The 60,948-nt window shown below is 46.4% G+C and overlaps 1 protein-coding gene across 2 annotated transcripts; it reads right to left on the bottom strand.

Annotated features, from left to right (window-relative positions):
* Positions 1-6,133: 6,133 nt before the first annotated feature.
* Positions 6,134-50,445, bottom strand: GPR161 (G protein-coupled receptor 161; the record flags this gene model as incomplete). Of its 2 annotated transcripts, none has more annotated exons than XM_084250858.1 (5): positions 6,134-6,399; positions 8,224-8,343; positions 8,546-8,650; positions 14,253-14,977; positions 50,414-50,445. In XM_084250858.1, 5 exons carry the CDS (start codon positions 50,443-50,445, stop codon positions 6,134-6,136), a joined length of 1,248 nt encoding a protein of 415 aa, XP_084106984.1. The 2 variants fall into 2 exon arrangements, with proteins under 2 accessions (XP_084106984.1, XP_084106983.1); XM_084250857.1 differs by lacking the exon at positions 50,414-50,445 and adding an exon at positions 22,267-22,640.
* Between the last annotated feature and the right edge of the window lie 10,503 nt (positions 50,446-60,948).

Genomic DNA, 60,948 nt, shown 5'->3' with positions numbered 1-60,948 from the left:
CTGTTATTTAATGTAATGGTATTTGTCAAAGGAATGAAGTCCCCTTCCTTTAGCTGTTTTGCAGTTCTGATGATAGGTGTTTCAGAGGCGCCGAGCAGGCCAGACCACAGTCAAGGAGGCAGCAGAGAGAAAACACCGCATACGGGCAGAGCTGACAAGCCCAGCCACTTTAAGCGTCAGTGTGTGTGTTCATGGAGAAGGGACCCCAGAAAGTTCAGCACTGGACCCTAGCATTCACATACCTACTTGGCAAAAAAATATATAACTTCAGTTGTAGCAGGTGAGGGGTTAGATCAGGGGGGTGCACTTTGTGCCCTGAGGTGGTTCTGAGTCTCAGTAGTAACCCCACCCACCTCTGCCTTTGTTTATGGCATGACATTGTTCTTCACTGAACCTCCTTTAAAAACTTGGGTTAACAGTTTTATTTCTTGGTCATGCTGAGAAGTCATTGAACAGTACTCCAGGAATAGAATTGCCTTGGGGAGATTATGACAAATGCTTGAAGGATGTACCCAGGTTGACTGTGGTATGGACACCTCCCCGCCTCATTTTGCTAAAATCATCCCCTTCCTAGTCAGCCCTTCCTCTTTTTAGCCCATGGGAAGGGAGGCTAGAAAGAGGGATATGGCCACAGAAAATTAGGCATAAAGGGGGGACACCCCAAAAAACTCCACAGTCAAAGAACAAATTCATAATTTCCACAGCTATACCGTACCAAAAGCAAATATTTAATCAAGTAAACAAAACTATTCTAAATACACTTTTGTTTTGCTTGTTTATATATAAATACTGATTTACAATAATCCTAAACACTTTTATCTTTTAAAAAAAATCCAAAAACTTAGTGGAATATGTTTCAGGATTACCTTGTTTTTTTGTTTTTGTTTTTTGAAGGATGGTTTTTTTTTTTTTTTTTATACCACTTTTGCATCGGGGAGCTTCAGCATGGGACTCTCCCTCCAGCCTGTCTCCACCTCTCACTTCAGGTCACTGCGGGGCACACAGGCTCCTGTTGTGCCGTAGGTGTGGCCTTGCCAGCCCAAGCCCCGTCACCCTCCCCTGGAGTCCTTACCTCCGGGAGAGAGTGATGTGCCTATGATACGACATTTCAAAATGGTGGTGTCAGAAGGAGAAACAAGTGGCTTCTGATTCCTAAACTATTAATATAACTCAGCTCAGAAAAGTGCTTTTGGGGAGAAATGAACACAGCTCTGTGTATTATATGTTCTCCTAAAAATAACACTGAGCAAAACTGTGTTCTTGGTAATCTTGTGCAAATTTGAATTTGTGCTTGAATTCTTTCTAATGAATCCATTCACATACTTGGGCCTGTCTCCTGGGCTCATTTCTGAGGAAGCCCAGCCCAGCCCACCTATTCTCCCGATGGAGGTGACCTGTAACTGTCACTCCACCTCCAGCTGCAAGTCTGCCTCCTTCCTCCTCTCAGTCACACAGCCAAGACCAAGTGAGGTTTGGTCCTCACTGTGGCTCAACTCACTTGGAGGCCTAGGACAGTTCTTTCATTGCCCTTGCCCTTCCTGCATCCCGTGTCCCCAGGACCATTGGCTGCCTCTCTTGTACTCACATATGACTGTGACCCCAGCCATTCCCTTTGATCAGCGTGACAGCTGTGATTTCCCTGCTCTCCCCACAGGTTTCACCTGGGGTTCTGCCCACATTGTGGGTAGAAATCTGGATTCCTGCCCTGTACCCCTTCTCACCCACTCGAAGGGGCTTAGAGGATCAGAGACTGTGAACACCATAGCCACAGCCAAACTGTGACTGTTTCCAAAGGACAAGGCTGCGCTCAGCTCCCAGGGCACATCCCCAGGAGAGCTTCCCTTCCAGGCTCCAAGGGAGGCAAAGGCTGAGCATGTGCTATGATCTGGGGTGCTACACCAGGCCCCAGGGTTGCAGCATCTTTGATAGCCATTAACAGAAAAGTTTATTTTTGCTCCTTCATGATTCTCGAATTCCAAATGCTACTCAGCCTTTCCTCCCTCCTTTCTATTGTCTTCCCCTTCCCTGTCCCAAAAGATGGGCATGCCATACAGCACATAGGATAATCCCCATGGCAACAACCTCCAGCACTTCCTATCTAGGATAACAGTTATCTTTTCAGGATTCTCACTTCCTGTCAGATGCCTGTAAAACATGAATAATACACCGCCCACAGAGTTACTGGGGAGTGTGACGCTTCAACAATAACTCTGCAGCAGGGACCATGCTAGGTGCTTTAATCCACATAATCATCTATGACAGAGGCCCCCTACATCCTGCGTCCCCACATAGAAAGATTTTAAAGCCTCGATTTACAGGGAGGAAACATGAAGATTAACCTGCCCCAAAACACCCAGCTAATAAATGGCAGCAGCGTGGGATCTGAAGCCAGAATATACCAACCAAAGCCTGCATGGTTGGTCGCCACTATGGGAGAGAAGTATTTGGAAGTGCCTAACTGATACGGAGCACACAGCAGGCATTCAGCACATGCTTGTTCCCCTTGTCCTATTGTAACCACATCACCTTGCTTCCTTCCCAACAGAAGGGTCAGGCTGAAGGCTGAACACATGTTGTAAGAGTGTTCTGGGGTCTGTCCAGAGACCCCTCTCCAGTCTGCAGGTACCTCCAGGACATATTGTCCAAGTGGGAACATTCATACAGTCCAATCAAAACAGGCTAATGAGATTCCCCTCATTGTATGCAAGCTCTTTTTCTTGTTCCCACCCCAGCCTAGGGACCTTGGCCTACTACAAACACAGACTCTGGTTGCCCAAGTCTTTGCAGAAACTATACAACAGTGCCTTAAAGGAGACTAAGAACATTAATCCAGGATGGCCCTTGTCTTACATTCCTCAACCCACTTCTACAGCTGAGATTTGCTTAAGATCACACAGCTGACCAGTGGCAGCACCTGTGCCCCTTAGTAGGGTCACACACATAAGCCAGCTGGCTGGGTGGCCCTTTGAGAACTGAGGACAGCAGGAGTTCAAAGGAGTGTTCTATGCCGGAAACAAAGCAGCCTTGGGGTTTATCCTTAGGCCTCACTGGGGAACTGCCTGCAGCATCATGGTCACACTGCTGCCACCTAGTGTCCAAGGCACACACTCCCGCCTGGATGCCCCAGGCCGGGGAAGAGGGATGCTGCTGAGCTGTACACTGTGTTGGGGAACTCCAGAGCCCCTCTGGGTTACAAGAGCCTCCAAAACGGCTATCTGGGGCATAGCACAGGACCCTGTCAAGGACAGTCTTACTGTAAGAAGCAGAGATGTGCATCAGCCCTAACGGTGGTCCTGTCAAAACCAGGGGATACAGGACAGGTACTTCAGTGAGCGGCAGTGTCCCAACATGCCACTGGCCATCTGGCCCCACTTAGGAGGGCCTTGGACTGCCACCGCATGGCGGCATAAAGCTAGGAACCTATGGTTTATTGGGGCCAGTTGAGATTTTGACCTGCAGGGAGGGCAGATGGCCTCAAAATTTCAGAAATGTGTGAGACCATCTCTTCCTCGCCCCACCCATCTGCTGGTTCTTGCTCTGCTTACTCCCTTCCCTCTTCCCCCCCACCTCCTTCCCCTTTCTGTCTCAGCTGAACTGAGACAAATTTGAATTTCTGAAATATGCAGAATTTGGTTCTAGCTGCCAGACATCCACCAAGGCTTGCTCAAACAGTCCCTCTTCATGGAGCACTAACCCCTTAGTTGGAAATACTTGTCTCCTGGAACTCTGAGCTCTTTCTCTAACCATTACTTGACTTTGTTATTTATGAGCCTCAGTATCCCTTCGGTCTCTCCCTAAAGTAGAGTGACACTCCAGATGCACAGTGTCTGGTGGATGAACAAACCAGTCGAGCCAGTGGAAGAAAGGGAAGTGGCGAATCCTCTCGGGAAGTGCAGTATTTCCAGATTAGCTCAGAGTAAATCCTAGTACTTCAGGGCTTGACAGAGGGAACCAGGGCTCAGGACTCTTTCCCAAAGCCCAGCAGAGGGCAGGCCAGGGGAAGTGCTCTCCACCCCCAGATTTCAGGCCAATTTGCTGCACTTTAAAGGCCTAACAGACGCCATCCCAGAGTGTTCCAGCCCAGAGGCAAAGGTCTCTGCCCTGCCCCACCTCTGCTGATCAGGATTGTGGTTTCTTTAGAAACTAGATAAGTGCTAGAAATATATGTGTGTGTATGTGTATATATATATATATATATGTATGTGTATATCTATATATATATATATACACATACACACACACACACACACACATATATATATATACACACACACACACACATACACACACACAGAAAAAACAAAATGCCCTCAGGTTTAGGAATACCGCTCAGTAGTGAGAGCAGAACCTGTCCCCCTACACATCTTAGCAAATCACATGGGGAAATTGCCTTCTGCACCTGGAAAAGTCATCTGTTCCTTTCCACTCCAGTCTAGAACCTAGGTCTGCAGCTGGCAGACCCGGATTAGTTGGCGAGGAGTTGTTCCATCACAATGAAGGTAGCAAGCCCTGGGCCTTATTAAGTCTTACAAATTGCAGACCAGGGGGCCAGCCAACCTTTGGTCCCCACACAAAGCTGGTGAGACCCAAAAGAAATACCACAAAGGGAATGACTATCCGGAGGAGCTGCCAACTCAAGAGTGGTCACTCCTGAATCTCTTCAGTCTACTGTCTGCAGACCACCAGAAATTCTTGAAGGCAGGCTACATCCTGTGCTTAATTTATTTAATCAGGTTAATGGGCAGACACAGGTGACCCAGTGGCTTTGCAAGTCACCACAGCCAGTCCTCCCAACCCACATTTCATCTGTAGTCCCCACACAAAGGGCTTGCTCCTGCATTCCTCTATGTGCCTTGCGGGTTGACATTCGATCAGGATTGGACTCGAAACACCCCTCAGAGGCCCACACACCTGGGCCTCCAGTGCTTCCAGTGCTCATCACAAACCACATTCAAGGCCACATAAAGTTTGGCCTGTGGGGCCCCTTTTTTTCCCCTGCCTCTAGCAAATTCAAAGACCATTAAAGATGAGAGCTGGGCATGGTCTTGGAGACCACTCAGTGCCCTGTCTAGCTGGTCCAGAGAGGTGCCATATGTCCCAAATGAAAAAGAGGTGGAGCTGGGCCCAGACCCAAGCCACTGACAATGGGTCCTGGGCACTTCCAATTGCTTATTATGCCTCCCCTGGGTTGGAATAAATAGTAACTGTTGCATTTGGGCATATTCCCTGCAAAACTGAAGACCAGCAATTCTAACTGGTCCTTCAGAAATCACAAATAGAATCTCTCCAGCGAGATTTTCTTATGGTAAGGGCATCCCTCCTACAACAGCTCTCCATTTCCCAGCTGTGTGGCAACACCTTCAGGCCCGGTAAGATCGTGGTGTCCTAACCCAAAAGATATTTTTAAATTCTGGAAGTGAAGCTTCTGGTACCTGCTTCATTCTTCTATCTTTTATAGTGGTTTCTCCCTTCCTTTGAAGTACCAAAGAATCAGTCAGTAGGGAGGTGGTTGAGGTGGGTCCCCATCCTCAGTATAGCAGATCCTGCCTGGACCTCTGCCCTTTTGCCTGCGAGCTGCCCTTCCCAGGACTGGCAGGGCAGAGGCCCTGTGACAAGGTCACAGTCAATATTGGAGGTGTGGGACTAGATGCAGGGTCTCGGCACCTTGCGGGACAGGTTAGTGTAGAACTGCTGGCAGCAAACTGCCTGTGTCACCATGTAGAAGCCCTGGGTGATCTTGCTTCTCAAGACGTGCTGTCCTCAAATGTACTGGGCCCCCCTTCTGGGGTGCCCCTTCTGGGGCGTCTGGACCCCTGGATATAGGTCGTGAAGAAGAGGGAACAACCCACAATGTGGTTTCCTTTCAAGGCCTGGACTCCAGTCCCTGCTGTGCCCACCTCCCACAAAGGAGGCCACACTTCCATCTGCTTTTTGTTGTGCTTTAGACGCCTCTGGTCCCATCACTGGACTTCGAAGCCCACATGTTGCCTCACCACCGACACTGAAGTCACTGGATATAGACATTGTTTTCAGTGTTTTCTCTGGCGGCTGCACACCAGATGTTTCTTCCATGCTCCCAGGGTCCCGGCACAGCCCATCATAGGCATCCTTCCACGGACATCCCCAGAGGCCCTCATCTCTGTTCATCAGCTAAGATGTTCCCTTCCTCGATGCTCTGCAGCTGCAGCCTCTGGCTCGCCAATGTCCGGCTGCCTCGGCGGCCCCCAAAGCCAGTCCCCGGGACAGACCGCGCTGTCAACAGGACACCTGGAAGAGCCTCCTCCCCAAATAAGTTGATTTTGGCCTCAGCCTCTATGGCTTTGGCCAAGCTGGCTGCGTAACTGTCCAAGGACTTGTGCACTTCGGCTTTCACGTGAAGGATAGGGTTCTTGGCAGCTTCTAAGGGAGAATGCAGAAGAGAAGTTAGCCAGGGGCCAGGGCCGGCGACAATCAGAGGAATATGGCTACCGTCACGTCACTGTCCCAGGGAGAAGAGACAAACTGACCTTAGGGACATGGCTTCTGAAGTCAAATTCCTCTAGGCTTGAACCTTTGACTCGCCTACCTGGCACCTGGGAGAAACCTCTGCTATTACTTTATCCAGCCTCAGTCTTCTCACAATAAAGACGATATATACCGCTTCATAAAGTTATTGTGATGTTAAACAATCCTTTCTAAGATGCTTAGCCTACATATGGCCCATTAAAAAGGCTTGATGAAGCCTTGTTGTTACTAATATTCAAGATTTTAAGTCTTTGAAAGTGTTCCTTGATCTGTCCGCTCCTTGGAACAGTGCAAGTCTACGACTGAGAACGTCCCCGACCCTAAACACTGACACTTTTCTCTCCATACTCCCCCAGGAGTTACCAAAGTCACGGAGAACCTCAGGGTTGGAACATGAAAAGTTCCAGCCCTTCGGGATCAGGACCCTGACAGATATGAACAGGAGAGGAGAGGGTCATCAATCTCACATCCAGCTTACTGTGGTTATCGGCGCCTGTTTTCCTTTGGACATTGTTGGGGAAACAATTTATACCCTACTCCTCACATTTGCTGGAGAGCAGGCAGCTTCCACCCCACTCTCAAAGAGGAAAAAGAGTGATGGGTCCCCTGCCCTCACCCTGCACGGGGGTTCACTCCGAGGATTGAGGTGGCCTAGCGGCACCTGGCTCTCCCAACCAGCAGAGGGCGCCATCCGCACTGCCACCCAACTAAGGAGGCACAAGGCGCAGGCTTGGTCCTGCATGGGCTGGGCAGGCTGAGGTGGGCTTAGATTCGTTTCTTTACATGGAAGGAATAGATTATAAAGCCCATGATGCTGGCAGGCCGAGCAGCTGTTCCTGAGTTCACTCTGCCAATGAAGGGATGATTTGATCTCTGCCCTTGGTGACTCCCTCTCAATTGATCCGGACTCAGGGAGAGGGTGGCAGAAGAGCTAGGATTCACTGTAAACCTAAACTCTGACAGGACCCACATTCCCTTTCACTCTCAGCTCTTTAGAATAACGCACATCTTCAGTCCCAACCCACGCATCCACCCGCCATGTTGGGGGTTGCCCTCATGTGTGGAACTCAGGGAAAAAGAGATCCTGACATCTGTGAGCAGTGTGAACGGCTCCCTTGTCACTCCTCTGACCAGGTTCCAAGTTCCAAAGTTTCGGAGGCGACCTGGAGCAGGGGGCTGAGCTCAAAACAAGGGGGAGTGGGCAAAGGGAGGGACCGGGGAGCAGAGCTCACCCCCTGCCAGAACTCAAGTGTCCTGCTCAGTTTCAGGGACAACAGACCATCAAGATGTCAGTCTTTGCCTCGCTGGGCAGTTATTTCCATTTTCCACATGAGGAATGTGAGGCTCAGAGGCAAGTTCAGATTTATGAACACACAGCATCCATAAAGGAGAGACTGTGGGGGGCACAGAAGCTGTTCCATCCAATTGAGCAACTTTCCTAGGCAGGAAATCTGGGCTGTGAGTAGTGTGTGTGTGTGTGTGTGTGTGTGTGTGTGTATGTGTGGTTTGTCTGTCCAGGCTTGGATGCTGCTTGCTCAGAGAGTTGTACACTAAGGACTCAAGAGAGACCAGCAGGTCTCTGGGAGGCAGCCTGTGGTGGGCAAAGGCGGTGGAGCCCTGACAGGTTCTGGGATGAGGCAGGGCTGAGCCAGGGAATGTTCTTAAGTTCTGCTCCTGCTCCCTATGCTGTCCTCGAATCCATCCGTCATGGAAACCAACCTTTCATTTGCTCCACTTCATCCTCGAATGTCACCGAGCTCCGTCTCTTGGGTGGACAAGTACAGTGGGAGGGGGCGTTGTCATCGGACGTGTAGTCTTCCAGCAGCATCACATCCGTTCCTAAAACCGGGGCAGGATGTGCACGTCGAACCAGCAAAGCCAAGTCTTTCTCTCTGCCTCCTCCCCTGCCCACGCCCAGCGCCTCCCTGTCTGCATTCATTCAAACTCACTATTGGGTACAACTCACCGGCCGCAGCATTTGGCCCCTGTCCCTGAAGATGCCATGGACGCCTCAGGGAAACATGGCAGGTGCGAGGCTTACCTGAGTCCTGAGAGCAGCTGAAGCCGGTGTCCCCAGTGCTGCTGCTGTTCCCCAAGGGCTGTCCGCCTGCCATGAGCGCCGTGAGGTGTGGGGACAGGCCCAGGTCTGCAAGGCAAAACCAGCACTGACTGCTTGTCTCACGGCCCTTGGCCCTGTCTTCCCAGCCTCCCCTTGGCCTCACCTCCACTCTCCTTGCAAAATGTGCTGTCAACCCCGGAAGAACAGAAGCCTGGGCTGCCCGTCCCTCCATGTTCCCTTGTTCCTGCCCAGGGAGCTGCCTATGATGGGATCCCTGGAATCCCCAAAGGGAAACACCCAGGACAATGTCAAAAATAGGTGGGAAGGTGGGAGAAAGGAAATATGAGGTGAGCATGAGGGAGAAGATCTTCAGGTTAAATAGAGAGGGGTTTTCAGGTGTGTTTACCTCCTGAAATCCTACTTGAATACCAAAATTTTTTTTTACCCAAATAGCTTTAAGCTTCCATAGGGGAGCAAATGTTTGGAAGCTAAAAGCTGAGAGCCACAGAAAGTGACCTAGAAAGAACTGATTTGGCAGGAGGCTTATTCCCCCCAAATGCTCAGGAAGTGGAGCCCCAGGGATCTCTCCATGAAAAGTCCCTATGGAAAGCCGGGGTACCTCTCCATGACTCTTCCCAGTCCTAGCTCTGGGTGCCAGGCCCCCAAAGCTTGCAGGATGGGGAGAGCATAAACCTGGCCTTAGAGACTCCAGCACAGCTGAGGCAGCAGAGCAAAAACTGAGGGGACAATGAGAGACCATACAGTTAACAGGGAGGCCCCCGCCCCTGCCCCCCTCCCGGCCCCACCCCAACAGGAAAACTATTCCCCAGGGAACCCAAGCAGACTGAAAGAACACCCAAAGACCCTGGGAGTGGGCACCCGTGAAGTGGCCCAGAGGACAGCCTGTCCTCAACAAGCCTCGGAGCCACCACGGGGCGTCCTACCGACTTCCCAGTGCCTGTGCTGTTAGTAACCTTGAAGTCCCCAGCAGCGACGGCATGGCCTCGGTCAGCAGACTCGAATTTAAGGAAAGGCATTAGCTTGAAAAATAGAGACGGGAAAGGGAGGGAAAGGAAGGAAAGGAAAAGAAAGGATACCAAAGAAGAGACAACACAGGCCACTTAAGAACACACGCAAAGCATCATTGGATTCCTCAGAAAGCTGAGAAAATAATGAATCCACGAACAAAGTCGCTGGAGGCTATAAAAAAGGTTATCCATGGAGGTATCCAAAAGGAGCTCACAGACATTAAAATACAGCACAAAATGTCCAACCCCTGTGATCTCAGGAGGCAGACCTACCGCCGCGTGGATTTAACGGCCTACCATAAAGGACCACCCTGCGTCCTCCCACACACACTCAGAGAGGAACAGACTCCGCTCTTTACTTTCATCCTAATTCTTCTGACGGTACAGGAGACAGATGTATGCTTTCCTCTCTTCTCCAGGGCCAGGAGCAGAGGACGGCGGGAGCAGGCCCAGGGGCGGTCAGAGCAGGCTGCTCAGAAATGCCTCCCGTGGGTTGCGTGGCCACACTTCTGCAAGGGGCCTACCCTCTTCCTGGGGGCTGGGCCAGAGTAAAACATGGGTCTGGCCTCAGAATCTGAATGGGTCTCAGGAGGAAGCCCGGCATGGAGAGAGGAGCCATGGGGGCATCCACTGCCAACTGGGGTGGCTGAGGCCGCAGTGGGTTTGGACGCCGACTCTGAGGCTGCGGTGAAAGCCAGGAACACGTCCTGGTGGCCACCAGTGGAAGGACTCACTCGAGCCAGACCAATGTGGCTGGGATAAAAGGTCTGGACACAGGGCAGCCAGGTGGCAGCTCTGCTCCCTGTTGTGTGTTTACCCAGCATTTACCCCAAGAGTGGACTCCTGGGGCACCCCAGGAGTCTTCATATGAAACAGCCTGCTGATGGGGCAAGGCCCAATCCAAGTCCTTGAGGGCACAGGGCACAAAGGGACAGGTCCAGGGATCGGGGTAGCTGTAGCCTTTTTCTAAAGCAAAAAAAAAAAAAAACAAAAACGGGAGCCCAAGTCTAAGATGTAATAGGGACTTCTAAGTAGCACCCGGAAGGAACCTGGAAGAGCAAGGCGGGGAAACTCAAAGGCCTCAGAGATGCCTTTCCCTCCCTGAGAGGACGCCTGGCGAGGAGTTTCCTCTGAGTAATGTCTGTCAGGCTGCTTCTCCCCTGGTACCTGGGCAGGCTCTGTCCCTGGGCTGCAGGAATTTCAAGCAGCAGGTGAGAGCAGCATTAATGGGACTGCTGCCTTTGATGCCCAGGCCACCAGCCAAAACTGGGTAGGGCACTCTCGCCCAGTGACCCTGACGGTCAGGGACTGTGGGTGCAAGACCTGCCTGCCCTTTCTCCTGCAGCTCCCTGCAGCTTGGCATCATAAGACCAACTATTAGCATTGAGAGCGCCTTTCAGCACTAAAAGCCAGTGCGGAACCCAGGACTGATCTATTCCCCAGGAGGTGGCACTGCTGCCAGGCCGGTCCCAGACAGCCCAGCACCCAGAGTCCTGGGGAGCCATGGGAGTCTGCTAAGGAGACCTCACACGCTGACGGCAGCTGTCCAGCTCCCCAGGGAAAGCCTAGCCTCTGCATCTCTTCAGTCTGGGGCTAACAAGATGAGAAAACCAAAACCCATGGGTTATGGCTGCAACCAGCTGTGTAGGAAACAAACACGACAATGTGCTGATAAAACTCCTGGCATCCCGGAATTAGCAGGAAGCTCCAGGTATCTGTGGAATGCCCTCTGCTTTTGCTCATAGGCATGGTTAGGAAAGTTTGTAAATCCATGCACTGACTGCTTTGGTTAAAACTTTCCAGGTAGCCAGACAAATGGGGAGAAATTAAACCAAGACAGCGCCTCCAAGTCATTTCTTGCTGGCTTTGGAAGAAATCTTACCATCTTTCTCAACCCGTGCTGAACCCTAGCACATTCTCTGGGGAGTGAGGGAGGAGAGCAAGCCCACCTGGTCAGGGTAGGTAGATTTAGGCTTAGGACCCGAGGCTGATCAGGCCCCCAGAGGGTGTTAGACCAGGTTTCATCAGCCCTAGCTCAGCAGAGGCACAGGGAGGGGAGGTAGGAGCCAGGTTCTCTCTCAGGCGCCGAAAAGCAGGCACATTCCCAGCACAGGGTGTGGTGCAGAGGTGGTGGGGGGCACTGCATTCTGCTCTTTCCAAGATTCTTCTGGTGGGGCTGGCCTCTGCCTGGGATCAGACCTTGCCAGGGAAAGACAACAAGAACCTCAGCATTCTCCCCTAGGGCAGGCCAACAACTCAGAACCCATCATCCGTCCCACACGTCCTCAACCCCAAAACATCCCACAAGATGCTTTTCCCTCAGCAAGAAGGAGCCCGCCAGCAGCCTCATCCTTGCCAGCCCGACCACAGCTGGTGCTTCCAACTGTTCTCTGGGACAATCGCAAGGGACTGGCAGGAGAAGCTTGCCCAAAAAGCAGATGTTTTTTGTAATTGTTCCATATACCTTTTTCCTTCTCTTCTCTCTTTCCTTGTTTTTTTTCTCCATTTTTAACTTCATGAGAATAGAAAATATAATTTTTTTGCTTTGAAGATAAGTGATTTTACAAAATCTGAACAAATAGTAAAATGAAAGCAAACCTTAATATACTCCCAGCTCACAGACCATACCTGGAAGAGGACGATCCAGCCTTGGCTTAGCAAGGATCAGGGTGAGAATTTCAGTGATTAAAACACTGGGATACAGAGAGATTCTTCCCCACTGTAATTAAAAAAAGTCCCAGCTTTTCTTCTCTCCAGAAGTCACACCCCATCATCATACATCCGGCAGTGATGTTGGCTTGTTTAATTGTGACATGAATGATTTCCCACCACCACTATCACTGTGTGTTTGTCATTTGTTTCCACCTTCTTGAGAAGGTGTCATAAGAGGAAAAATTAACTCAAGTGGTTTGGCCCAAGTCCTCCAGCAAGAGATTAGCCTTGCTATCCAAACTCTTCCATAAACACAATGCGATACGTGCCCTCAGAACTTCTCTTCCAATAGCTCATCAGGTGATGGTCTCCCTCAAAACGTGACTCTAGAAACCCAGCTACTTCCCCACTAGGACAGCATAGTAATAACTGCTGGAGACAATTTCACCAAAAACAGTGTAGGAGGTGAAAGAGAAACAAATATCTGAATAGCCTCAAAGGATCTCCTCAATTGTATTTATTAATTACCATGGGAAAAAAGAGCAATTTTATAGAATCACCTTAACTGCATGAATTGAATGTTTGTGTCGCCCCCAAATTTCATATGTTGAAGTTCAGATACCAACTATGACAGAATTAGGAGGTAGGGTCTTTGGACCCTACGTCTAGATGAGGTCATGAGGGTGGGCTCCCCCTGAGAGTCTCTCTCTCTCTCTTTCCACACACAGTGAGAAGACAGCCAAGACAGTCCTCACTCAAAACCATCCATGCTGGCACCCTGATCTCAGACTTCTAGTCTCCAGAACTGAATGAAAATAAATGTCTGTAGTTTAAGCTCCCAGTCTATGCTATTTGTTACTAGCTGCCTGAGCTCACTAAGACATCAACCAGGAAGGAGATCAACAGTAGCATAACCGGTAATGAGACAGAGTGACGTGTGTTCCTGACCTGGTCACTAAGAATATCACCCTGTAGCCTTCCTGCTAAAAATGTACAATCTTCCCCACCTCCGCTGAACACACATGGAGGTGCACATTCTATAAAACCTCTAAACGGTGATCGACAGACATGTCGATGTCATGGAAGATGAGGAGAGAGCAAAGACTTGTCAAAGGCTGGAGAAGCAGAGAGGCGTGATGACTGAATAAAAGGTGGGATCCTGGAGCAGAGGATTGTGGGGAAGTGGATGACACGGGAATGAAGTCTTAAGTTACATGCACTGTCCAGTGTCACCATCCTAGGCTGGGGAATTATAGGCAAGCAGAATATTAATACTAGGGGAAGCTAAGGAGATGGGAATTCTCTGTATTATTTTCCCACCTTGTCTCTAAGTCTAAAATTTCTTCAAAACAAACAAACAAAAAGTTTAAAGAAACTATATCTGATGAGCAATTCCTCAGCCTCATTACGGTGGTGAGGTTATCTCCAGAACTTTATCAGCTCCAAAGAAAAGATCAGATGTATCAGATGGGAAACTGCTTTACATGGACAGGATGGGGACAATTCCATGGGCGGGGAGGTGGGGCATACAGGGCTCCCAAGGTTTGGCACTGGCATGTAATGAATTGCTGGGAACAATGCAAGACCACAATGACCCCTGAGGAAAGGCCCATGGTGGAGCATGTCCAAGGGCGAGCAGCTAAGGAGTGAGGGAGCACTTTTTGGAGGACTCTGCTTTAAAAGGCACTGGAAGGAAGGGAATGGCCAAGAGGAGACCAGGGTTGCAGTGCCTGAGCCCTCTTTTCTCGGGGTAAAAGTAATTATACTTTCAAAACAGAAAATGGATTTCTAGACTGGTGACTCCAGCCTTGAGCTGCTGAGCTCCCCAGAGCTGCTTGGAGTCACAGCAGACACTCCGAGCGGTCCCCTACCCAAGGAAACCTGAGCTTTGAGCCTTGAGGCCACGGTCACACTGAACCTCACCCAGGAATGGGCCAGGACAGCTGTGAGGACCACAGGCCGCTCTAGCTGGAGGCTGGGCCTCTCTCTCCAACAAGTTCCCAAGTTACCTGTAATCCGGTTGGAGATGCTGAAGAGCCTCGAAGTCCTCTGCCGTTGCATGAACGGCTCCCGGTAGTACCGATCCCCAAAGCACATGCCCAGTAGCTCCTTGCGAACCGTCTTGTTCCAGAACCCGTAGATCAGGGGGTGGCAGATGGCGCTGGTAAAGGACAGCCACGTAGCCCAGGTCTCCAGGGTTGGGGACACGTAGTTCTTCCCCCAGAGGGCCTCAGAGGTGATGACAACCATGTAGGGGCCCCAGGTGACCATGAAGGCCCCAATGACCACCAGGATGGTGATGAGGGCTTTGCACTGGTTGGCTGAGTAGACGACGCCCTGAAACGCATTCCTCCTGCTGCCCGAAGACGAGGTGGAGGTGCTGGAGTTCTTCCTCCCAGTCCGCTGGGCTTCCTCCTCCCCGATGACCACAGCGCCACAGTGCACCTTGCGAGCTTTGACCCTGGCCACGCGGAAGATGAAGCCATAGCACACGAGCATGACCAGGAAGGGGAAAAGGGCGCACCAGATCTGCCAGAAGGCGGTGTAGCCAGGCTCCCGGTGCCAGGCAGCCACACACATCCACTTGAACTCGTCAAACTCCACTGACGACCAGCCAAACAGGGGTGGCAGACAGCCGATGAGGGAGTGCAGCCAGATGTAGACAAGCACCATCACCGCTCGGTTCCCCGTGATCTTCATGGGGTACACCATGGGGTACAGGACAGCATAGTAGCTAGAAAAAAAGATAAAATGAGGTGAGAGAGACAAGTCAAAAAGAGAGAAGACACATTGGGGTGGGAACACCTGCTTTCCTAGGCAGAGGGCTGTGCTGACCCAGGCCTGGGGTGAATGTTTCTCAAATTAGTACCTCCCAGTGCTACCCAAACAAGTCAGAGACTGTGCCGCGCCCCCAGAGACACTTCCTCAGTGAAGAGCCAGATGCCAAGGAGAAAACTCAGCATAAGATGTGTGGCTTCGGGCCTCCCCTGGTGGTGCAGCAGTTGAGCGCTGGGCTGCGAGGCTGCCGCAGCCTCTGCACCACCGGTTCGTTCCCCGGCCACCGGCGAGGGTCCCACCAAAAAAAAATAAATAAATAAAGATGTGTGGCTTCCAAGAGCCCACCATGTCAGAAGCTATTCACATTTGGGGGAAGGGGAGGGGCTAGTCTCAGGGCCTCGGCAGGAGTCCTGAGATGTCACTCATCAAGACATCACTTCTGTGCTGCCAACATTCCTCCATTCAGAACAGTTTTCAGAGGGGTCATTAGAATGATGTACCATCTGAGGACCACACTAAGGGTTTGTTCATTCTGTGAACACTTCCACATCTGCCGTGTGCCAAGTGCTATGGACTGAAAAACAGGTGAGGAGATGCAAGGGAGACGACGCATAGCAGAGTGAGAGTCTGGAGTGGCCAGGGCTACACGCAACCCTCACCCCTGTTGAAGCTGTGGGTGTCATCACCCCTGTCGCTCAGTGAGGACCTAAAGCAAATAAAGGATAAATAACCTGCCCCAGATTTGGGGGAGAGACGAGACAGATCCCCAGGCAACTGGACTCTCCAGACCCCAGGGGATTTGCCAAGCAATTTTTAGCCAACCTTCTTGTTCTGGAGTCCGCAGCCTTGGGTGACTGCTCATTCCTCAGCTACTAGGAAGAATGGGGGCCCGTAGACCTAAAGATGCAAATGAGTGTGGTACGTGATCCAGACATCAGGGTGGCTTCCTGGGGGATGACACAGCCCACATCTTAAAAGATGGGATTTCGATCCCCAGCCAGGGAGCTTCCCACATGATGCAGTAGACCTCTCCTGACTTGCCTGCTGCTCCCCTCAGCAGTGTGTTTCAGTCAGTCTGCCTGTTCTGTTCCCGGCTCTGTCTCTGGGGAATCCTCTCACCCACCCCACTTCTGGCCTGTACCCCAGTTCTTGTATGCATAAATAAATAAATCTTTTTTAAAAAAAAGATGGGAGGCAGTACCTAGGATCAGTTAGGGGAGAAGCAGCCTTGGTGAGTGTGGAGATGGAAGGCAGAGCGGGCTCACCAGGGGCGCTTCAGGGAGTGATGGGGAGCAGGGAGACCAGGCATCACTGAGAGCCCAGGGGCCACGGGTGCCAAGCTGGTAGGCAGCTAAGGACTGTCCCTTTACCTGGAACCACGGAATTGAGAGTGACCACTCTCCTTCGCACCCAGACATTTAATCCAAGGGAAATGCTGTTGAAGGAATACCAGCCTCACGCATCACCTGTGAAGCCACCTTCTCCACCAGGACCTACGTGGCACCAGCAGCTCAGGGACAGGGGCCAAAGCCTTAAATACCCACTGCCAGCACCTCGGCATTGTGCTCAATCTATGTTCTTGCTGAAGGAGCTTCCCAGTGAGCAGTATAGCCAAGGTCTAGCCTGGAAAACCAAGTTTCTGGGTGTGAAGCCCGAGGCAAGGAGCCCAAGGAGTGGTGGAACCCTGTTCGATGAATTCTGGAGTTGACGCATACAACACGGGGTACAGCAATTCAGCAGGTGGCTCTGTGTGAGCGTGGCGTGCTGACAACCTCAGCGCTTCAATGCTTTCATCTGTGCGTTGGGAGTCACGGGACTGGGCAGAGTCCGCCCCACGGATAGAAGAGGCTGGAGCGAGTAAAGACCTGGCCCATGCCCACCCTTGCAATGCAGCTGGGACACGGCCGAGTCTCTGTCTGATCACTGAGTTTTTCTCCTCCTCAGACCAATTCCCATCTTGTTTGTGCTCCTGCCAAGCCACCATGACCCACAGGGGACCAGGATCATTCAGGGGCCAGCCCAGACACTGACTTAGGTGACATCATCTTCACATTTCATTTACCAGGTAGGGTGGGGGCACTTCTGGGACTGGGCATTGCACCTGACATCACAGGATGTCAGTTTTTAAAAGAAAACTTTTTTTTTAAAGAAACAGCCAGGGATACCTACTTTTCTCTGTGTGCTGGTCTTCTGACCTCAGAGGACCTCGGTGACAGTGAGCAGAGTGTGGGAGGCCAGGCCTGGGGAATGTCAGCCCTCCCTGCCTCCCCTGACCAGTTTGTAGTCATAAAAATAATTATGATTAATAAGTTGTCCTCTGTAACATATCCTTCTGGCTATTGTCAACACCCCATTATTATTATTTTATGTCAAGACTTTATTGTAACAAACAGTATTTATATCCTTTACTGACTAAGGTCCTGGGCAGGAGCAATTCCAGTGGGATAGGACCATGACCGTGATGGCTCCCAGATGAGCCCCACAGGGACTGGTTTTGGGGGGTTTGGGAGGGTAAATTTACATGGCATTACATTGAAATGCACAAATTCTCAGCTCACCAAGCGATAAATCATCCTCACATCTGCTCAACTGAAGACAAAATGAGTTTATGTTTTCTCCATCATAGATAATAAATTGCTTTTTCAAACTTTTGCCTCTTTTAGGCCTCAGTGCGGGTTTGAAGGAAAACACAAAACAAAAGCAACTCCCTACTCCCCTGCAGGTTAACAGAGGCCAAAGTGAAGGAGATTTCTTTGCTTTCTGTACACTTAACCATCTTCCAAGGTTCTGGATCTTTTCCCTAACTCATTTCTCAACATGAGTCCATGTACGACCTTAGGTCCCCAAAGAGGTTCCTGTGATGTCAGGTGCAAGGCACATGAGGGCTCCAGATGCTCAGCTCCCCTGCCACAAGGCCTAGCACTTTGATAATGACCCCTGTTTTTAATAAGGTAGTTTTACTAAGGACAAGAACAAAATCTAAGCCTCAGGTGAACCCCTTAACTTACACTGAAAAGTTCAAGTTTCTTCACAAAAACAAATCACCCCACAATTCTAACTACTTTTGTGAATTAAAGCACCATTTTTAGAGCTAGAAGATCACCCATGCCAGTGTGAAAGCAAATACAAGAACAGTTTTAAATGAACCTGAAGCCCGAGCAGATTCACGGCGAAGCAAGAGGAATCCACATTATGGCAAGAGGAATCCAAGAAGCAAGAGGAATCCACATTATTTTTCCCAGTAGACCTCTTCCCAGGACCAGTGGCATCCCCTATTTCTATCTGACTTGTTTAAGACATTGACACCCCACTGAAGAATTTCACTGTCTCTTCCTGGGGCTATAAGATGGACTCTTTTGATTCATTTGTCAACCAGTTTGACAGATTTCTTCAGCTAGGGTTTTCAGTTGGGGATGATTTTGTCCCTCTGAGGACAGATGACAATGCTGGAGATACTTGGGGGTGTCACAGCTGGGAAGGTGCTTAGCATCTAGGGCGTAGAGGTCAGGAGTGCTGTTCACCATCCCTGTGCACAGAACAGCACCTCACAACTTGGAATTATCAGGCCCAAATATCAACAGGGATGAGGTGGAGGAATCCTGAGCTGAACTACCTGCTGTTGGCCTCTCCCATTTGGAAATGATTAAGAACCTGGCCATTAGCATCTCTGAACTGGGGGTGACATGAACTTGGGTGAGCTCACTTTAGCTCTCAAATCTTTACTTTACCCGTTTCCAAACTGGAGGTGAACTGGGTTTTTGTGAGCATTTGCTAGAAAAAATGGTGATTAACAGCATCGTGCAGGGCCTGGCAATTGACTATTAAGAAACATATTTTAGTTAATTTCACTTCCACTGCCCTTATTTTTCTCCACTTTGACATTCTAAAAAATGTTCCCATCTCTTTTGTCCATTTCCCTTCTGCTTTTCTTCTCTCCCCGCCTATCTTTTGCTGCTGTCTTCTCTTCCCTCTCTCCTCTATCTACCTTCCTCCCTCCCTGTCTCTTTCCACTCTCCTTCCCACGCCACCCACACACATACATACACAAGTTGCAGCTTTAGATTCTAACACAGACAGCAAATATGTGACCTCCAACATTACCAAGATCAAATAAAATCAACTCCTTGAAAGGAGGAAGCAGGGGGAGGAGTATATAACAACTTGGTCAAATGATCATTCCTACGATGATCAAATTAACTGGCCCAGTCAATTTGTACTTTTAAACCACAGGAATGACCCATAATAAAAAATAAATTGTGTCTGCCATGAAAATATTCACAGACACCAAATCTTCAGCAGTCTGTATACAGTAGTGCTAAAGCTCTCACCAGAGAACTAAGTCCATCGGAAGGACATGCAGTGCTTTCCACAACCAGGAGGCTTTCCTGACCGTCCACTCCAGCAAGGCAGAAGTCCCTACTCCACCCACAAGTCCATCGCTCGGTCACCCTGGTCCAGGCTGGGAGGCCTGGGGGCCTGGCTGCAGTTCTAAGAGACGAATGTGGTGCTGGTGTGCGACATGCATCTCCTCTTCTGTTTGCAGCCTTTTCCCTTAGTCTGCAGCTGAATCAGAGGCCACCACCTGCAGCACACGCTTTTATTTTCACTCCTTCTGTCTTGCTCCCTCCTTCTGTAGGCCCACAGTACCTTAAACAGACTGCGTCTACATAATCTGTAGACGCGGTCCTAAAATTATTTGATTACTCCTATCTCCCCTATTCTGTGAATTTCTCGGTATTTACCGAGCTGTATCCCCAGCACCTATCGCCCTGCCAGGCATGCACTCAGTGCTCAGTGACTGTGTATCAAATGATGGCAGAGCCTGGTCCCTCCACCGTAGGGGGTTTATCCACTCTCACAAGCCTGGGCCGTCCTACTCACTGTGCCAGACTTAACTCAACGGTCCCTTTTCCCAGAAGCACCCCAAGCCTGCTGGTGGAGCTGGCTATGTGGTTGGTTATCTCTGCTTTGTGTCCACAGCAACAATGGCAGCTCAGCCCCTGCCACCAACCGGGAACCCCCGGAGGTCAAGGTCTGTGTCCTGTGCATATGCCTACCCTACCACTCCAAGGACTGAGCCCCGGGGCCTTTCAGACACATCCAACAAAGACACCAGCGTGAAATAACAAGGCACTGAAAGAGGCAAACCCTCGGTCAGATGAGGCATTTTGACAGCCTGATTTAGGATTTGTTGCAAATGCTGGTGAAAAATGTCACCCTCCCTTATCTAGACCCCAGATCCAAGCAAGCAATTTCCTGCCTCCAAGAGCCGCCACTGCAGACAGCTGGCACTATTTACCAAGCATCCATATATAGAGACAGCGCTGTGAGAGACACTTAAAAACCATTTCCCCACATCAGCCCCGATGCTGTTTGTCCTTACTCTGGGTTCCATAGGACCTGGAGCCCAGGAAAAGATATGCAAAAAGTAATGATTTTTTTAAAGATAGAAATTAAAACAACAGTGAGATCCATTCCTCCCCACTACCAATAAACTTCCAATTATTTTTTAATGTTATATAGTCAGTCTTGATGGGATTTTGATGACTTTCTAAAGGGCAACTTGCCTTTTTATATATGGAGACTCTTGGAGGTGTGTTTACTTTTACCAAAAACCCAATTCCACCAACATACCTATTCTTCAAAAGGGCTATACAAAATAGTAAGCTAATTAGGAACTGTAAATGGATGGAATTCCAATTAACCATTAAAATTCATTCTCTTTGCAAAGAGAGAAAATGCTTCCAACAGCTTATGAAGTGACAGAGCAGGACACTAAACCACAGACCACGAACCTGTTTTTAAAATTAAGTATATACAGTCAAAAATCACTAGAAGCACATATACTAAAAACATAAACTGTAATTGCTTCTGATTGATGGGGTTATGGTATTTCTTTTACTTTATATTTTCTGTAGTACTTTTATTTTTTTAAAAGATTTTTATTTACTTCTGTGTAGAAAAACTAGGGTGCAGTTCAGACGTACGGGAAGGTAAGAGGATTCACCAGACACAGAATGGGGAAAACAATAGGTGGATCTACTGAAATACACTGCTGAGGGGAACAGCAGGCAAGACAGGAGAGGTCTGCTGCACTATGTGGGTCAGCTCCTTGGCTGGGGCTCGAACTTAAGCCACAGTAGTGATAGTGCTCAGATTTAACCACTATGCCACCAGGGAGGCCCAGTACATTTATCATTGAAGGAGAAAAAAGATGTTTAGAGAAAGCAACTAGTTTGCTCTGACTTCATTCTATTCACCACAGACAGAGCATGGTAGGATTCTGGCTGTATGGTGGTCTATGCTCTCAACGGACAGTCCAGCGACCACTCATCAGCTGAAAATTGATGTCTCCAAGGGAACCCAGGGACTTTTGTCATCTAGTGACATTCTCCATGATCAATCCACCGTGTCCCCCTGACTCCCCTGCTAGCTTCCTTCCCAATTCTATCAGTCACCCAGAATCTAAACCCACCCCTCTGCCCTCCAATGAGGAATGAATGAGGAATGAAGTGACCACCGAATCTAATAAAGAAGATGACTTTAGGGGTTGGAGGCCTGTTGGCAAAGCCTGCAAGACTTGCATAACTAAACGGGACAGCATAATGCAGGGATCTCAAAGAGTACCTGCCAGGTGCAACTGAGGTCATCAGCTGGTTCCTACTATTTGACTCTGCTGATCTCTGGGAAGAGACAACCCAGATGTTTAAAAGCACACAGGCCTCTCTGGGGTGCCCTGTCTTTATCCTCTGGGTTGTCTTCCTCCCCTCTCTCTCCTTACATCCTGGACTGAGCTGTCTTTTAGGGTCCTTGAATTGTGGAGGATGGAGAGGGTTTCCTCACTGGGCTCCACCAGTTCTGTTCTGGTCCAATCAAAACCCCCAGACAGCAGGTTGGGGACCCAGACCTAATACCTTCTCAACATGTCACCTTCCTCAGCTTCTGTTTCTTCATCTGTAAATTGAGAATCAAAGATTTCTAGAGCTTTCTTTAAGTAGGAACCTCTTTCAAAAAAATAAAACTACATGCAATATAGATCAGATAAAACCAGAGGCGTCCAACTGAAGGGACAGAGAAGAGGCAGAACTCTGCTTTCTCATGCTCCTTCAGCAGTCCCCTGACACCCTCCTAGAATTAAAACAACCTAAAGATCATTGACTCAGATGACCTCTAGAGATGCACCCCCCACCGCCCCCTACCCCCATTCCCTGGCTGTTCCGTTCTCTAAGTCGGTGACACGCTTACCGGTCGATGGCAATGACCCCGAGGGTGAGCATGCTGGCCGAGCTGATGAGCAGGTAGAGGAGGGCGGAGAAGTTGCACCAGACCACACCGAAGATCCATTCCCTTCTGATGGAGCTGGTCACCACAAAGGGTAGCACCAGCACGGACAGCAAGAAGTTGGACAGGGTCAGGCTGAAGACGAACTTGTTGCTCAGGGTGAGGAGGTAGGATTTCTTGTACAAGGTGACCACAATGACCAGGTTGCCCAGGCACACGAAAATGGTGATGATGATGATGGCAATGAACTCAGTGACAATGACGCCCCCTTCACCGGCCTCCTGCTCAGTGAGGTTGCTCAGCTCCTTCCTGTGGCCGAGGGAGGAGTTGAGGCTCATGGTCAGTGCGCCTCGCCTGGGGGTGGGCAGAGCATGCTGGACGACTGGAAAGACAAAGGAAGACCGGGGGATAAGAAATGAGTCAGCAAATCACATCATCTGCACTTTATGGAGCTATGAAAACCCCAGGTTACCCAGAGGGCCCAGGGTCGCTCACCCACCAGGCTCTTATTAGTGGCCTGCTTTCTACAACCAATGCTGTGCAGCTCCCTGGACCCGTGGAGCGATGCAGCCATCGTCCAGTCTAAACCACCCCATCCACTTTCCCAAGGCTGAATGTACTGAATGTCACAGTACTAGCTCAGGAGTTGATTCCTGGGCTCCCCTCCTAGGGATTCTGGTCCCAGAACTCTGAGCAGCCCAGGAACCTGCACTTTAAATAAGCAGGTAGGTGCAGGGGACAGGTGATTCTGTCACAAGCAGCTCATGGGGGACATGCTGTGGACGGCTGCTGTGAGACCCTGGCAATCCAGGGTGGCCCCTGAACCAGCAGTATCAGCAGCACCTGAAATTCAGTGGAGCTGCCGAATCTCAGGCCTACCACTACCTTACAGGATCAGACCCAGAATTTTAAACCCATTCCCCCTTGACTCGTGTGCATATTAAAGTTGATAAGAAAATTCTAGTAATGACTGCCGAGGTCTCTGGGCCAGGCTTGACTAAGCACAGTTCTCAATGAAACATGGTTATAGCTCTTATCTGATGTGGTGAAGGAGGGCGAGGGTCCAAGCACAGTGATAAATGGTTAAGTAGAGGCACAGTTTGAGGTCTTGGCCCCAAAATGCCATTCTCTATGAGGTACATTTCCTGCTCTCAGGAAACTGGCTTGGGCTCTTGGCGAAAACTCAAGGTTGACATATTTTAACATTAAATCCTACAGACTAATGTTTTTCCAAATTTTTCATTGACTTTAATCAGCCAAAAATTCCTGCAGATCACTTTCCCCACCTGTGCATGTTCTTCACAACACAAGATACCAGAAAGAAAGGAAAGATTTGATTTCCATAAATCAGATAAGGCTTCTAGTGCCCGAACTACAGGCACACAGCAGAGCCTTTCCCTGAGCCTCCCAGTTGCCCAGGCATTTTGGTCCACACAGGGAGTAGCAGGGTAAGGAGGCTGCCTCCCTCGTACTGGCACACCTAAAAGCCAGTTGGAAAGTTTCCCTTTGGAGTGAGCCGACTGCAGTGGGTTATCACCAGGGATCCTAGACCTGCTCTCCTGAGTGGCACTGAAAAGGATTGCAGAATCTAATTCCAACGTGGGATTGTGTGACTTCCCTGTACCAATAAGCAATTTTCAGACATCAGCAAGGTGTCCAAGAGTGCAGCTTAACTCTGACACTATGGAGCCAAAGATAGTATCAGATTCCATAGAAAAAGAGCTCAGTCTCCCAAGACTGTCCTCTTCAGAAGTCAGTAGCAAACCAGTCTGTTACCTGAGCTTCTGATCAACTGGCTAGAGACCAAAGGTTCCCAGGAGCCACTTCCTCAGATAGTTATTTTGCTCCTGTCGCTTAAAGAATTCAGAAAAACCGTGTACTCACCAGGTCACTTGCTTATTGCATAAGGATATTGTTCAGGAATAGCCCGATGGAAGCTGGGGCAAGGCAAAGGACGGGGAAGGGCACAGGGCTTCCATGCCCTCTCCAGGATGCCACCCAGCATCTCCAAGTGTTCACGAACTCACAAGCCCCTGGAAGCCCCTCCTTTGGGATTTTTAGGGAGGCTTTATTTTTTAAAGATTTATTTATTTATGCATACAAGAACTGGGGTATAGGCCAGAGGTGTGAGGAGTGAGCAGGTTCACCAGAGACAGAGTGGGGAGCAGAACAGGTGGATTGACAGAAGTACACTGCTGAGGGGAGCAGCAGACCAGTCAGGAGAGGTGTGCTGTGCCATGTGGGTAGCTCCCTGGCCGGGGATCAAACTTGTGCTGCTGTGGACTGCTTCACAGGTTGTTTCTTACCCCCCTGCACCACCAGAGAGGCCCTTTAGGGAGGCTTTCTTACTCAAGTCATGATTAACTCACTGACTATGATGACTGATTCAGCCCCCAGCCCCTCTCCCCCTCTCTGGGAGGTCTGGGGGGTGGGACTGAAAACTCTAACCCTCTAATCATGTGGTAGATTCCGGCAACCAGTCCTCATCCTTAGGGGCTTCCAAATGTCACCCATTAACATAACAAAAGGCACCTTTATTCCTCTCAACACTTAAGAAATTCCAAAGATTCTGGGAGTTGTGAGTCAGAAACTGAATGACCACCAAATATATATTTTTCTTATAAATCACAATGTCGCAAGTACCAAATAATTCTAACCCCTCCTCCACTTGACAGACTTTAAATACTTCAAAAGTTACTTGCTCTCCTCTCTTCAGATTAAATCTCCTGAGTTCTTGATAGCATTTCCAGACCCTTTACTAACTCAGACTCCCTGCTTCGGACTTGCTCAGGGATGTGTACGACCCTCTTGATTTGTAGTCCCCAAAAGTGCACATACCATTCTGGATGTGGTCTGGTAAATGTCAAGAACAATGAGGTCATTTTCTCCATGATCAAGATGATCTCCTCCTACTATTCACCCTAAGAATGCATTCCCTTCAGTTACTATGTCATCCTTTTGGGTTTATAAAAGTGAGTGGTCAACTAAAACTCAATTTATACACATGATTCCTGTGAAGGCAGGTGTCCCCCATCTTGAATTGATGGCACGAATGTTTTTAAGTTTAAATACAAAACGTTGTTTCTACTAAATTTTATTTCGTATGTTTTGGTCCCCTTTTCCAGGCTGCTAAAATATTCTGAATTTTGATTCGGTTATGCAATATGTTAGATACTCCAGCTTCCTGCCCTGAATATACTTTATAGGTCCTGCTTCTGTCTATGTAAGGTTATTTCTGGGTTTATCTTTTTATTGAGAGTTCTGGATTTTGTTAACCTTGAAAATAAATTATTAATAGGTATCTCAAAATAAATCCTTAACTGCATGTTATTCCTAACTGCACAAATGATAAGATAACAAGATTTTGAGTCATTAGACAAATGATAGAATGGGAGGAAATATTTACAACTTACATAGCAGATAAAGAACTAATCCTTGTAATTTATAAAGAATTCCTGGGCCTCCCTGGTGGCGCAAGGGGTTAAGACACAAACTGGGAAGCTGTCCCCAGCCTCTGCAGCATGAGTTTGATTCCCCAGGCAGGCCAGGGAGCAACCCATAACGCGCAGCAGACCTCTCCTGATCACCCGATGGTCCCCTCAGCAGTGTACTTCGGTCAGTCTGCCTGTGCTGTTCTCCACTCTGTCTCTGGTGAATCCTCTCACCCCCCACACCTCTGGCCTGTACGCCAGCTCTTGTATGCATAAATAAATAAATCTTAAAAAAAAAAAAAAAAGAAAAGAAAAAAAGTTAAGAATTCCTTAAAAATGAAGAGAGAAAAAGGTGAAAAAATAGAAAAATGAGTAAAAGACATAAACAAAAAAATATGCGTCTGTAACTGTAACAGGGTGGTCCCCAGGAAAGGGGGAGGTTCCAGGTTCCCTGCCCCACCCAAATGGAGGGTGGAGCTGAGCAGGAAAAGAAGAAGCTACAGAGGAGACTGAGGAAGGAAGGAAGCAGGATGGAGCCAGAAGGAGACCTGGAGGAGGCGCATGGAGCCTAGAGACATGTCAAGAAACTGCGCTTGCCTTTTGGCCGTGGACTGGGTGACACAGATGTGGGTGAGACCCGTGGGGAGGTGACAATGGCAGCTTTTATCTTGATTTTGATTTTGCTCTTTTCCTTCTGGGCTTGTCTGGTTGTTTCTGACCCTTTTCTGTGGGTCCCCACTGGAAGATGGCTTAGACTTGTGGCAGGCTTTGGGGCCTTGCCCTGGGCCAATCCCATATGGATGGACTTTTACCCACCAGGGGACGGGTAACTTTGGGTGCTTCATTTAGAAACTAGACTCTTTGCCTTTCCTGTATTGTTTCCTAGTTTTATTAAAGTTCCTTCCCATTAAAGTCTCGTATGTTTTGTGTTGATGCGGCGGATGGCAGAGCCCTATATAGAACAGGCAGGTTTGTGGGGTTTGGGCTGCCCCTCTCCCTGCCCTGTAACATAACTATGTGAGGTTATAGATGCTAACTAACTTACTGTGGTCATTATTTTGGGTTATACATTTTTACCAAATCATTGTATTGTATGTCTTAAACTTATACAATAAAGTTATGTTCCATATTATGTTATATGACTGATATGTCAATTATAACTCAGTGAAACAGTGGGGGAAAGATAGAACAAGACCACATAGAAAAACGTATACTGATGGTACTTAAACATGTGAAAAGATGCCAATTTTATTGCAAATAAGAGCAAGCACTTGGGCCTCCCCGGTGGCGCAGCGGTTGAGCACTGGGTTGCGAAGCTGCCCGCAGCCTCTGCAACGCCAGTTCGATCCCCGGCTGCTCCCCGGCCACCAGAGGAGGGTCCCACATGGCGCGCAGACCTCTCCTGCCGCCCGCTGCTCCCCTCAGCAGTGTACTTCGGTCCTTCTGCCTGCTCTGCTCCCTGCTCTGGCTCTGGTGAATTCTCTCACCCTCCCGTGCTTCTGACTGTACCCAGTGCTTGTATAAATAAAACAAACAAACAAACAAATAAATAAATAAAAACATGCCTCTATTAAAAAAAAAAAAAAAAAAAAGAGCAAGCACTTAAAACTACATTGAAGTTCCCTTCAGTCAGTCCAGGAAAAATTCAAAAGCTTGATAAAACTAGGTTGGTGAGACTACTGGGCAATTGGCTGTTAAGAGGGAAAGCAATGTGGAAGAGACCTATGCAGGGGGATTTGCTCTTCCTATGAAACTACATATGTATGAGCCCTTTGACCTAGCAATTCCAAATCTAGGATTTACCCTGAAGACACAAGTTCATAGTAGGAAATAATAGATGCACTGGTTACTTCGTTCACTGAGGGGATGGTTGTAAGAAGGATCAACGGCTGGGCCAAGTAAAGTTGTGTCATATATTGGATCCACCTGGGTCCGGGTGGCCACAAAGTCCAGTTCCTAAGGGCACAGCAGATGACAAGCCTGTCCATCATGGTATTGAATCAGCTAACTTGCTCCAAGCTCTCAGTCTGTTGCTAAGGCGCACTGTGGACTGACTGTGAGCCCTGTCTTCTCACTCAGCAAGATTCATCATTCAGATTCTTTGAGTTTATTCTCATTGATCCATTCCATAAAGCCATCAAGAGAAACCCAGACACCCGGTGGATCACCAAACCAGCCCACAGCTCAGGGAGGAGTAAGGGCTGACAGCACAGGGAGGAGCCGTTGGCCATGGGAAGAGTCACAAGTTCCATCGCTATTGCTGGTTGTCCGGGTGCAGCTTGGAGAAGGCCAATTCTCTCCTGTTCCACCATTACCACTAATGATAAGCAATGTTTGCCAAATTCTTACCTAGTAAGCAATCTGGGTCATGTCTGTTTAAAAGTGTTCTTTGTTAAAATTGTTGCCTACAGACTGTTTCATGAAAGCAATGTCAAACTATGAAAGTTAAATTGGAAAAATGTGTCCAATCTGTAAGTGATGGTGTATCTTGGTTCCAATAAAATAAATGCTTTTGTCTTTGTTTTATCGTACTGGGGAGTTATATATATGTCAGTGCTAAAAATGGTGTTTGGTATAGTAGGTATAAAATAAATTCTGTAAAAGAGGAATGATGAGTTTAATCCTGTCTATTGGTTGGTACATGTGATAAAACCTACAGTTTTGTTGGGGTGATGCAATGCTCCACTGGTTTAAGTTGGGGTTTGCTTGGAAATGTGAAGGATATCCTAATCCTTTACTGTGACGATGCTTTTAGAATTAGTTCAATATTCCATTTATTTAACTGCTGCTTCGGAAAAGAGAAAATTTTAAAAGCCATCATTTTTAGGAGAATCGAATGAACCAATTGCAAAAAGGGTTATCTTATAAATGAAATATCCTGGTCACCCTAAACAAATTTGTTTCCACAGTACCACTGAAGTCACAGAAAAAGTGAAAATTCTTAGTTCAAATCAAAGACTCTATGGACTACATAGAATCCTGAATTTTGTGCTAAGCAGTGAGTAATATTATTCACCCTGGTGCATATATTGGATTATCGGAAAATTCATGACACATTTTTTGCTTGAAAAACACAGAAAAATACATCATGACTTTTCCAACAACCCAATGGAAACAAAAATTGAGCATTAGGTAAATGGGAAGGAAATTACTAATCTTAAGGATTGTAAACCTGTAGTCAATGCTAAGGTTGGGGAAACTAGTGGGCAACAGAAGCCTTTCTAGTGGGAGGATAGAAAATTAAAGTTTGCTTTGATAATTTTTTTTTAGATTTATTTATTTATTTATACAAGCACTGGGTACAGTCAGAAGTGCGGGAGGATGAGAGAATTCACTGAGCCAGTGCGGGGAGCAGAACAGACTGATGAAATACACTGCTGAGGGGAGCAGCGGGCGTGGCAGGAGGGGTCTGTCGCACCATGCTTTGATAAATTTTTTTAAGAAGACACATATTGATTGCAAACAGGAAAAAAAAAAGGCCTAACTGATTGGTAACATAACCATACAGAGAAACTAATTTATTCAAATAACTTTTAAATATGATATTTGTTAGAATACAGTTAATATATTCTGTGGACCAAAAAATACTAAATTCACTTCTACTCTAACTAAATTCACTAGGTTAGATATTGTCAGTGATGTCATTTTACACGTTGAATGCAGAGCAACCGAGCAAGCATGTTTTAAGTTGGGAACCATGTTTCTTACTATGGCAGAAAGAACATAGGAATTTATCAAGGGCAAAAGGTGAGGAAGGACCTGTGATGTCAGCTTGGTTACTGGAGACATCAGTATAAATTCACTATTCAAATATAAATATCAAAACTGGGCCAAGGAAGTTCCTCAGAATGCAGTCAGAAAGATTAAGAAATTGAGAATACAAAATACAAGGAAAAAGAGAGAATGAATAGGAAGTACTTTATCAGGGCAACTACTTTACCCAAGTAACACACAGTATTGCTTTTACGTATTACTGGAATCCTATAGCAACAAGATGGGCGTGAGTGATGTGAGTATCTTTCCCACTCCAAATTCATAGAATGCTGGATTAAATAGGACCCAAAATTTAAAGAAAGAGAGAGAACCATAGGTCACAAAAACAGAGGAAACTCAAAGTCAGTTATAATCTCACACTGGTGACCAGAAGGGTTCAGACCAAGTTCAAGGGCTTTATGTGGAAGAGTGAGTTTGGGTGTGACAACAGAAGGAGCACGGATACCCTGCAAGAGTGGGTTCTAGAAGGTCTGCCCCTCTGTGAAAATGGGATTAGAAAACCTCCTTCTACTGAAAAAAGGAAGGGACAAAAACACAGCCATTACCAGAGGCCCTGGGTAGAGCACTAAATATTTTTTTTTCCATGAGAAATCAGTCATGTGCCACGTGGACGAGGGCAGCAAATGTATACAAACTGCTCAATGCAGCAATCCAAACTTATAAATCTGTGTAAAAATAATGCTGGCACAAGTAGACCCAACATGGCTCTGCTGTGAATTTCCACACTCACAAAACAAAGAAACACCTGATGAAAGTGACAGCCCAGCATTCACCATGACAGCAAGTGAACAAAAACAGAAATGACATTCCAAAAACTTGAATTAATAGAAAAATATGAAAGAGACTATAAAACACATGCCACTGATGGCTTTAAAAGAGAAAGAGGCAGACACCATAATGAAAATGCAAGACATCGTGAAAAAGAATGAATAGAACTTCCTGAAGTTAACATTTGAGTCGTCAAAATCACAAACCCAGTGGGTATGCTGAACAGCAGATTTGGCTCAAGAGAAAGGTGGCGAACTGGAAGAAACTAAGAAAATTATTCAGAATGCAATCAAGAAGATTAAGAAAATTAAAACATGAAATACAGGTCAAGATTTGTGACAGCTAAGAGAAGACAACGTGAATGTTCAGTAAAAACAGCAGTAGGAGAGATTAAAGAGAATGAGACCAGCAGACATGCTCAGGTGCTACCCAATAACCATTCTAGTTTCCCTCCTTCCTGGCAGACTCTGACTTTGTTCTGGTGTCTATTCCAGAGACTCAGAGAAGGCCGATCCTAGTGCTACTTCTGGGAACTAGGGCTGATTGATCTAAACCAATGTATTCCCTTTCTCCTTCCAATTTGGCAGATTGGTCAGGAGGGGAAGTCTGCAGGGGGCAGGAGGGAAGAGCTTTCTGGGGGAAAGCTGCTTTGATTTCACAAGGCACTGGGAAGAAAAACCTTTTCCTAATGGCCCTAATGGCACAGAAAGCACAGAGCTGTGGCAAAACCATCTGGGATCATGGGAGATGGAGGCAATACGCTGCATGCGGGGAGGAGAGGCTGGGTCCTGAGCCGCTGCATGAGCAAGTCCTGAAGTCATCTTCATGCGGGCTTCTTGGTATGTGAATTAATGCAGTTTTTAAAATTAGTTTAAAGCCATTTTATGTTTGGTTTCTGTCACTTGAGTCAAAAGCATCCAACTTACATTAGGTTGGACCTACACTGTTTACGTTAAGGTTGACAAACATTTAAAGGCATGATTGACTCTTTTCTAGAATTAAACATGAAAAACGATTTTCTTTAAAAGAAAAGAAACATATGCGTCCTCAGAATGGAAAGGTATCAATATAGCAAATTCTTAGAACAAACCAGAAAAAGTCAAATCCAAGGCACGTCAAATGAAAAATGACAAACAGCAACACAGAGAAAATAGTGAAAGCAACTTTTACTATAAAGAAGCAACAATCAAATAAACAGCATGCCCTTCTTTTGAAGACAGACAGTAGCATTATCTCTTTAAAACACTAAGGAAAAGAATTCTTGCCTTGAAGTTTTAGAATATCATCCCCAAAGAGAGCAATATATGTTTGAAGCAAACAAAATCTGAAAGTGTACGAATGACTCTTTATTGAACGATTTACTTAAGGATTCATTTCGTGAAGGAAACCAAATCCAGAAATAAAGGGATAGGGTGCATGAATCAAGGATGAGAAAAGAAACTGGTAAATAGATGGACAAATCTAAATAAGGACTGCAAAAAAAAGAAATTTAAATTTAAAAAGTTAAACACCAGCAACATTACATAAATGGCTAATTCAAGAGCTTTAAAAGCAAGATGAAAAGAAAAGACTAGACAACATGGAGGCTCTTAAGGGTATGATTGGAGTAAAAATATCCCAAGATATTGCAAGCAGAGACATTGGGTATAGCTGTCCCCCAGCACCTGGACAAGTGCCTAGCACATCAGGTAGGAAACTCAACAATGATTGTTGTTCAATGTTGTTGAATGACTAACCTTCAAAACTGTCACTGTTAAGTCAAATAGGAGTGTTGACATTATAAAAGTAATCACTGGAAGAATAAAAATAGAATGCAAAATATACAATCCAGGAGATGCAATAAAAAAGAATAAACTATTGTTTGACCGTGTGACTCTCTGGAGGCCCTATTAGCAGGCACACTAGTTTGTAGACTCTGAAAGCCCAGGGTTGGCCTCCCTCCTTCAAGGAGGGTTCATCCTTCCCCAGGACACAGAGGGGGAATGTGGGCCAAAAAGCTGCCCATCCAGGGAAATCCAAACTCCAATCCTCTCCTGGAGGCCTGGAATGGGGAAGGCACAAGCCCCAGCAAATCCCCCAGGGGTGTACCTTTAAAGAAGAAGAGAGCATGTGGAATGCCCCAGCCAGGGGAGGCTTCCTGGCAGGCGGCCAGCTTACCCAGAGCCTGACAAGCCGGGGCCCATTGAATGGAAGCAAATTCAAGTATGACTCACATTACTGCTGTCGTGGCCAGTTCCACTGCCAGACACCAAGGTGTGTCAGAACTCCCACACACTACGTCCTGCTCTGACCAAATAAAATTACCTTGTGCTGTAACTCCAAGAAATAACAGGATCATAATGCACATGATGGAAGTTTTCCTGAATGTATCACAAAGTATTCCTGGGAATGAGAGGTGTCCTCCTCACACAGGTCACCAGGGAAGGTAGACATTTACTGGCTGGAACTGACACTCGGCAATGTATTATGGTCACTCCTCTTCTGGAATTCTTGTGGGTCTTCTTGAAAATTTCCAAACGGAGTGAAGAGTCTGCTGAATTATGCCACTGGCAACAGCCTGAAGTCATTTAAATCTTGTCAACTCCAGTGCCTGCCCCATATCATTTTGGGGTTTAAACATATGGCAACACTACAGAATACTGAGCCAGGTATTGTGTTTTATAAATTCATCTGCATGGTAATTTCCAATAAAGAAGTCTAGAGAAGCCTTAAATTACAGAATTACAAAACAGTTGGATTCTCCCCTCTCCGACTCTCCTATTTATTATTATAAATGTGGATATTTCCCCTGATATTTTTCCCCAGAACTCTGATTTTCTTTGATATGTAGTGAACTTCTTTCCTGCTCACATAGCTATCACCCTGCATTGTCTCAGAAAGACTACATGGTCCAGGAGTTAAGTGGACAGACTCGGAAGCCATACTGCCTGGGTTTGTAATCCTACTAGCCAGATAAGTTAGTTGACTTCTGTTTCCTAGTTTCTAAAAAGAATATTATATTCCTCATAGAGTTATTGTGAGGAGTACTTGAGTGTTTTTGTACAAAGTGCCTAGAACAGCACCTGGTGCACAGTGAGCTCTTACTGCACACTTGGTGTTGACCCTGATTTTACTTTAGGAGAAAAGATCCTGTATTTTCATGCCATAGTCACATGAGCCAGGACCTTGGCTGGAATTGTTGGGGAGGACAGACTAGCCTACCGAATCCATCCACAAATACTGAAGAATACAATTGAGATCCTGAATCTTCTGTTCTTCTCAGTTACACAAAACACTAAGTTATCTCCTTCCTTTGGTTGGGTTTCTGCCAGTTGTCACTTAAAGAATCCTGATGAATATTCTGATGCACCATGATCTATAAGACGTCAAGTGCCGGGCCTCCCCGGTGGCACAGCGGTTGAACTCTGGCTTGTGAAGCTGCCCGCAGCCTCTGCAGCACGGATTCGATCCCCAGCCACCAGGCGAGGGTCCCACATGGTGCGCAGACCTCTCCTGCCGTGCCCGCTGCTCCCCTCAGCAGTGTACTTCGGTCCTTCTGCCTGCTCTGCTCCCCGCTCTGGCTCTGGTGAATTCTCTCACCCTCCCGCGCTTCTGACTGAACCCAGTGCTTGTATAAATAAAATAAATAAATAAATAAATAAATCTTAAAAAAAAAAAAAAAAGACGTCAAGTGCCTATGTCTTTAGACATTCGTACATTTTTGAAGGGTGCGCTGACCCCTCCAGCACAGCTCTGTCTACCTCAGCCTCCTTCTTGAAATCTCATTCTTTTCCTGTTGCCAGGGACACGTGGCTTTAGTATTATGGACTTTCCTCATACAGAGACGCAGAGAAGTTTTTCCTCTCCAGGTGCTATTCTGGTGGATCAGGAGACCCATGTTCCAGTCTACAAACTGCTGCAAGGTAAAGGAGGCCTCCCCCACACCCCCACTCCACAGAGCCCCTGGAAAGGGGCCATCACGGGGACAGCCAAGACCCTGCAGGCAACAGGGTGGGTGCTGTGAGCTGGTCAAAAGGGGGCCTGATTCTTGGCCCTTCCCCAAAAAGGGGCTTCTGGACAGGACAAGACACAGCTGTTCTCTCCAGAATTTTCCAGAGAAAACTTTCTTTTAGCCTGAGTGTCTCTTCTGATATCAAGTCCACGAGAGCTGGGTGGTGGCTCCCTTCCTTCTCCACAACCTCCTATTTTTTACGAAGAGCTGAGTAGCCAGAAAAGGGGACCACCCGAAGCCTCTTTGAAAGAAATCAAATGCCAACAAGCAGGTACCTAAGACGTTCAAACAAACAACCCTCCAGCAAGGAACTATTCCTAAACACCACTTCACACAAGGTGAGGTGAGGTAACTGATGCTATTTTGGCTGCACTCTTAGGGATTCTTCATCTCCACACCTCAAAGCACTTTATACACATCAATCACCAACTGGAGGGGTGGCGGGGAAGTGGGGAGAAGGTTCTAATAACCACCTTGCTCTGCGCCGAGGTAAAAGATCAAGCCTGAACCCCCACCCCTATCCCAACCACAAACAGGGCCACACAGCTCGTTGAGAGCCTCAGGATCCCAGGATCTTGGGGTCCCCCTCCTTGCACCCTCTCGATCCTTCCCTGGCACTCACATGAAAGTTGTTCCAAGATGGTGGGGGCAGTTACTTGGCCTCTGCAAGCCCAGAGGCCTGCATCTCCCCAGCCAACCCAGAGTCTGTTAGAGGGTTTTGCATTCGTCCTCAGGGGGACACCAGAAACCTGGCTATGTCCAGGTTCAAAAGCTCCCACAGAACAAAAAAAAAAGCAGCTCTGAACACACTGGTCTGCTGAGGAAGATGCCCCAGGGAAAGAAAAAGAAGCTGGAGTCAGAACCCCCAGGACTGTACGATCCCCTTCTGAGTTCATTTGCAGCAGGCGAGACCTGACTTTGGTTCCCATTGCACAGAACTGTTACCTTGAGCACCTCACTGCCCCTCAAACCCTCCTTCTGTAGGGCCTGGAAGTCTAGGGAGGGGGGCGCTTCTCCACTGACCATGACCCTGTCCACAGGGCATCAGTAGGAAATGTCTTTCTAAAACCAAGCTCTCGCTCTGCAGCAGACATTTCCCAAGGTTCAGTCCCTGATGCTCCTTGCTCCCCACACCCATGGAAGTCCTACCCATTTCCACCAGTATTGCTTAATTATATTAACTAATAATAGCATTTGCAACAGACATACATCATCTTTTACATACATCATCTCATCTGGCCTTCTGAATAAGTTTTAGAAGTATGAATTACTCTTCTGCCCTTTTAGACAGTATAATATATAGTTTAAAGTGCAAACTCAGGAGAACAATAAAAACAAACACTGGACATTCTCATAGCACACAACTTGACAACATAAAGCACTTTCAAAAACTATTAAACATCAACAAACATCCTGAGGGCTCTGAGGCTGAGGCAGGGGGAGGGACAGGACAAGGGAACACAGGATGGTGGAGTAGGAAGAAAACAAATTTGTAGTCAACATTTCCTCGTCTTGTTTTGGTGATGTAAGTAGAAACATCAGAAAACGAGACAAGGAAATGTTGACTACAAATTTGTTTTCTTACCAAAATGAGCTTCAAAATTCTTTGAGCTATGCAGAGATGATTTGCAGATCAGAACACTGAAAGTCAAGGGTGTTAGGTGTACACTTTAAGGTTAAGGTTAGTAAGTGACCAGTTTGGTCCTAATCAAAATGCTGATACCTGATCTAGTGGAATCACTAACTGCTTCTTAGCACCTTACATTTTGTTTTCATCATGGCAAGTATTATTAGTGGTTCTTGAAAATCTTCTTCTTGCCAGGTAGTTTATATATAAATAAGAATTTAAAGATTACAAACTCTGGAACTGGAGAGCCTCGGTTCAAATTCTAGCTCTACCACCTACTGGCTCTGTGACCTTGACATGTTAACTGAACTTCTTTGAGCCTCGGTTTCCCCATCTGTAAAGTAGGGACAACACTCCCGCTCAGGAGCATCTACCTTATAGGGCCATTGGGAGGAATCAGAGTTGACAATTGCTCGGTGCTTAGAATAGTGTTTGGCAACTCTTAAGTGTTTGTTCACTCAATGCAATGGGGAAACTGAGTCTCAGAAAGGTTAAGTGCCTCGCTCAAGAGAACAGAGTTTGACATCATGAAATGAAGAAAGTAGTCACCTTCACAGGATCTCACCCACTAACAGAGAAGAGAAGGCCCGTAGAAGCCTCTGGAGTAGCCCCCTCCTGTAATAGATAAGGAACCCCAGCGGCATCCTGCATGGATTAGCGCTCACACACTAGGAAAACAGCAGTGACTGAAGGCTGAGCCCACTGACTAAAGCCAGATTACGTGGTAAAACAAAATGTAACTTTTTCCTCATAAGACTCTGCTGCTGCTGTTTTGTCTTGCACAGTGGGGAGTGTGCGGAACACTCAGTTCCAAGCCAAGCTGGACTCTGAGCCATGAACTGTCAGTTTGATTTTTTCAAAGAGCAACTGGCCTCTTTCCCAGGCCCCTGCCAGTGGTAGTGAAGGCTGCCATCACTGCCCCCGAGTCAGCAGGGACCAGCGAGGGTCCATTTCAGTTTCCCATAAAATCCACAAACAACCAGCTGAAGTCATGAAGGGGACATTCAGGGGAGAGTGTTAAGCCCCAAGAGAAAAGTGCTTGAGAAAAAGGGGGAAAATCCCCATCAGTTTGACCACAGCTCTGTGCAGAGACTTTAGCAACTTGACAGCAGAGGACCCTCCTCAGAGGTGTGATCTTTCCAGCGGCACATGGGGCTTACCTCTGCCAGGTCACTGGACACTGCTACTACCTGGACATTATTCCCCTTAGTTCGAGAAGAACAGAAATGCCAGCCTTTCCAAGACAGACTCAGCAAAGCCTCCACATGCACTGACCTACAGCCGTCCTATCTGCTACTGGGATCCCAGCAAACCCCAAAGGCAAAGCTGAGTCAGACGGAGAACGGCCCATTGCTGGTCCACGTCTAGCAGTCGCTGCTGCATAAGGGACTGTGGTGTTTCACTGGACAACTGGACCAGGGCCTTGTCAGGAGCCCCTGACCAGGCAGAAACAAGCCATGCTAGTCCTCAAAGCTCCCAACTGGCAACTCAACACCTCCACTTCGATGTCACAGGCATCTCGAGCCTAGTGTGTCCAAAGCCAGACGTCAAATCTTTCACCTGTCAAGTCTGCTTCACCACGTTCGGCGGCATCTCATGTGAAGGCACCTAAACCTTCCAGGTGCTCAGACCCAAAACTTTGATGTTGCTTCTGGTTCCTCACTTTCCCTCATATCCCCTATCTCTCCATTAGCAAACCTGTTGGCACTACTTTTGAAATATCTGTAGAATTCAACTATGTCTTACTCTCCCTCCTATTACCACACTGGTCCATTTAAAATAGTTTTCTCACTGTCTACCTGTATCTGCCATTGCCACCATTCTCAACACAGCAAAGTGAGTCTGTTTAAACAGTTTTCAGAAGTCACTGCTTCACTCAAAGTTCAGAAAGGATTTCCAAATCACTCAAAATAAGCCCTGCAGTTTTCTACATGATCTGGCTCTCCATGACCCCTCAAATAAAAAAAAAAACAAAAACCTGCTTCTTAGCCCTTTCACTAAAGCACACTGTCTACCATCCTATTTCTCAAACATCTCAAGCATGGATCCACCCCAGGGCCTTTGCACTTGCTGTACGCTGTATGTATACACCCACGATGCCCTTATCCCAGACATCTTTGCTGCTCTAGCACTTCTTTTAGGTTTTAACTGAAATCATCTTTTCGGCAAAGCCTTTGTGGTCCACACTACCTAATATTTCATATCCTTCTCCAACACTCTCTGGCCTCATCCCTTCTTTACTGTTTCTCCTTAGTATCTCTGGACTTATTTATTGATCTTGCTGCTCTCCTTACACAGAGAGCAGGCTCCATGAGGCAAGGAATTTCTGGTCTGCAGAATTTTGGGGCAACATATAGAACAGTGCCAGGGAGACAGTAAGTGCCCAATGTGTGTTATTCACGCATGAACACACATGAACAATGGGACACTAGACATGGCAGCACACAGGCATTTCTTGCCTTCAGAGAATTATTTTTGTAGATGTAGCAGATACTATTCAGGATACAGACAATCCAGTCAAAAGCCATTCTCCATGTCTCCCAAAAGAACCCTGATTTGATGTGCCTCTGAAAATCTACTTACTTGCACAGAACTTGGTGAGGGGAGGCCTTGGTTTGGGTCAGCAGAAGACTGTAAGGTAGCAGAAAGCTATCCATTTCCTAATAAAAGGGACAGACTCAGCTGTAGTTTTTCCCTTTTCCCTTTGCCTTCTACTTGATGGGAACTCAAACCCAATGATTGAAGGTGAAGTAGCCATCTTTGACCATGTGCCTGGAAATCCCACATGATGCAGGGCAGAAGTAGCCCAAATCACGTACTGAATTGTGAAGACACTGTGAAGCCACTATATCCAGCCAAGGCTAGTCAACCCCTTTTTGACTAAGTCCCTGTTGCAGCATGTCTATTACAATGCTGCAAAAATCCTAACTTGAGGGCCTCCCTGGTGGCACAGGCGGTTGAGTGCAGCACTGTGAAGCTGTCTGCAGCCTCTGCAGTGCCGGTTCGATCCCCGCAAGCCATAGACATTCCCACATGGCGCAGCAGACCTCTCTTGTCTCGCCCGCTGCTCCCCTCAGCAGTGTATTTCGGTCGTCTGCCTGTTCTGCTCCCCGCTCTGTCTCTGGTGGATCCTCTTACCCTCCCACACATCTGGCCTGTACCGGGTTCTTGTATAAATAAATAAATCATAAAAAAAAAAATCCTAACTTGATAAGCAGGTTGAAGGTGAGAAGAAAGATGTAGACAGAGGAAAATTGTGCTGTGCATGAATATTACAATGCAATCCAATCCGGTAAGGACTGGTGCTTGGGATTTTCATTTACCTATTCATCCCCTTCTCCCATCTACCCGTTTCATGCCCCTCTACCCCACAGAGCAAACCCCATGCCCTAATTTGCTCATCCTTTGCCACAATAACTCTATACAGAATCAAAGGTTCTAGTCATTAAAAAGGGAGTGTCCAGTAGCAATTTACTAAAATCCAAGCAGATCCTTAGAAATGGCTCATTCAGGATAGCTGAGTTGGATGAACTGGTAGGTTTATCACTTTAAAACATCAAAACACTGTATTTTAAGCCTTTAAGCAAAATTCATGAATATCTATCATACATTTCCCTATAGCTTAAAATAAAGCACACTAAATATAATGGTTTTCATAATAACTCAACGTTATTAAATACCAAGATAAATGGAATTTTAACTTGGAAAAGACCTTAAAAGCAATTCTATTGCAAATGCTTTCTTTTAAAGCTTCAGAGAAGATTGTGAGTGTGCCTGCAGTCCCTTGATCAGCGGGTTGTCATAGTTAGTGGTTATTGTCAGATCTGCAACAGAGATTTCCTCAAGTCAGATAAGGGTGAGGCTATGTCCTCATATATTAAATGTAGCTTGCAAGGTCTCTATTTCCTGTTGACACCTTTTCTGTGACTTGCATCAACCTTTGGCTGCCCCTTTCCTCTACGAAAAGTATACTTAACTGTTGTTTTCCTTGTCAAGCTTATTAAAGATCTGTGAAAGTGGCAGTACTCTGAGGGAGGGCTTCAGCACCAAGTTCTCCAAGCATGGCCTCGGTCATACCTATGTCATTTCCTCCTGCACATAAGTGATGTGCTAATTTTACTTTACAGGGCTCAGATAACTATGTTATGGTCCAGAATAACAAGGACCCTTGAAACACCTCCAAGCTCAGCAACTAACTTTAATTATTTTTTTTTAACTACAAAAGGAAAAATACTGAATTTTAAAGCAAGATTGTTGAGCTCCATTGGATTTTATACCACCAAAAGGTAGCTACATAAGTATAGGCAATTAAGCTTATATTTAAGGAGTGATGCCAAAGTTTTCCAAAAAGCCAAATCCTGAAAAGACTATATCTACAGAAGATAATTACATTTGCACAGGCCTGAACAACATAGAATGTCACTATTTCTTGGCTATCTTGCTTCTCCTGTATTTTTATTTCCTCTACAAGCTATCCTATCACGCAGCCTCCAAGTCCACACTCCCAAACTGTGAGTGACAGTCATGGCCAGTAGACCTAATAAGTGATGTCTGATCTGTATGTGAAACTATTACTCTTCAAATATCTATAGATGTCGCTGTGATCAATAACACTCAAATTCATTCTTTACAGTTATTGATTCACAGAAGCTTTTAGTAATTAAGCATTTTCTCCAGTAGACGTGACACTAAAGGGGCATGTGAATCCATGTAGTCTGGGAGAGCTTGAAGATGACCACCAGAAGCCATTCCCAAACCACTTACCTCCAGTTACCACTTTGGTGAATAACATCTAGTTCAAGGTCCACCTTAAGAGTAAAATTCTGAAGAAACCTTTCTGGAACATTCCAGCCCACAATGACCCTTCTTACCACCACTTACTATCTACAATTTCCCATTTATATTTCAGTTATCATTTCAGACATGCATGTTTTTAGCACAGCTTTTATTATAGATGAGGCTGCTTTCCCCTCCAGATGTCTTAGTAATTATTCCTCAGTTTCCCCTTTGAATTTCCAATAGCAGTTTGTATATGGGAGAAAATATTTTATCTTCTCCAACTCACTAGTATTTGCTGTGATCTGATAGTCAATACAAAGAACATATATTTTGAACTCTTGACCAAACTCCTGCTTGAATTTCATGTGACCTTGAGATGTCACCTAACCTCTCTGAACATCCATTTCTCCCAAGGAACAAGAGTGTGTTAATGCAGCTAGTGGAGCAGTTGTCAGAAGATAAACTCAAGAGCATCCCCGGTGGTGCAGCAGGTTGAGTGCAGCGCTGTGAAGCTGTCTGCAGCTTCTGCAGCGTGGGTTCGATTTCCAGCCGGCCAGGGAGATACCCACATGGCGTGGCTGACCTCTCCTGCCTTGCCCACTGCTCCCCTTAGCAGTGTACTTTGGTTCTTCTGCCTGTTCTGCTCCCTGCTCAGTCTCTCGTGAATTCTCTCACCTCCCATGCCTCTGGCCTGTACCCCAGTTCTTGTATAAATAAAATAAATCTTAAAAAAAAAGAAGATAAACTCAAAATATGTTTAAGAAAGTTATTTAAAACATGAAAAGTAAGCTCAGTTCTTGTTTTCCCTTTCAAATTTCATCTAATGTCCAACGGGTTTTGTTTGACTACTGCTCCCTGCTCAGTCTCTGGTGAATTCTCTCACCCTCCCATGCCTCTGGCCTGTACCCCAGTTCTTGCATAAATAAAATGAATCTTAAAAAAAAGAAGATAAACTCAAAATATGTTTAAGAAAGTTATTTAAAACATGAAAAGTAAACTCAGTTCTTGTTTTCCCTTTCAAATTTCATCTAATGTCCAACGGGTTTTGTTTGACTACTTACATGGATAAAGAGACAAAGGGCTTGTGCATTGCAAGAGGTTGTGAAATGGAAGCATCTTTGACTCCATCTGAGGTTCAAGGCCTCAAGATTTGCAAGAAAATGCTCTACAGCCAACTGAATTGCTTCTGTGGTCAGTGATGTGGGTGCTCTGACTGAGCTGGCTTTATGGGCATCCCAGTGTCTCCCAGTATCAGTGACTCGAAGATTGAGAAACATGAAACAAAATTTTTTAAGTTGCGGACAGCTTCACAGCGCTGGGCTCAGCTCAACCACCTGCGCCACCAGGGAGGCCCGAAACATGCAAATTTAATCTATCTCCACATACAAAGAGGGGGCTGACATTCCACGCTCAGGTCACCACCCCCTTTTAAACACAGAGAACAAGAAGGCTGGAGAGGGCCTGAAGTTGTCCAAGCAGAGGACTCTAGATGCCAACCAAACCCAGTCATGCCCCCAATATCCACATCAATGGTTCTCAAGGAGGGGCAATATTGCCTCCGTTCCCAATCCAGGGGACATCTGGCACCATTCATTGTTACATCTAAGATACTACTGAAATCTAAGGCCATGGGTGCTGCTAAACCTCCTATCATGGGCAGGGCAGTCCCATGACAAAGAACAACCCAGCCCCAAATGTTAAGAGTGCTGAGGTTGAGGGGCCTCCCTGGTGGCACAAAGGGTTAGGACACAACCTATGAAGCTGTCCACAGCCACTGCAGCATGAGTTCAATTCCCAGCCAACCAGGGAGAAACCCACCTGGTGCGGCAGACCTCTCCTGTCATGCCTGCTGCTCCCCTCAGCGTTGTATTTCTGTCGTCTGCCTGTTCTGCTCCCCACTGAGCTGAGACAACTTGTCTCTGGTGAATCCTCTCACCACGCCCCCAGCCTCTGGCCTGTACCCCAAGTCTTGTATGCATAAGTAAATAAATCTTTTTTTTAAAAAAAGAGTGCTGAGGTTGAGAAACCCTGGACATTCTACTTTTGACTATATATACTTAATAAACAGATTAAGAAAAATAAAACGACTTCCTCCATAAACAAACAGATATACAAGTTCCAAGAAGACAAGAAGAGACAGAAGCTAGGCTGAAAACAAGTCTGTGATGATTACTTCTATCACAAGATAAACAATGATTACTATGCTAATTGGTTTTTCCCTTAATTATTTGTTTTACTCATTCTTCTCATAGATCCAAGCAAACTAATTATGCACATATTGCTAAAATTGAGAATATTATTTTTAAATGGCTTAAAGTAGCATCCTTAATGAATACATTTTTTTCTGATGACTATAGCTGAGACAGACACTATCAAAGATAGTGCTGAGGAACAAACGGTGTTTCCTCCCTCCCCATGACAGCCCGGGCCCTCCTGACTTCCCTCTTCTCATTCCTCACTCAGCTACGCACCACACACACACACACATACACACACACACACAAATGTTTACTGAACCCCTACTCTGTGCCAAGCCCTACTCTACATCTAAGACACCAAACAATAATGAACAAGACCCCCAAATCTCCCTTCTTCTGGGGCTGACATTCATGAGAGATGGGACACAGACAGTAAACAAACAATAAATATATAAAATAATCCCAGATAGTGGTAGATGTTAAACACAGAAAAATAAAACAGAGTTAAAAAAAAGAGAGAGTAGGGGAGTGGGCTAGGAGTGGGTAGTCAGCAAAGTCTCTCCAATGAATGAGGTGACATTTGAGGAAAGATGAAACAATGATGAAGGGAATTTCAATTTGAAGAGCTGTGCAAAGGCCCTGAGTCAGAATGAGCTTGACAGTTTAAGGAATAACAAGGAAACTGGAGAGGTGAAGAGAATAGTAGACTATGGAGAAAGGCAGGGGTTGATTGACATGGGGCACTGAAGGCCACCACAAGGAGTGTAAGATCCCAGTAGGTAGTAGGCCCCGCTGTATTGTGACTGATGCATGTTTTAAAAGATTACTCTGCAGCCTTCCTGGTGGTGCAGGGGTTAATTAAAGACAGTGCTGTCAAGCTATCACCAGCCACAGCAGCACAAGTTCAATCCCTGGCTGCCCAGGGGGCAACCCACATGATACAGCAGACCTCTCCTGCCTCTCCCGCTGCTCCCCTCAGCAGTGTGTTTCAGTAGATCTGCCTGTTCTGCTCCCCACTTTCTCTGGTGAATCCTCTCAGCACTCCCTCCCTGCACCTCTAGCTTACACCCCCGTTCTTGTATGCATAAATAAATAAATCTTAAAAAAAAAAAAAAGATTATGCTGCTGCTGAGTGATGCGTGGGCTGCAGGGGCAAACACAGAGGAATGCCAGTTAGGAGGCCACTACCATAGCCCCATGAGAGGTGAAGGTTTGAGCCAGGTTTGTGCTAACAGGTGGTCAGGTTCATTAATTGTCAATGTTTAGAGCTAAAAGAGACCTTAGAATTAAGTCATTCTTATTTTTATTAATCCAAAACTGTATTCTTTTCAGAAACGAACAGAGTATTAGAGACTGGTGAGAGTTACCTAGAAGAGAGAGAGATATAACAGGTAACGATTAAAAAACGATAAATGAGACTGAATGAAAGGACATAAGAATAGCTATCAGCAGATGAAAAGACATGACAATCTGACCGTACTTATATCCAAAATTTGAGAACCTATAAGACACAATGGTCAATTTTTAGAAAAACAGGACATACAAAAATTGACTTGAAAAGATATAAAAGGTCTAACTAGTTTTGTAACTGTAAAAGGACTTTAATCCATAAACAAACATTTTCTCATAAGGAAAAGACTGTCTCAGAGAGTTTTGTAAGTTTTAACACATTTCCTAAACAAAGATCACACACATAAATCGTTCTAGTCATGTCACTTCATGGATGCTAAAACTAACGCCCAAAGAGGTGGAGTCATTTGCCCACAGTTAAATAATTATTGGCGAAGCCCAGATTTCCTGATTACCAGCACCACGCCTCTGCCCTTACCTGGCCATCCCCAGGGCAGGGTGGAACATGAAGCAGCAAACAGGAGCATGAACCCTCTAGAAGGTCATCCCAGTCAAATTCAAAATAAATGACCTCTAGCCAAATCCAGCAGGCCCTTTCTGGAGCTGTCTGCAGCATCTGACCCCTTTAAGACTTTTTTTTTCCTCTGAGACTCTTTCTCTCCTGGGCTACCAGATCCTATGCTCTCCTCCCTTGCCCTCCTTGTCTTCCTCACCAGACTTGTTTACCTGTAATGGCCTGCCCTGGCAGTGCTGCTGTTTCCCAAGATGCCGTCGGGAGAAACTTTCTTCCTTTGTCATCTTCTGAAGAAATTAACTGCCACATCTACATCACCTGGCTCTTGGAGTTGACCCTGAGTTTCCTCTGGAAAGTCACCCTTTCCTCAGTCCTGTGCCTCTGGATGTGACACACGACCCAGGCCTTGCCAATTAGCTTACTCCAACTCCCTCTGAGCCAGTCAGTTGAGGAGACATAGCAGGGCTGTGCCAGGGTATCTGGGAGAAACACAGTAGCCCTCTCTCCCCTCGGACTTGAACCTGTGTTTCCCTAGCCATCATGAGGGGACCAGCTGGACACGCTGGAGGAAACCTGAGACAAGAGGCAATCAGAAAAAGAATACTGGTGAAATCTTTTGAACCCTGAACCCATGCTGATGTCACATACACTCTTGAGTTTTTTAGCGATGTCAGCCAGTAACTTTCTTTTTTGCATAAGCCAACTGGAACTGAATTTTCCACCACTTTGTACAAAAGAGAGTCCTACTTGATACCGCCTCTAAGGATGTGTGCTCCCTCTCTATACCTTCATGACTCCAAAATCTCCAGAGAACTGAGACAACTCTTGGGAGCTCCAGATTCATATCCACCCACCTTGTGGATGTTTGCTCCCATATGTCACACCCAGGCACCTCGGATCTAACATGTGCAAAATGGAATTTATCATCTCTGCTTCTTCCATCTCAATATGCCATACTTTTGAGTTTTTCTCTACCCTAGGAAAAACATCACCACCCACCCAATCACTCCAGACAGAAGCCTAGGACATCCTAGACCCCTCCTGCTTAAGTGAGCCTGCTGGCTAAGGCCCCAAATGACACTTCGTGATCTTATGGCTTTGGATAGAATAATGACCACAACTGAGCCTTGTATTTCCACTCTGACTTGCTACAATTCAGTGAGATAATGTATGTATATGTAAAGCAATACATGCTGGACATTTCCATTCTGTATTACAGATAGCTAGCACATCCCTAAATACTAACTCAAAATTTCATCTTCATCTCCTTACCCCAGCTCAGAGTATCACATCATCTTTTTCCTGGAACTCCTACTAGACATTTTTTATCTCATCTTCTTATCTTTGATCTCGCCCCCATTCCAATCTGTCCTCCCCGTTACTGCCAGACTGATGGTCCCCTACACAAACCTGGTGCTGCCATGTTCCGGCACCCGAAGTTCCCTCTACTTCAGCTACGGAATAGCTCCCAGTTATGTTAATATTCATTGCCACTCTCCACATGACAATGTTTCCATTGTCTGGGATGCCCTATCCCTTCTTTTTCCACCTGGAGAAGACTCATCCTAAAGATTTAGTGAAAAACGGGCCTCCTTGGTGGCTAACGGGGTTAAGATGCAACCTATGAAGCGTGCCACAGCCACTGCAGCATGAGTTCGATCTCTGGCCGGCCAGGGAGCTACCCACATGGCACAGCAGACCTCTCCTGACTCACCGGCTTCTCCCCTCAGCAGTGTGTTTCAGATGATCTGCCTGTTCTGTTCCCCACTCTGTCTCTGGTGAATTCTCTCACCCTCCCACAACTCTGGCCAGTTCTTGTATGTATAAATAAATAAATCTTTTTTAAGAAAAAGATTTCATGAAAAAAAATTCCCATTAAAGTAAAAGAAAATGTAGACACTAAGTTAGCTAAAGAGGCTCACAGGCAAATTCAAACCCTAACCTTCCTGTTGTCAAAGAGAAGAGGGAAACTGGAGAAAAGAAACAGTAATTTAAAATATATTTAAATTTTAAAAAAGCAAAGAAAGAACGGAGAGGAAAGACAAAATGTAGGAAAAGTTAATTGTGAGATAGGAGAGGGCTTCCAAAGCAGAACAAAAAACTTGAAGAAAAATAATATTGATTTAACGACGTACAAATTAAAAACTTCTGTACAATATGCAAAGTTGAAGAAGACATAAGACAAGGTATTTAATTTATTCACAAGAAAGGAATGAGAGTTCAGAAATTATAAAGAGCCTTACAAATTGATGAGATTACAAACAAGTCAATAGAAAAACTGGATTGGTATCCTACCTGTTACCTGAGCATAAAACAAACACAAACCCAGGGACCTCCCTGGTGGCACAAGTGGTTAAGCACAGCTCTGTGAAGCTATCCGCAGCCTCTGCAGTTCGATCCCAGGCCAGGGAGCTACCCACATGGCGCAGCAGACCTCTCCTGTCTTGCCCACTGTTCCCTCAGCAGGTGTATTTCAGTCAGTCTGCCTGTTCTGTTCCCCACTCTGTCTCTGGTGCGTCCTCTCACCACCCACACCACCCACACCTCTGGCCTGTACCCCAGGCCAGAGTTCTTGTATGCATAAAAAGAAAAAAACCCAAATCAAATGTACCTGCTAATGTTTTATCCCTGATGAAATTAAAAACTCCTTTCTATATTTTCCCAGTGTTCCCTGACCACATCAGCCATGAAAGTCACCCTCAGCCCTGCTGGGCACATAAACTGGCCAGGAAAAAAATAACAACAACAACAAAAACAAAACAAAACCCTAGCTGTGAGCTCTCTCGTGATACAGAACCACAGATGAGATCAGTACAAGTTGCGTGAATGGGGTGTTGAGTCATAAACTCCAGGTAGCATTGAAAGCGCTCTCTAGTATTGTTGATATTTTTTTTTGTTCTCAAAGAGAAACGGAGAAGACACCCCTTTTCCCTCCTCTCATGCCTCATTGCATCTCAGAAAGACAGCCAGTGCTTCCAAAAGAAGGTCCAATGGAGAAATTGCAAATTGGCAGTCTGCAGGCCACAACCAGCCTGCACACATAATTTGGTTGTCCCCACACTTAAAAAATGTTTTGAATTAGTTGCCAACTTTTAAAACATGGAACTTCTTCCCATAAAAATGTACCACTTACCGCCAAATTCAGATCAGACAACAATGGACTAGGGCCTTGTCACATCTGCACCAGCCTCCTTCACGGAAGGGCTGCTCCACATACATACCCCTAGCCCTCCTTTTCCAAGCAGGCCTCCCAACCAGCCCCAGCCAGGATTCATACTACAGGAATGTACCCCCTTTGGGTGACATCTAGGTCAGTTTCAGTTCAGCTGATACTGTCTACCATGGAATCCAAACAGAATTCAGGCTCTCTGATCACAGGGCATTCCTTCTGTCTCCCACCACACAGTGCTGCAACACCGAGGGGAGGGTCTGAACACCTAAGCACTTGGATTTAATTTCTAAAATGCCAGACAAGTGTCCTTACAACCCATCCCTACAGGTCCCCACTTACCCCTCCAACTGGGTGGTGGAGCTTTAGGGCAGGAAGTCCTGAGTTCAAAGACCCGCCTGTGTGATGGAGGTCAGGTGAAAAGGGTTGCCAAGTCAAAAGAATTATGTTTAATAGCAACTACTTCATCATTCTGGAGTCTCAGTTTCCTCACCTATAAAATGGGCTAACAGCTCTCCACAGGGCCATCATGTGAAATATGAAAGTGCTTGTAACATCTCGCAAGCATAAAATTGGTATGGGCTAGGACAGGAAAAGAGGTGCAATCTAGAAGAAATGGACGGCATGCAGCCCTATTGAAGAGAGTTGGATGAAGAGTCCTTGTCCTAGTTCTGAGGTCCATTCCCACCTTCTGTACTGCTCCGAGGGCCTGGGAATGCCTCTCTTCACCTGTTTCAGTGGCTTCAATAAGAGGATCCTACTGGAAAGCAACCAAATGGTTCTTCCAGCTGATTTCCTGGTTGGGGGTGGTGGAGAGGGAAAAGGCAAGAAGCTTGGATTGAACCTGTGGCTGATCTGGAAGAGCGATTGGTCGTGATGTCCCTCCTCCCCAGCCGGAGCACGCAGAGAGGGGCTCCCCTCTTCTAATACAGCTACCCTCACTCCACACTTCCAGGCACCAAGGTCCTTCCCCTCCAAAACCACACCTCCTTACTTTACAGACAGGAGTCTCAAATGACTTGCTCTCAAAAGCACTTCGCAAAACGGATGAAAGGTACAATAACGAACAAAAATAGCCACAAAGATGTGATACGAAGTGATGCCCATGCACTGCTGTCCGCAGACCTCTGCGAAGAGCACCACATCCCAGTTATCTCACACATTCCAGTCTCACAGGCCTTTGTCAAAAGGTCGCATGGGGTTAAGCTCTGGTTCAGAAGGCGCCCAAGGCTGGCCAAGTACCCCCAAAGCTAACCGGATTCCCTCTCGCAGAGTTGGGGGGCAGAAACGCCCACCCCGCAGCGCTAGGGCACCGGGCGACTTCGGGGCGCGCCTCTCGCCAGGTCGGGCGGACAGAACCCAGCTTCCCTCGGAGGGTAGAGCTTACCTGGTCCCCACGGATGCCAGCCGAGGGCCGAGGCCGCATCGCCCCCAAACCTGTCCCCGAGCAGGACACGGGGCCCCTTGGCCCCAGGATGCCAGGTCCAGAGTGCGCGCCGAGTTCCCCCTCCCCGTGGTCTCAGAAGGGGGTTCGGAAGGTGCCCGGGAGTGGGGCGGGCGGGTGGGAAGGGCCTCTAGGAAGCCCCGGCTGCCGGGGAGGGGCGCGACCCCCAGATCTTCCCACAAAGAGCCCTGGCTCACCAAAGCCGGGCGGAGCGCGGCCAGGAGGCTGTCCCCTACCCCCACCAGGGGCGCGGGGAGAAGAATAGCACCGTGGGGGTGGGGAGACGGCGGGAGGCGCGCGCGGAGACCCCCGCAGAGCGCGCCCTGCGTCCCAGCCCCGCACTGGAAGATCAACTCCACGCCCCCCCGCCCCAAGCCATGCACCCGGCCCAGCGCCCCCTTGGCCACCCCCTGTCCAGTCCCGCGCCCTCAGAGCCCCAAGCCGGTGCTCACCCGGGAGCCGCCGCCGCGGCAGCGCAGGGCCCGGCCCGGCCGCCTCCCCACCTCGGGGCCGCCGCTGCTTCCTTCCTACTAGCCCGCCCGCGCTGGGGGGCTGAGGTGTCGGGTTTCACTCCGCCGAGCCCCCGCTCCGCGCCTCCCGCCGCCCCGCCGCCCGCACGCGGACCCGGCCGGCTGCAGCCAAGTAACTTCGCCGCGCCGGTGCCCCAGCACCGCCCCGCGCCCCCCGCGCCCCGCCCGAGCCCCGCGCGCCGCCGCCCGGCCCGCCCCTCCAGCCGCCCGCCATCCTCACGCCCCTTCTCCAGCGCCTGCCCTCCCCCGGCCACTTTCCCGTCTCTTCCCACGATCCGCCTCGCCTGCTGCTCTTTGTCTCGCCCCTGCCCTCTTGGCGCGCCCCACTTCGCTCCTGGAAACCTCTGCTGTCCCACCTCGGGCCTTCCCGGGTCCGTTCCCCCGTCCCGGTTCCGGCCGGTGGGACGTCCCTTTTACTGTTTTTCTCTCCATCACACTTAAATACTTTCGGATTCTTCCCCGAGTCTCCGACATTCCTATTCTCTCCTTCTGCGCTCTCAGCTGGACCTCCAGCTGGCATCGCCTCTCCTGCTCACCTTTCATTCATCCAGCCGATGTGTGTGAGCATCTGCCCGGTGCCAGGCACTCTCCTGGGCCCTGGAGCTGTCCCAGGGAATCAGCTGCAGCGCCAGCCTTTGAGGAACCCACAGCCCTGGGGAGTGGGAGGGTGGACGTAAACAGATCTTGACGGTGCTGCTCTGCTCTCGCTCCAAACACAGAGGCCCGGGAGCAGTAGTTACAGGACACAGGCCTGCTTGCTGCCTCTTGCCTTCCTCGGAGCTCCTCGTCCTGTAAAAGTCCCCAGCCTCCTACGTTTTCTATGCAACTGTCTTAGTAAGGAGATGCAAAGTTGAAGCAAGCAGTAAAACTGTTTTCAAAAGGATGCAGGGAGGGAGATCAGGGAGGGCAAACAGAAAGGAGGGCAGGCTGGGAGAAAGGGAGGCCAGGAGGACAAACAGGGCCGCAAATAAATCAGGTAAGAAGTTACCCAGTTCACCGAACTCAAATCTAAAACTGATGCTGTGCCCACAGCAGGATTCAAATTCTTCCGAAATCCATCTGCTTTGATAAATGCATTAATTATTCCCTAGTCTACAGATTGGCACTGTGGGACCTGCTTCCTTATTATTATTAGGCCGCTGAGACACTATTTAGAACTATAATTTACTATCTAGCACCTGCCAAACACCCAGCTTGCTTCAGGGACTATTGGGATAATGGGGAGGGAAAAAAGTAATGGATGCCTTAATATTCCTTTGGGATAAGTGCTTTGCTTTGTCAAAAACTGGAAGCTGAAACTCCTCTCAGACTCCAGGTCACCAGCAAGACAGGCGCTTGAAGGCCCTTGAAGCAGTCTGTTCTCCAGAGTATTTTAGACATTTATTCTGAAATCCCTGGTTATTTATTTAATTTGCACTGACTCAGACATACTGGCTAAGCTTTATGACCCTGGGGGAGTTAGTTAACCTTTCTGAATCTCAGCTTATTCATATCTAAAATAGGCATACTCATACCTGCTTATCTGCAGCTAAAAAAATGAAGAGAGATAATCTAAGTAAATCACCTAATGCCATAGAACCTGAGAGCTAAACCCTCTTGAAAATTGGTATTCAAGGCATGCTTGAAAATATAAGCCATGGATGGCATGGAGAAAATTAGAGGCAAAAACAATTATGGCTCTTTCAGCTCCATATCCACCCATGATGCAAAAGATGTCCTTCCCATGCTTATTCTATTTCATTTTAAACTCTTCAACTGAAAACATTTTTTCCTCCTGCTGCTCATTATCAAATATATTATTTATCACAAAGATTTTCTTCCATAGCTCACAAGCTCAGAACTTACTGTGCATTCATGGATAGAAATTGCTGCCAACAAACGCATTTTTTCAATTGCTCTCTTAGGTTTGTGTTTTATTTTCCTTCTAGAGCTAATATTGAGCTGTGAGCAGTATTCAGTCAAAGGCAGACAAAAACAGAACAATTATTAGAGTAATTATCCCACTATATGTCACTGGACAGGTGATTGATTTTGTGCAATAATAACTTTTTTTTTTGGATAAAGATATATTATTCTCCTTTCCCAAAGCAATTTTAAAACCTACTCCTTTTGGAGGTCCTCCCCAAGGTTTCTGAACAAAAAAGAATAAGGGACCTCCTCCAAGTGAATCCTAAATACTGGAAAAAGAATCTAAATATGATGAGACATCTTTGATATAAATATCTTCTCAATTCAGCAGTCCACCTAAAACTAATCAAAGCAAAACTGTGAAGTATGCTGTCTGTTCACATGGAATATATTTCCCTCACCCTTCACATCTCAGCTGAAAAGTCATCTCTTCCGAGAAGTCTTACCTGAGCAATCGAAAAACAGTTCTTTAACCTCTACTTTCTCTGAGTTTCTATTTTTTTCTCTATAAAGTATATTCCAATGTATAGCGTATATGTATTTTCTATTTACTTGTATGCCTCCTCTAGTAGACAACATGAAGGCAGAAACACTATCATTTATTTGCCACTACAGACCCAGGGCCTAATCCAATGAAACTTTATAAATAAGTTAAAGAAAAAAATTAAAATAAAGTATATCTTTGGGGGCCTCTTGTTCTCAAACTTGGGAATATTGAAGAATCCCTTGGAGATTCTTAGGTACACCAAAAACACAATTAAGGAGGAATTTGATATGTTGAATTTTGTCAAAATTAAAAACTTTCATGTTTTCAGGGAAACCATCAAGAAAATGAAAAGATAGCTCAGAATAGGATAAAATATTTGCAAATCATATATCTGATAAAGGACTGAAGAAACTACATATGTGGGTAAATTTGAACATAGAACACCCACATCCCAATAATAAAAAGATAAACAACCCACTTTAAAAAATGGGCAAAGGATCTGAACAGACATTTCTCCAAAGAAGATGTATAAATGGCCAATGATTACATGGAAAATTGCTGGACATCATTAGTCATTAGGAAAATACATATCAATGTATTTGTGTTTAAATCCATACTTCCTAGTATAGCAGTAAGGAAAAAGGTAATTACAAGTGTTTTGGGAGATGTGGAGAAATTAGAATATTGTACATTGCTGGTGGGGATGTAAATTGATGCAGCCACCTTTTTTTAAAATAATCACTTTACTTTTTTACTTTATACACTTTCTGTATTGAATTCTTAATAGTAAGTATATATTATTTTTAAATAGTTTTAAATTAAAATAAGGCTAAATATCTGATAAAGATATCCAAGTGTATATAAATGTGTGTTTTCACCTACAACACATATTTGTTGAGCACATATCATGTGCTCTTGAGATACATCAGTGGGTAAAGTGGACAAAGATTCCTGCCCTCCAAGAGCTTACTTTCTAACTAAAATTAGAGCAGATAGGGAGGATGTGGAAGCAGTGGAAGAGGGTAGTTTTCAATAGTACACTGGGTGATCAGGGTATGACTTTTTGAGAATCAGACACTTGAGCAAAGATCTCGAAGATGCAAGGAAGTTAACTTAGGATGTCTGAGGAAAGGGCAGCTAGACAGATGGACCAGCTAATGCAAAGTATCAAATGCAGGGATGTGCCTCACATGTTCAAGGACCAAGTCAGCCAGGGAGTGCTGGAACAGAGTGAGCAATCTGGGGGCAAGAGTAGAAGATGAGGTCAGGCAGGTGAGCGAGAAGAGGGGAGTCCATGGGATGGGATCCTGATTTTCACTATATGTAGAATTGGGAAGATTTTGAGTAGCAGATGATGGTATGTGGTGCCAGGATGCTATCAGCAAAGGAGATGAGAAAGAGTTGGATTCTGGCTGTATTTTACAGGTAGAGGTTATAAAATTTCCTTATATGTTAGATGTGGACTATAAGAAAAAAGGTAGTGTCCAGGTTGACTCCAGGGCTATTGTCCTGAGCAGCAGGCAGGATGGAATCCATCAACTGAGTTAGAGATGCTGCAGACAGAAATAAATAATCAGGGGTCAGAATTTCAGTCTAGACAGGTAGAGTTTGTGAGATCTCTTATTTATCTGAGTGGGGAGGTGTGAACCACAGATACAAATTTTGGAATCTGCATATAGCTACAGCTATACATCTATAATTCTCTCTATATACAGTTCACATTTGAGCTACACAGGTTTGAACCCTCATAGGTCACCTTATACACAGATTTTCTTGTAAATGAATGATGTAAACTAATGGTATTGATAAATACAGTATAGTACTGTAAATATATTTTCTCCTCCTTATGATTTTTTTCTCCAGCTTCCTTTATTATATGAATACAGTATGCATTACATCTAAAATCTAAAATAGGGGGCCTCCCTGGTGGTGCAAGGGGTTAAGCACTGCACTATGAAGCAATCTGCAGCCTCTGCAGCATGAGTTCGATCCCTAGCTGGCCAGGGAGCAACTCATATGGCGAAGCAGACCTCTCCTGCCTCGCGCTGTTCCTCTCAGCAGTGTATTTCAGTTGGTCTCCCTGTTCTGTTCCCCGCTCTGTCTCTGGTGAATCCTCTTACCACCACCCCCCCACCCCACATACACACGTCTATGTAGATCTGCTTGTTCTACTCCCCACTCTGTCTCTGGTGAATCCTCTCATCCCCCCCACCTCTGACTTACACCCCAGTTCTTGTATGCATAAATTAATAAATCTTTAAAAAATAAAATAAAAGATGCTCGTTTTGTTCCTGTGTGGGGTACATCTCTGGCCTGTACCCCAGCTCTTGTGTGCATAAATAAATAAATCTTAAAAAAAAATTTTTTTTAATAAAATCTAAAATATGTTAATTGATTGCTTATGTTATCAGTGAGGCTTCCAGTCAACAGCAGGCTATTAGTAGTTCAATTTGGGGGGAGTCACAAGTTTTATATAGAATTTTTATTGTCGTGGGATCGGTGACTCTGACTCCTGGCATACAGGCAGATTTTAGGTCTGCTGTATACAGTGCCACAGATTTGGCGCCCTAGAACAAAGAACAATTATTGATTCTGTTCCGGAGGCTAAACATCGTAAACCAAGGTGTGGGCAGGGCCATGCTCCCTGGGAACCTGTGGAGGAGAACCTTGCCTTCCTGCTCCCCAGCTTCTGGTGGCTGTGGGCACTCCTTGCCAGCACCCCAGTTGCCCCCTATCATCAGCTAGTGTTCTCCCCCCTATATCCCAATCTCTGTGTCTTTTCACAGCTGGACACCAGTTGTACTGCATTGAGTACCCATTGCACTCTAGATAGACCTCATCTTCACCTTCTCTAATTACATCTGCAATGACCCTGTTTACAAATAAGCTCACATCTTGAGATACCGGGGGTAAGGACTTCAACATATTATTTTGGGGGACACAATTCAACCCATGACATTGAATGATCTTCCCAAGGAAGTGAGTGAAAATAAAAAGAAGTGGACAGAGGACTGAACCCTAGGGCACTGCAATACTGAGAGGCTGAGGAGAGCAGGACCCATTAAGGCATCTGAGAAGTAGGGTGTGTTGGAAACCAAGTGGGGTGTCCTGGCAGTCAAGTGGAGGGAGCACATCACAGAGGAGGGGAAAGATCACCAGCACACAGATCAAGTACAAACGGGCTTGGGAATTGAGCTTTGGTTTTCAAGCATTTTCTCATGATCTTAGGAAGGAATCTATGGGATAGTGCTAGTCCAGTCCTGATAAGAGCAAGTTTAAAAGGGACAGGGAGGAGAGAAATTGGAGTGCAGACACCTATTTGAAAAGGAAGCTAAGATACAGTGTTGCCTGGTGTGGAAAGTGGGATCAAGAGAAGGGTTTTTTTTTTTCCTTAAATAGGAACAAAACGAGCATCTTTTATTTTATTTTTTTAAAACATTTATTAATTTATGCATACAAGAACTGGGGTGTAAGTCAGAGGTGGGGGGTGAGAGGATTCACCAGAGACAGAGTGGGGAGTAGAACAAGCAGATCTACTGAAATGCACTGCTGAGGGGAGCAGCGGGTGAGACAGGAGAGGTCTGCTGCACTATGTGGGTCACCTCCCTGGCCAGCTAGGGATTGAACTGGATAGAACTAGTGCTGTAATGGCTGGCAGTAGCTTGATAGTGCTGTCTTTAACCCCTGTGCCACCAGGGAGATCCAAAATGAGCATCTTTTAATAGTGATAGGAATAATCAGGAGAAAGAAAACAAAATGATGCAGGGGAGAGGGGAGAGTTGCTAGAGAAACATCCCAGTACAAGGGCTGACATAAGAAGGGCGAGGCTCATGGTCTGTGGTGAATGAGAAGCCCTGGCCCCTTGGTGTCCTTTTGTGTGGTTTGGAAGTCTGTGGGCTTTTTCTTGAGTGACTCAACTTTCTTGGTGAAGCAGGAAGCAGGGGAAAAGGCCAGGAATGAGAAGGAGAGTTAGGGGTGAGAAAAGAAGTTGTGAAAATATCACCCAGGAGAATGTGGGTGTGAATGGTCCAGAGACAGTGAATGAGGGCAGGGCAGTTCAAGGCCAGGAGTTGCACAATCATGATTTTAAAGTGGGGCTTGTCAGAGTGGTTGCTTTTATTCAAACTTTAGATAGATGACAGATAGTAAGATAATCTCTACGTATGTATGTATACACACACACACATGCATAGAGATACATGTTTGTCTATTTATTTGTCTACCTGGTATTTTACCAAATGAAAGATATCGCAGACTGAAATACTTCATGATATCAGAGATGTTAAAATGTGGAAAATATTAAAAATCGGTGTCTGAGAACTGATGGAAGCATATCCATAAATTCTAATATGGACACACACACACTATGCATGGACACACACACACTCACCTCTACACCAGTATCTATACCCATATATCCCAGCCCTATCCCAAGCCAATTTTCTAGACCCTTTACAAAGGAATATCTCAGGTCCCCTTTGAATACCCTGATTTAAGACCTGCCAGTCTCTTCCAGTTCATTCAAACAGATTTTCACTATCACTAAGTGAAAGTGTTTTTTTCCCCGCTGTCACACATTTTATTAGGAAGGCACTATTCTCGAGGAAGGCACTATTACTGGGTTAGCCATCATCACTCCAGTGTTGTGAGTAGAACAGAAACCCTGGATCTTGGGGGCACGCCTCACCAGTGAGACTTGGCAGCGTTGAACCCGGTCAGAATGAGACACTGTCTAGGATGTTTGCTGCACCTCTGGTCTGACTCTGGTGGTCTAGACTGTTATGGATGTAGGGGAGTCAAAAACCCTGGTTCTCCAGCCCCCACATCTGGGTCCCATCCAGACCCATCCCCAGCACTTTGTGGTGAGTATATTTGAGCAAGTCATGCATTCCCTTATACTCTCCTTGAGTCTTATTTTTCTCCCTTAAAAAGCAAGCATGATCATAGGGCCTATTTCATAGGCTAGTCATGAGAATTACATGATCCGATGCTTATAAAATGCCTCAAATTTAGCAAGTTCTTAATGAAAGTTAGTTCTTTTTTAAAGAAAATATTTATTTATGCATGCAGAAGCTGGGCCACAGGTCAGAGGTGTGGGGAGTGAGAGGATTCACCAGAGACAGAGTGGGGAACAGAACAGGCAGATTGACTGAAATACACTGCCGAGAGGAGCAGCGGGCAAGTCAGGAGGTACCCGTATGGGTACCTCCCTGGCCAGCTGGGGATCGAACTTATACTGCAGAGGCTGCGGACAGCTTCATAGTTTGCGTCTCAACCTCTTGCACCACCAGGGAGGCCCAATGAAAATTAGTTCTTGTCATTGATTTCATTATTATTACTGTTATTATAACCTGTCTTAAACTATAATGTAATGAATAGGAATATAAAAGATTATAATAATTTTTACCAGTGTTATGACAATTTCTGGAAAATAGTATGCACCGAGCCAACAAAATCTGTACTGAGGATATGATTTAGTATTTGTGTAAGGATAAATCCTTGTGCATGGATCAGAGATCTAAATGTCAAAAATGAAACCCAGATAAATTCTGGAAGAAAATGAGTACTGATTCCTCTATAGACTGGAAATGAAAAAACAAAACAAAACAAAACTTCCTTAACTATCACACCACAGTCAAAGTAATGATAATAAAAAAGATAAATTTGAATACAAAATTGAAAATAATAATTTTGTAAAAAAAATCACCATAATCAAAGTCAAAGGAAAAAATGACATCTCTTTGACTTCCCCTTAATTTCCTTTCCAGCCAGACAGAGCTCTTTGCTTCTGTTGTGTTTACGCCCTGACATAGTCACAGATTCCAGGGATGAGAGCAGGAGAGCTCTGTGATGCCGTCTTTGATTCTGCCACAATGAAGAGAAAGAATTTCAAGTGAGTTTAGAATATACTTCCCTAATGGCCTATGTTCGATGGGCAAAAGAACTCAGAAGAAATCTTAATCTCTTTCAGTGATCTCATCTCAGTTGGTTGACTCAATTATAGCCATGATGTGGGTGGGGGGGGGGGAAAGCAAATAAGTAATCACGTTTATGCTGGACCTGAGATTTTTAGTGAAGAAAAAAGAGCTCAAATATAAAACCAAAGTTTAGCAAAATACTTGCAAGGAGTAATTTGTGTTGAAAATGTCAATAGAATTTGTGATTTTTCCTCGTAAGTCTTCCTTTCCTAACTTGACCTACCCAAACGGTAAAAAGAAATGACGAGAAGTCCCATAGCAATGAACACCCTCAGCAACCAGATGTGGTCTCAAAATACCATTTCTTATTTGAGGAAAGACTTCTTACAGAAATGACTTGTTCTGGTGATTGCTAGGTAATCATCACATTCCTCTGAAAAATTAATAAATGAGGGCCTCCTCGGTGGCGCAGCGGTTGAGTGCTGGGTTGCGAAGCTGCCCGCGGCCTCTAAAGTACCGGTTCGATCCCCGGTGGCTCCCAGGCCACCGGAGGAGGGTCCCACAGGGCGCGCAGACCTCTCCTGCTGCCCGCTGCTCCCCTCAGCAGTGTACTTCAGTCCTTCTGCCTGCTCTGCTCCCTGCTCTGGCTCTGGTGAATTCTCTCACCCTCCCGCACTTCTGACTGTACCCAGTGCTTGTATAAATAAATAAATAAATAAATAAATAAATAAATCTTTAAAAAAAAATTAATAAATGAAAGGAAGGAATCAAACATTTATAAGAATTGCATTTCAATGTAACCAAAGAGTAGGAGAAGGAAAATTCTTCTTGATAGAAAAATTCCAGCAAATAAATGCAGAAGAAAGAAATTTAAAATCACCATTTTTCATCCCTTAATCAAATAATGGTTGTAGGTAATAATCATCAATAGTTGCTAAATCATTAGTCGAGTGGTTGATGGACAACTGATTGACAGCAGTATTTTTAAAAAAATGGGATGCCATAGGAAGCACATAACATCATCTAGGTAGTATTCTAGCATAAATCTTACAATGCATGATGGATGCTGACCAGGAGGAAAGAGAACCAAAAAAATGGTTATGTTGGGCCTCTCTGGTGGCACAAGGATTAAAGTCTCAGCACTCTCATTCTGTTGCCAGCCACTGCAGCATGAGTTCTATCCCTGGCCAGGGAGTTGACCCACACAGCACAGTAGACCTCTCCTGTCTCTTTTGCTGCTCCCCTCAGCAGTATATTTCAGTAGATTTGCCTGTTCTGCTCCCCACTCTGTCTCTGGTGAATCCTCTCACCCTCTGGTCTATACCCCAGTTATCGTGTGCATAAATAAATAAAAATAAATCTTTTTAAAAAATGGTTCTGTTAAACTACAAGCACTAATTACAGACTTAGCTGACCATGAGCTGAGAGAGAAATCCAATGGAAAAGGAGATAGAGTCAAAATTACCAATGCTTTCCTACCTTGTGATTTTACCCAGAGTAGATTTTTTTTCTGCTCTTTATTGTCAGTTTGTTACAGTGCAAATTTCAAGTTGCCTCTTGGCAACTGGCTTTTGCAAGCAACAGAATGAAAATCCAGACTAGGTGAAAAGTGTTCTGTCAGATTGAAATGGAGTCCTTGAAAACCAGTGCACTGCAGGGTGAAGAAAATCAATTTTTATTTCTTTTTTTTTTTTTAAGATTTATTTATTTATACAAGCATTGGGTACAGTCAGAAGCGCAGGAGGGTGAGAGAATTCACCAGAGGCAGAGCGGGGAGCAGAGCAGGCAGAAGGACCGAAGTACACTGCTGAGGGGAGCAGCGGGTGGCAGGAGAGGTCTGCGCACCATGTGGGACCCTCCTCCGGTGGCCGGGGAGCAGCCGGGGATCGAACCGGCGCTGCAGAGGCTGCGGGCAGCTTCTCAACCCAGCGCTAAACCGCTGCGCCACCGGGGAGGCCCTCAATTTTTATTTCAATGAAAATCTGAACCAGCTGAGTCAACATGGATGTAATTTTTTTTTGTACATAGTTTAATCGGCTTTAGAACTCAAGATTCTTTAGTATTGCTAGCATATTAAATGCGTAACTTTCTATTCTTTCTGTCACGCTGTCTTTTTATAATCTCATGCATGGCCTTTCAAAGATGGGAATCCATCACAAGATGGGAGTCAAAAGACCAGAATTCTGATCCAGACTCTGCCCCTGACTGACTGCTACTCCTGATTCCACAGTGAGAAGTGGATTAAGAGTCAGGTAAGGGGCCTCCCCGGTGGCACGGAGGTTGAATGCTGAGTTGCGAGGCTGCCCGCAGCCTCTGCATTGCTGGTTTGATCCCCAGCCTCTGAGTGAAGGTCACACATGGTGCGCAGACCTCTCCTGCCGCCTGCTGCTCCCCTCAGCAGTGTATTTCGTCAGTCTGCCAGCTCTGCTCCCTGCTCTTACTCTGGTGAATGCTCTCACCCTCCCACGCTTCTGACTGTACCCAGTGCTTGTATAAATAAATTAAAAAAAAAAAAAGAGTCAGGTAAGGTGCTAATAAGGGTAGGGGCTGACGAAACCATTATTCCAATGATGAGAGTCACAGGGACCTCTAAGATGGCTAAAGAGACACCGTGAGGTTGCTGCAGGGCTTCCTGGTGCTCTTCTGCCAGAGATTGTGGAGGGAAGAGTTGGAAGTCAAGATAGCTGCCAGGTAAAGCTCCCTGGCAGGTGAGGAGGAGCTGGAGAATCCTCCCAAGATGTTGCCAACACCCATGATT

Source organism: Talpa europaea, assembly GCF_964194135.1.
Source record: "Talpa europaea genome assembly, chromosome: 12".
Lineage (NCBI taxonomy): Eukaryota > Metazoa > Chordata > Mammalia > Eulipotyphla > Talpidae > Talpa > Talpa europaea.
The sequence above is the reverse complement of the archived record's forward strand: the minus strand, read 5'-3'. Positions and strand labels throughout refer to the sequence as shown.